The sequence below is a fragment of the Nomascus leucogenys genome, chromosome X (genome assembly GCF_006542625.1).
Source record: "Nomascus leucogenys isolate Asia chromosome X, Asia_NLE_v1, whole genome shotgun sequence".
Lineage (NCBI taxonomy): Eukaryota > Metazoa > Chordata > Mammalia > Primates > Hylobatidae > Nomascus > Nomascus leucogenys.
This window is the reverse complement of record NC_044406.1, coordinates 90,051,245-90,122,471: the sequence shown is the minus strand read 5'-3', so window position 1 is coordinate 90,122,471 and position 71,227 is coordinate 90,051,245. Positions and strand designations below refer to the sequence as shown.

General features: G+C 43.6%; 2 protein-coding genes and 1 pseudogene across 5 annotated transcripts; 2 read left to right on the top strand and 1 right to left on the bottom strand.

Annotated features, from left to right (window-relative positions):
- Positions 1 to 34,982: 34,982 nt before the first annotated feature.
- On the top strand, positions 34,983 to 52,736 carry NXF3 (nuclear RNA export factor 3). Of its 2 annotated transcripts, XM_003276489.4 has the most exons (20): positions 34,983 to 35,130; positions 43,653 to 43,821; positions 44,038 to 44,191; positions 44,841 to 44,924; positions 45,030 to 45,134; positions 45,259 to 45,339; positions 45,459 to 45,528; positions 45,684 to 45,772; positions 46,164 to 46,273; positions 47,910 to 47,946; positions 48,306 to 48,374; positions 48,454 to 48,509; positions 48,652 to 48,759; positions 48,880 to 48,938; positions 49,048 to 49,163; positions 49,259 to 49,301; positions 49,889 to 49,961; positions 50,791 to 50,923; positions 52,256 to 52,316; positions 52,557 to 52,736. In XM_003276489.4, exons 1-19 carry the CDS (start codon positions 35,103 to 35,105, stop codon positions 52,265 to 52,267), a joined length of 1,596 nt encoding a protein of 531 aa, XP_003276537.1. In that variant the 5' UTR covers positions 34,983 to 35,102; the 3' UTR covers positions 52,268 to 52,316; positions 52,557 to 52,736. The 2 variants fall into 2 exon arrangements, with proteins under 2 accessions (XP_003276537.1, XP_012354448.1); XM_012498994.2 differs by lacking the exons at positions 52,256 to 52,316; positions 52,557 to 52,736 and having other exon boundaries at positions 35,103 to 35,130; positions 50,791 to 51,009.
- On the bottom strand, positions 39,113 to 41,219 carry LOC100604608 (annotated as a pseudogene).
- Positions 52,737 to 64,506: 11,770 nt separating the features above from the next.
- On the top strand, positions 64,507 to 66,174 carry BEX1 (brain expressed X-linked 1). 3 transcript variants are annotated; one of them, XM_030806942.1, is made up of 3 exons: positions 64,507 to 64,732; positions 65,098 to 65,187; positions 65,542 to 66,174. In XM_030806942.1, exon 3 carries the CDS (start codon positions 65,547 to 65,549, stop codon positions 65,922 to 65,924), a length of 378 nt encoding a protein of 125 aa, XP_030662802.1. In that variant the 5' UTR covers positions 64,507 to 64,732; positions 65,098 to 65,187; positions 65,542 to 65,546; the 3' UTR covers positions 65,925 to 66,174. The 3 variants fall into 3 exon arrangements, with proteins under 3 accessions (XP_030662802.1, XP_003276536.1, XP_030662803.1); XM_003276488.4 differs by lacking the exon at positions 65,098 to 65,187 and having other exon boundaries at positions 64,542 to 64,732; XM_030806943.1 differs by lacking the exons at positions 64,507 to 64,732; positions 65,098 to 65,187 and adding an exon at positions 65,260 to 65,314.
- The last annotated feature ends 5,053 nt before the right edge of the window (positions 66,175 to 71,227 follow it).

Here is a 71,227-nt window from a genome sequence, read left to right as displayed (position 1 = left end):
GTATACATGTGCCATGTTGGTGTGCCGCACCCATTAACTTGTCATTTAACATTAAGTATATCTCCTAATGCTATCCCTCCCCTCTTCCCCCACCCCACAACAGGCCCTGGTGTGTGATGTTCCCCTTCCTGTGTCCATGTGTTCTCATTGTTCAATTCCCACCTATGAGTGAGAACATGCGGTGTTTGGTTTTTTGTCCTTGTGATAGTTTGCTGAGAATGATGGTTTCCAGCTTCATCCATGTCCCTACAAGGGACATGAACTCATCCTTTTTTATGGCTGCATAGTATTCCATGGTGTATATGTGCCACATTTTCTTAATCCAGTCTATCATTGTTGGACATTTGGCTTGGTTCCAAGTCTTTGCTATTGTGAATAGTGCCGCAATAAACATACGTGTGCATGTGTCTTTATAGTAGCATGATTTATAGTCCTTTGGGTATATACCCAGTAACGGGATGGCTGGGTCAGATGGTATTTCTAGTTCTAGATCCCTGAGGAATTGCTACACTGACTTCCACAATGGTTGAACTAGTTTACAGTCCCACCAACAGTGTAAAAGTGTTCCTATTTCTCCACATCCTCTCCAGCACTTGTTGCTTCCTGACTTCTTAATGATCGCCATTCTAACTGGTGTGAGATGGTATCTCATTGTGGTTTTGATTTGCATTTCTCTGATGGCCAGTGATGATGAGCATTTTTTCATGTGTTTGTTGGCTGCTTCCTAAGGAAGTGGTTAACCATGTGCACATAGACTTAGACATAGAATGACTGTCCTTACAGATCGCTCACTTCAGTTCTCTGGCATGGGATGAGTTTAGAAGAAGAGAAAGATGTAAGGGGAAAAGGAATCACGGACAGGGAAGAGGGAAACAGCTTGACATACTCATATTCTCTGTTGTCACAACTCTATGGTTCTACCAAGGATTTTGATCATAGGCAAAGAGGGAAATCCACCACTACTGAATGATTCCCACAGTCCATAAGATATTACCCACCCACAAGCAGTCTCACATTCTACATAGCCCTCATCTATCTTTCTTCTCATCAGAGGACAATGGTTCTATTTCCATGACTCAAACCCTAGAGTCTCTTGTAATACTCCAGTGCTCTCTGACAATGGTTTACAATAGGGATGAAAATTGAGACTACAGTAAATCCTCACTTTTTGTCCATAGGTTCTTGGAAATGGCAACTTTAAGTGAAATGATGTATAATGAAACTCCTTTTACCACACGCTAATTAATATAAACAAAAGTTAAGGTTTTGTTTTTATAACAATCTGTTTATAAAAGCATCACCAAATGTTTAAGTAAAGATCAAAACACTTCTAAAATTAAACACTGAAATAAATGTGAGCTATACCTACTGATATGGTTTGGATCCATGTCCTTGCCCAAATCTCATGTCCAACTGTAATCCTCAATGTTGGAGGTGGGGCCTAGTGGGAAGTTATTGGATCATGGGGGCAAATTTCCTCCTTGGTGCTATTCTAGTGATAGAGAGAGAGTTCTCCTAAGATCTGGTCATTTAAGTGTGCGGTACCTCCTCCATTCCCATTGGTCCTGCTCCTGTAATGTAAGACGCCTGCTCCTGCTTTACCTTCCACCACGAGTAAAAGCTTCCTTAAGCCTCTCCAGAAGCAGATGCCATCGTGCTTCCTGTATAGCCTGCAGAACTGTGAGCCAATGAAACCTCTTTGCTTTATAAATTACCCAGTCTCAAGTATTTCTTTATAGCAGTGTGAGAACTGACTAATACACCTGCATTTAAGAAAGATTAATAAGAACAAGTAAGATAATTATCTACCCAATTATTCCAGTTCAGGGTCACCGGTTGCTGGAGCCTGTCTTCAAAGCTCAGGGTGCAAGACAGGAACCAGTCCTGGACATGATATCATTGCATCACCGGGTGCACATACACACACCCACGTTCACTCACACTGGGACCATTTAGACGCACCAGTTCACTTAACGTGCAGATCTTCGTGATGTGAGAGGAAACTGGAGTACCCAGAGAAAACCTAGGCAGACATGGGGAGAATGTGAAAACTTCACACAGATATCAGCCCCGGCCAGAAATCCATTTTTTCCCCCTGTTCAGTGTTAAAATAAAACAACATTTAACAAAATGACAGTATTTCAGGACCTGCTATATTTCAGAACTGTAGAAGGTTGGTCACTGGAATTGTAGTACATACAGGGCTGTGCATTTCCAACATCTTCCAGCCTGTGGAAACCTGTTGAATCCTATCCTGACGGCCACTGTTTCCCTGTGGTCCCCAGAGTCTCCAATGGGAGCAACGAGAATAAGAAATATGCCACTCATAATGTTTTTAAATTTTTAACATTATAATTTAAAACTACTACAGCTCACTATTAAAAACAAACAAAAAGCAGTGGCCTGGGAAGCCTCAAATATCAGTGCCAAAAAAGATTAGGGCAACCAGGGCCCTGGTGGCTTCAGGATGCAGTAGTAAAAGCTTGAGAGTAATTCGGGGTTTCGCTACTGATCAGCCATTCAAAGTTGTTTCCCTGATTTATTTAACCTCTCCTAATTTCTATACTCTGAAATAAACTATAGGACAGGCACAGTGGCTCACTCCTGTAATCCCAGCACTTGGGGAGGCTGAGGTGGGAGGATCACTTGAGGTCAGGAGTTTGAGACCAGCCTGGCCAACTTGGTGAAACCCTGTCTCTACTAAAAATACAAAAAAAAAAAAAATTAGTCGGGTGTGGCGGTGCATGCATGTAGTCCCAGCTACTTGGGAGGCTGAGGCAGGAGAATTGCTTGAACCTGGGAGGCAGTGGTTGCAGTGAGCTGAGATCACACTACTGCAACCAAGCCTGGGTGACAGAGTGAGACTCCGTCTCAAACAAACAAAGAAAAAAATATGAATTTAATATAAGATTGCTGAAATAAAGATTAAGATTAAAGGGGTTACAATTTTGAGTACCACTTGCTTACATTAGTTTTGTTAACATTAATTTTCCATCCTTCAGATCATCTATCCCAGAGAAAACACCTCTTATTCTGACTGAACCCCTGTCTGTCTGCCATCTTAAAAACCAGTCAATTTGGCCAGGCACGGTGGCTCACACCTGTAATCTCAGCACTTTGGGAGGCCCAGGTGGGTGGATCACTTGAGGACAGGAGTTCAAGACCAGCCTAGCCAACATAGTGAAACCCCGTCTCTCCTAAAAATACAAAAATTAGCTTGGTGTGGTGGTGGGCGCCTGTAATCCCAGCTACTTGGGAGGCTGAGGCAAGAGGATCTCTTGAACCCGGGAGGCAGAGGTTGCAGTGAGCCAAGATCATACCACTGAACTCCAGCCTAGATGACAGAGTGAGACTCTGTCTGAAAACAACAACAACAACAAAACGGTCAATTCACATAGTCCTCAAACCAAGGTCTCCTGGTCCTAGGAGGATGATTTCACTTCCCCCGCTATTATCATCATCAACAACAGGATTATTTGGTGAGCGTCTATGCGGGAGTATAAAATGTCTAGTCCCTAAGTCTTGGTGGTTAATCATCTGTAGGAGAGGTCACTGGGTATATAAAACATTTCTCAATCTTGTCTTAATACCACCTCCCTTAGGAGGATTTTTAGATATATTTTCCTTATCAACTACCTTCTGCCCAGATAATGAAATTTTAATACCACAGATGAAATGTTAACTCGTTATGTAATATGGACCTTTGTAGTACCAAAAATCATTCCAAAGTCTATCATCCCTCTATCTTCAAAAATCTATTTTCAGCCCCTTACTCGTAATATCACCCCTCTTGGGAATGCATAAAATAATGTTATGAAAGCAAAAGCTGGAACCCCATTCCTGTCCCTTATTTGATGTGTGACACTGTAATCCTTTTTCAGCCTCTGTCAGCCTGCCCTTGCTTATCTGTAAAAGGGAACTCATGATGCCTTTCTTAGAAAACTGTTCTGTGGGGATAAATGAGAAATCCCACACAGAGTATATGGCACCTAGTAGGATTTCAACAAATGGTCATCCAGGTCCACCTTTCTTCTCCCTCCCAGAGAAGTGATGACTGTTATCTAAACCAAGCAGCATAACTATCACAGAAACCATCTGGAAGTGGAGCGGGAAGATGGAACATGTGCTCACACTTACATTATACCTGAAGCTTTGGGGCCACTTCTGTGTTGCAGGATGGTTTGTTGAGGTATTGGGGTGAGGTGAGAAGATTTGTCATTTTCTGCCCCCTTCTTTGATCTTCTAGATTGATATTGGAAAAGCAGTTTCCCATTGAGTCTCAAATGAAGACAGAGTGCAGATTAAGAAGAGGCAGGAGTCACAAGCCCTTGACCCTCATACCAGACACATTACTGCTTACAGGACCTTGTGCTGGGATTTCATCTGCACCATCAGCTTCTTCAAAGAGAAACAGGTTGTTGAGTGAGTACACTAAGGGCACAATCCTAGCAACATAAAAAACTACAGGTGTTTAAGTCCTAGAAGGTCATCCTCTATAAAAGGAGACCATGTTTTGTCCTTTGAGGAGAGTAAGAGTTACATCCCCATTCCTCATAATTGCTAGAGGCCTCTGCAAAGTTGATTTTCCATCAGTGAGTCTGAATTGGTCATCTGTAAACTGGAAATAAAGATGCCTGCCTCACAGACTTCTTGTGAGAAAATGATGCAAAATATGTAATTGCACATTTTTGGCTGTAAATATTTGTGCTATCTTAGAATAAGTGCCCCTTTGCACCTTTTTGCCCCTGAAAATAGTGTTTCTGAGATTTATCTAATAAGGCGACTTCGGAGATATTTAGATATTATGAACCCTGATCATTTTTTGTACCATTGCCCAAACTGCTCGATTCTATCCCGGGCTCCCTCAGTTTGTGTGGTGGGCAAACTCTGCCATCCAGCTCTGTGCTTAGCAGCAAGTGCATTGTAGTCATATACATCCATGAAAAGAGCATAATAATACCTCACTAGTAGGGTTGTCATGAGGATTAAATTCAACCACTAAAGTGAAGAACGTGGAGCTGGACCTTCTAAACAATGTGCTCCATCAATATTATTAGTTGCCTTTCCTCTCTGGATCAGGGAACTAATGTGGCTTCTAACCAGACACCTCAGGTAGGACCCCTTCACTTGCATGCACATCAGAATTAGCTTGGAGAGCCTTTTAAAAACTTTTAGCAGAAACTCTCTTGTTGTTGGAAATAGGACTTATATATCAAAGTCCATTCAAGTGATTAAGCCGTAGTAATATGGGCCTCAGAAAGTAGATGTTCCATTTGACACCTGAAGTATTATGTGAAAGCTCATTTCCCCTTCATTCCACCAGTGCCAGGTATGACCAGCTTTTGCCTTTACTGACACTTTGATCGTTCATTTCCTTACACCTGCCCGTGGGAAGAGTTCTCTCAGATGATCATTAACTTAGAGATTCACAGCTCTTGTTCCTCTGTGGTGTCTCCTGTTACAAGAGCTCAACGTGAAAACATGGCATGCTTCTATGATGTTAAGCCTGAAGATAAAATGAGAGGACACAAAATAGCTTATTATCTGGAAATAGGATGTTTATTTATTTATTTATTTCTGGGACGGAGTCTTGCTTTGTTGCCCAGGCTGGAGTGCAGTGGTGCGATCTCGGCTCACTGCAACCTCCACTTCTTGGGTTCAAGTGATTCTCCTGCCTTAGCCTCCCGAGTAGCAGGGATTACAGGCACCCGTCACCACACCCAGCTATTTTTTTTTATTTTTGGTAGAGATGGGGTTTCACCATGTTGGCCAGGCTGGTCTTGAACTCCTGAACTCAGGTGATCCACCTGCCTTGGCCTCCCAAAGTGCTGGGATTACAGGCGTGAGCCACTGGTGCCCAGCCTCAAATTCTTTTTAGAGAAATTATTTTTTTCAAAAAAGAAATGAGGTCTTACTATGTTGGCCAGGCTGGTCTCGAATTCCTGGGCTCAACCGATCATCTTGTCTCTGCCTCCCAAAGTGCTGGGATTACAGGCATAAGCCACCACGCCCAGCCACATGTGACGTCTAATAATAATCTTACATTTCTCCTCCTCAGAGGCATCTGAATTTCCTGTCAGGCTATAACCCTGTTTGTGTGCCTTGGAAACTGGTTTCTGACTATGTGAGTAAGGACAGCATTAGTGTTGTTCTCAGGAGGCCAGGTGGTGACATGAGAATGGGAGTTGTGGGAGAGGATTGAATCCTTTGGAGGACACAGGTAGTCAGAGCAACTTTCAAGACCCCACTGATGGGAAACAGAACAGCCTCCTCTGCCTGAGAGGAGGCAGGAGCGACAGCTAGGAGAGCAGCAGGTGCCTCTTAAAGCAGGAACCATACAGGGGCACATGAGGACCTGGACCATCAACTGTGGCTAAGTGAGATGCTGGCCTGAGATGTTAGAGCACTTTTACATGATTTCATGAGCTGGAGCTAGAACATAGGCCTGCTGATTCCCAACTCTGCACTCCCCTCATGAATTACTGCAAGCTGCCTTTTCAAAGGAAAGGCAGACTTGTTTCTTGCCATCTTGAAGACAGAGTTTCCTCATCTCAAAAAAGGAGATAGACACCGCTCCCTTAAAGAGTGGTCCTGAAGGTAAACTGCCATCTTGTGTATGCAGAAAATAAGCCGAGTGCAACTATAATCCCATTCATGTTAATGAGACTCAGGGGTGATTGGAAAATGGAGGGATCAGCCAATGGTGCAGTTTGCTCAGAGCACAGAGTGCTTGGCACACAGGGCTAGAAATGTAGGCTGGGTCCGTGGGGAAGGAGGTGTCCTTGGCAGGGAGAGAAGGTGGGCTGCTTTTGAGGATGTTTTGAAGGCATGATTATCTTTATCCGCTTTCCTGGTAGCACCAACATTATCTGAAACCATTCTTTCTTTCAAGGGCTATATTTGGCTCTGAGGCTCTGTTGCTATGCAACAGGCTCCTTTGAGCTCAGAGCTTGATTCAGGGATACTGATCTGGACAGCTACATTCAGAGTCCTGGAGAGGGGATGACAAAGAGGGGGTGGGAGAAGGTCTGGGGAGCCTGTACAGGAGTAAGGTCCTGGGGTCTGGAATGGCCTACTCTCTGGGAGGGGCCATCTCTACAGTGTAGACATTTCAGTCAACACTGGTGAGGGACAGAGCAAGCAAAGGAGATGGATTAACGAACAAAATATATGGAGTTAACATAAAATGAAATTTATGTTTAGTCTTTTAATATACATAGGAATTTTCCAAACACAACTGGCAAAAGACTCTCCAAAATGTTTCATAAATTACTCTGAAGAATAACATGTTTTGTCATTTCGATAATTAGGGGCTTTAAAGCAATCCTAGGCAAAAAGAACAAATCTGGAGGCATCACATTATTAGACTTCAAAGTATGCTACAAGCCTATAGTTACCAAAACAGTATGGTACTGGTATAAAAGTAGGCACAATGGCCAATGGAACAGAATAGAGAACCCAGAAATAAAGCTGAATACTTACAGCCAACTGATCTTCAAAAAGCATACAAAAACATAAATTGTTCTACTTAAATGGTGTGCAATAGGAGAAATTTTTTAAAAACATAAATTGAAGAATGGACAACCTATTTAATAGATGGTGCTGGAAAAACTGGCAAGCTGCATGTAGAAGAATGAAACTAGATCTCTATCTCTCACCTTGTAGAAAAATCGACTCAGGATGGATCAAAGACTAAAATATAAGACCTGAAACTATGAAAATTCTAGAAGACAACACTGGAAAAACTCTATTATAGACATCGGCCTAGGCAAAGAATCTATGACTAAGACTCCAAAAGCAAATACAACAAAACCAAAAATAAATAAATGGAACCTAATTAAACCAAAAAGCTTCTGTGTTGGGGGAAAAGCTGAGTGTTGGGAGAGAAACTGAGGCAGGGCTTGTATGTCTGCTAGACTTGCTCGCTCCTTGCTTCTAGCACTCCCATTATCTCAAACCACCATAGGTTTCTCATTCACTTGATACACTGTTTCCTTTCAACCCCCACATCCTCACCACCTGTTTGTTTGTTTGAGCACCAATAAACAGTGTGGGCTCCCAGAGCTCAGGGCCTGCACAGCCTCCACACTTGCAATGGCAAGTGTATATTTCTCAAAAGAAGATATACAAATGGCTAATAAACATATGAAAAAATTATCAACATCACTAATTATCAGGGAAATGCAAACGAAAACCACAGTGATACCAACTTACTCCTACAAGAATGGCCATAATTAAAAAGTCAAAAAACAATAGATGTTGGCATTGATGTGTGGCAAAGGGAACGCTTATATGCTGCTGGTGGGAATGCAAATTAATACAGCCTCTGTGGAAAACAGTATGGAGATTCCTTAAAGAGAAAAAAGTAAATCTACCATTTGATCCAGCAATCCTGCTACTGGGTACCTACTCAAAGGAAAATACGTCATTATATAAAAAAGTCATTACATACATATGTTTATAGCAGCACCATTCACAATTGCAAAGATGTGGAACCAACCTAAGTGCTCATCAATTAATGAGTGGAGAAATAAAATGTGGTATATATATAGCGTGTAATACTACTCAGCCATAAAAAGAATGAAATAATGTCTTTTGCAGCAACTTGGATGGAACTGGCTACCATTATTCTAAGTGACATAATTCAGGAATGGAAAATCAAATATCACATGTTCTTACTTATAAGTGGGAGCTAAGCTATGAGGACATAAAGGCATGCTGAGTGATATAGTGGACTTTGGGGACTCAGAAGAGGGATAGTGGCAAGGGGCTAGGGAATACAAAGCCATACACTAGGTACCATGTACACTACTTGGGTGACAGGGGCACAAAAATCTCAGAATTCACCACTATTTAATTCAGTCATGTAACAAAAAAATACTTGTACCCCAAAAGCTATTGAAACAAAAATTAATAAAGAACCAAAACAAAAACAAAAATTAGGGGCATTAACTTTTAGGAAAGTAAAACCAAAAGTGAAATGGAGACCGATGCCTCTTTGCTCATCGCATCCAGAATTACAGCTTTAGAAACCTCAGATGAGGAATTGCCAAAAGTGAAAGAAGGGAGAAAGGGACCCAGGCTGGATGGCATCAGCCATGGCCTTCTGGAATTTTCCACACAATGTCAGCAATTCCTCTGTATCCATCACTTTTTTGCTTTTTTGTTGTTGTTTATTTGAGATGCAGTGTCGTTCCATCGCCCAGGATGGAGTGCAGTGGCCCGATCTCGGCTCACTGCAAGCTCTGCCTCCTGGGTTCACGCCATTCTCCTGCCTCAGCCTCCCGAGTAGCTGGGACTACAGGCGCCTGCCACCATGCCAGGCTAATTTTTTGTATTTTTAGTAAAGACAGGGTCTCGATTTCCTGACCTTGTGATCCACCCGCCTCGGCCTCCCAAAGTGCTGGGATTACAGGGGAAAGCCACCACTCCTGGTCACTTTTGGCATTTTTAAGCCCCAGGAAAGGAAGCCCAGGCCCTGTCTGAGATGGAGAGAAAGTTGCACCTGTGAGTATGTATATGGGGTGAAATAGTTTGAGCCCTAAAAACAAAGACGCATACAACATTGTTGTTTTTCAGCCATAGAAACACATACACACACAATAACACACAAACACACACACAGATACTATGTCAAAGCAACAATTTTTACCTGCATTCTGAGGAGTTCAGATGGAAACCATTGTAAAGATCCCAACATGGTATTTGTCATATCATCCATAACACCAATGTTTGCTTCCTGGCCATCCCAACTGCTCTAATCTTTCTTTCTTTTTTTAAGACAGTTTAGCTACATTGCCCAGGCTGACATTGAAGTCCTCACTCAAGTGATCCTCCTGCCTCAGCTTCCTGAGCAGCTGGGACTACAGGTGCACACCACCATGCTTGGCTAACTGCTCTGGTCTTTAACAGAGAGACGTTTTTTCTTAACCTCAATGACATTGAGAGGTGACAGCGTGCTGGCAGCCCTCACAGCCCTCACTCACTCTCGGCTCCTCTTCTGCCTGGGCTCCCACTTTGGCGGCACTTGAGGAGCCCTTCGGCCCACCGCTGCACTGTGGGAGCCCCTTCCTGGGCTGGCCGAGGCTGGAGCTGGCTCCCTCAGCTTGCAGGGAGGTGTGGAGGGAGAGGCATGAGTGGGAACCAGGGCTGAGTGTGGCGCTTGCCGGCCGGCTGGAGTTCCGGGTGGGCGTGGGCTCAGTGGGCCCCACACTCAGAGCGGCTGGCTGGCCCTGCTGGCCCCAGGCAGTGAGGGGCTTAGCACCTGGGCCAGCAGCTGCTGTGCTCAATTTCTCACTGGGCCTTAGCTGCCTTCCCATGGGGCAGGGCTTGGGACCTGCAGCCTGCCATGCCTGAGCATCACCCCCCCACCGTGGGCTCCTGTGCAGCCCAAGCCTCCCCGATGAGCACCGCCCCTTGCTCCATGGCACCCAGTCCCATCGACCACCCAAGGGCTGAGGAGTGCAGGCACATGGCACGGGACTGGCAGGCAGCTCCACCTGCGCCCCGGTGTGGGATCCACTGGGTGAAGCCAGCTGGGCTCCTGAGTCTGGTGGGGACTTGGAGAACCTTTATGTCTAGGGATTGTAAATATACCAATCGGCACTCTGTATCTAGCTCAAGGTTTGTAAACACACCAATCAGCACCCTGTGTCTAGTTCAGGATTTGTGAATACACCAATCAACACTCTGTATCTAGCTACTCTGGTGGGGACTTGGAGAACCTTTATGTCTAGCTAGGGGATTGTAAATACACCAATCGGCACTCTGTATCTAGCTCAAGGTTTGTTAACACACCAGTCAGCACCCTGTGTCTAGCTCAGGGTTTGTGAATGCACCAATCCACACTCTGTATCTAGCTACTCTGGTGGGGACTTGGAGAACCTTTGTGTCGACACTCTGTATCTAGCTAATCTAGTGGGGACATGGAGAACCTTTGTGTCTAGCTCAGGGATTGTAAATGCACCAATCAGCACCCTGTCAAAACAGACCACTCGGCTCTCTGTAAAATGGACCAATCAGCAGGATGTGGGTGGGGTCAGATAAGAGAATAAAAGCAGGCTGCCCGAGCCAGCAGTGGCAACCCCCTCGGGTCCCCTTCCACACTGTGGAAGCTTTGTTCTTTTGCTCTTTGCAGTAAATCTTGCTGCTGCTCACTCTTTGGGTCCACACTGCCTTTATGAGCTGTAACACTCACTGCAAAGGTCTGCAGCTTCACTCCTAAAGCCACGAGACCACGAACCCACCAGAAGGAAGAAACTCTGAACACCTCCAAACATCAGAAGGAACACGCTGCCTTTAAGAACTGTAACACTCACTGCGAGGGTCCACGGCTTCATTCTTGAAGTCAGTGAGACCAAGAACCCACCAATTCCGGACACAACATCATTACATTTTAGTGAGTATTTAGGATTGTAAGAAGAAGGGAACCACACACACTCATCTATATTGTGTAGAAAATTCAGTACCGTCTCTGTTATGCAGTGTTATGGAGTTGGGCTAGGAAAAATCAGCATCCCGTTCCACTGAATAGTTGTGCTTTTCCTGTTTGATGGGGCCCTCATCAGGTGTGCCATGATATGGGGTTCTGGAACCTTTTTGGAGCTCCAGAAAGAGGTGACTGTGAGTCTGCAGGGAAGAACATTGGAAGGAGAGTCAGGAGCTCTTCCTAGACCCCAGTGCCTGAACCATCCAGGTGGAGTTCCTTCTCCTACCTTGACCTGCACCATCTCACTGGTGTTCACTAATCATCCATCCCTCTTTGAGAGACAGGACTAGCTGGATTTCCTAGGCCGACTAAGAATTCCTAAGCCTAGCTGGGAAGGTGACCATATCCACCTTTAAACACAGGGCTTGCAACTTAGCTCATACTAGACCAATCAGGTAGTAAAGAGAGCTCACTAAAATGCTAATTAGGCTAAAACAGGAGGTAAAAAAATAGCCAATCATCTATCACCTGAGAGCACAGGGGGAGGGACAATGATCGGGATATGCACCCAGGCATTTGAGCAGGGAGAGGCAACCCCCTTTGGGTCCCCTCCCTTTGTTTTGGAGCTCTGTTTTCACTCTATTAAATCTTGCAACTGCACATTCTTCTGGTCTGTGTTTACTGCTGGAGCTGAGCTTTCACTCTCCATCCACCACTGCTGTTTGCTGCCGTCACAGACCGGCTGCTGACTTCCACTCCTCCAGATCTGGCAGGGTGTCTGCTGCACTCCTGATACAGCGAGGCGGCGCCCATTGCCACTCCCAATCTGGCTAGAGGCTTGCCATTGTTCCTCTGTGGGCTAAGTGCCTAATCAAGGTGAATAGAGCTATAACACTAACTGCATGGCCCAAGATTCCATTCCTTGGAATCAATGAGGCCAAGAACCCTAGGTCAGAGAACAAGAGGCTTGCCGCCATCTTGGAAGTGGCCCACCGCCATCTTGGGAGCTCTAAGAACAAGGACCCCTAGTAACATCTTCACACCTCCAGTAGCCCAGGGGATGCAGAGGTTTCGGTAAGCATTGCACAAGGTCCAGGTCCTTGTGGAAGTTATGGTGACCTCTGTAGAACCACCTTGCTATATAAGAGGAGGAGGACCTCCTTGGAGCCTCCAGAGAGTCCTTAAAGAGAAGCTGGACCTGGTACAATGGGCAGGACTTGTGGGTGCTGGATGGGAAGGAGGAGACAGGGAGTCCACTATGAAGTGAAGAGTGGGGGCCTCCCATGGGAACAGTCAGGGTTCTGAGATAACTGACTGGATACTCTAGGTCTGAAGCCATCCAAATCTGGGATTGAATGTAAGATTATCATTTACTTGCTTATTTGTGATATTGTGAGCATTTCCAGGAAGTCTGGGAGGGATCAAGGCCTTGCCTGACCCTAGGAGATACTTGCTCAGAAGTGTGGCCTCCCACCATTACATCGCCACCATTCTTTGTTGTGGGTTAGGGTGCTAAGAATACTCAGATATCACTTCTCCTCGCTTTATTTTATTTTGGTGGGGATGAGGAGCAGTGTCTAACCTTACATGATCTAGGTTTGAGGTTCCTGCTCTTGGATATGGCCATTGAAGGGGTGAAGGGTTTACATCCAACCACTGGCTTTCTTTAGCATGGAGGCTACAGGAGGGCGGGATCATAAGGAGTGCTGCATGGAGGGGAATTCTGAGATCATTAAGGGAATGATGCCATTAAAGCCTCATGAGCAGACAACTAGGATGAATGGAATCCATATCTGCAAAGATCAGAAGCAGTTATGTACTAGGGCTGAGGGCAGGAGTTATAGGCAGGGACCCCAGGGTAAGGGCATCAGTTCAGAGGACAGACTGTTCTGGGATAAACTGTTAGGAGTGCAGAGTAATGACAGGAGCCAGAGGTATTCTGAGGGAAGGCACACAAGTTAGTCGGAGATGAGGGATGGAAAAGGGCCTGAAGGCTGCTCTCCTCACGAGTTCCTACAGCTGCTTCTGGGCTTATCCTCCACAGGGGCTCCTTGTGAGAAGCATTCCTTGTTGGAGGTGTTTATGAACTTGATGTCCTCATACATGATGGGAAAGAAGGAAAGCCACATACAGGAAATAATGCCTCTTCTCGGAGCTAAGCCCTCGTGAATTCCACAGCCCCGGCCTCCCTGCCACTGTATCCCTAAGCAGAGTGTGCCAGGGCCAGGGAAATGAACACAGCAGCTGTAACTGGACCCTCTGGCTGTGGCTGCTATTTGCTGTCTTCTGTCCCAGTCAGCCCTCCCATTCCACACTCCTCACCATACCACAGATAATCTATCTGCACTTTGGTATAGGCATCTATGGTGGATGCTGTCCCTCATGGATTTTTAACCAATGTGGAGCCCAGATACTGTGGAAACAAGGAATGATGAGGCTTATGGAACCTTGCATTACCATCTTAAGGTGCTCAGCCAACTTAGAACCTTGCCACTGTCAGTGTTCTCTAGCTGAAAGATCACCAGGAGCATACTTGGGCTTTTTACTTGTAAACCAAAAAGTATCTGAGATAGGCCTCAATAAATTTAGAAGTGTATTTTGCCAAGGTTAGGGACATGCCTGTGACACAATCTCAGGAGGTCCTAAGAACATGTGCCCAAGGTGGTCAGGCTACAGCTTGGTTTTATACATTTTAGGGAGACATAAAACACCAATCAATACATGTAAGATGTACATTGGTTCAGTCCAGAGAGGTAGAATAACCAGAAGTTGAGGGCACGGGGGTGTGTGTCCGGGGAGTGGGGCTTCCAGGTTGTTGGTGGATTCAAAGATTTTCTGATTGGCAATTGGTTAAAAGAGTTTATCTGAAGACTTAGGATCAATAGAAGGAAGTGTTTAGGTTAGATTAGGGGTTGTGGAGAACAAGGTTCTTATTATGCAGATGAAGCCTCCAGGTAGCAGGCTTCAGAGGGAATAGATTGTAAATGCTTCTTATCAGTCTTATAAAGGGGCACTTTGGGAGGCCGAGGTGGGCAGATCACAAGGTCAAGAGATCGAGACCATCCTGGCCAACATGGTGAAACCCCTTCTGTATTAAAAATATAAAAATTAGCTGGGCATGGTAGTGCATGCCTGTAGCCCCAGCTACTCGGGAGGCTGAGGCAGGAGAATTGCTTGAACCCAGGACGTGGAGGTTGCAGTGAGCAGAGATTGTGCCACTGCACTCCAGCCTGGGTGACAGAGTGAAACTCTGCCTCAAAAAAAAAAAAAAAAAAGGTGCCAGACTCTTAGTTAATTCTCTCCTGGATCATGAAAAAGATCTGGAAAGAGAAGGGGATTCTCTACAAAATGTAGATTTTCCCAAGAGACAGCTGTGCAGGGCCATTTCAAAATGGCCATATGTTAAAGGAATATGTTTGGAGTAAAATACTTTGATTTCTTTCAGGGCCTTCTATCTCTCCTGCCAGTTTTGTAACAGCCCAGTGGATTTACCTTGCCCACTGCCCAGACAGAGCCAAGTAACAAGACAGGAAAATTGCAATAGAGAAAGAGAAATTTAAGCAGATCCGGCTGTGTGGGAACCAGAGTTTTATTATTACTCAAAACAGTCTCCCTGAGCATTTGGGGATCAGAGTTTTTAAGGATAATTTGACTCGGGGGAGGATGGGCAGTGAGTCAGGAGTGCTGATTGGTTGGATGGGAGATGAAATCATAGGGAGTCAAAGCTGTTCTCTTTCACTAAGTCAGGAACTCCTGGGTGGGGGCCACAAGATCAGATAAGCCAGTTTTCTCAATCTGCGTGGTGCCAGCTGATCCATTCAGTGCAGGGTCTGCAAAATGTCTCAAGCAATGATCTTAGGTTTTACAATAGTTATTTTATCCCCAGGAACAGCTTGGGGATCAGAGTTTTTAAGGAGAACTTGGTGGGTCGGGGGAAACTGGTGCCGGGATTTGCTGATTGGTCAGGTCAGAGATGAAATTATAGGGAGTCGAAGCTGTCTTCTTGCACTGAGTCAGTTCCTGGGTGGGGGCCACAAGATCAGATGAACCAGTTTTCCATCTGGGTGGTGCCAGTTGATCCATCAAGTGCAGGGTCTGCAAAATATCTCAAGCACTGGTCTTAGATTTTACAATAGTGATTTTTATCCCCAGAAGCATTTGCTTAATGAGAATATAAACCATGATTATATCTAACCAATTGTTAATGGTATTTTTACTTGCTTCTTCAGTTTGTCCTCTTTTTCAGATATATTTACATATTTTAGAAATATATTTAAAAGAATATTTCACAAAGTAAATCGTCTCAAACCTTCAAACCTGCAATTCTACCTCTAGAAGATTTATATGGACTTTATCATGCAAAACCATGTCTGCTAAAAAGAAGATATTGTCATTTTATTTCTCTCATGAGATCTTTTAGAAAAGGAAGCGTTGATCCACGGTCTTCCTCAGTTTCAGTTTCAACAGCTTCTCAGAAATACATGCTCACTTGTCCTCTATGGAACAACTCTGTGTTTCTATTGCTCATCTGACTTATGTCCCAGGCATCCCCCTCAAGAGTGGAAGAGGCAAATCCTAGGGCCAATCTTTAGATAAGACATTTGAAAGCTGTAGAGCCTTCAGTCCATTGTGTAAAGTCACAACCATGAGAAATTATGAACTCACAGTCATTGGACCCCTTTCAAATGAAAAATTGTAACTGTATTACCGGTCACAGAGATCCGAGTTATCCTGAATTACCAGTGGCATATCCGTATGGGTCTACAGCAACTTCAATTCTTGCCTCCTCAGAAAAGAATTCAACTGAGGGGCATAAGGCAGGAAAACAGACTGAGGGAAGTTTCAGAACAGGAGTGGGAAGTTTATTTAAAAAGGCTTTAGAACAAGAAGGAAAGGAAAGTTCATTTGGAAGAGATCAAAGAGGGTGTTAAAGGACAAAAACAGCATCTAACCTTGATCCTAGGACTTTACAGGTGCTCCTCTTTCCTATGATTCTTCCCTTAGGGTGGGCTTCCCTGAGGGAAGCATGTGCAGTGCCTTTCTAATCCTTGGGAATTGAGCACTCTCAGTGTGCTTAGGAAGCTGTACGCAAGCCCATTTGAGGCCTTTTTCCCTTTTCTGATGGAGGGTCCATGAGAGGTCATGCATCACCATTTTGTTTCTTAGTGCACATACCCAGGAATTTTCTTCTCCCTAGAATCTGGTTTCAATGAACACTTTAATGTTAATAGCTGTGTATCATCAAGAGATTGTCCCTCCAGGCCAGGCACGGTGGCTCACACCTGTAATCCCAGCACTTTGAGAGGCCGAGGCAGGCGGATCACGGGGTCAGGATATTGAGACCATCCCGGCTAACACGGTGAAACCCCGTCTCTACTAAAAATACAAAAAATTAGCCAGGTGTGGTGGTGGGTGCCTGTAGTACCAGCTACTTGGGAGGCTGAGGCAGGAAAATGGCATGAACCCAGGAGGCGGAGCTTGCAGTGAGCTGAGATTGTGCCACTGCACTCTAGCCTGGGCAACAGAGTGAGACTCTGTCTCAAAAAAAAAAAAAAAAGAGATTGTCCCTACCTGGTGCCCTGGCACAGGCTGCTGAATTATCATTTTTAGAGAGGCAGTGTGATAATTGTCAAACCGTCACCTGACATTCCTAGTGGGTGGGGGGAGAGTCCTCTCCTGCCCTGCTCATGCCTATCTAACTACCTGTAACATTTTGAAATGATGAAGCTGGTGGAATGTTGTGGGAAGTCAGGGACCCCAAATGGAGGGACCGGCTGGAGCTGTGGCAGAGGAACATAAATTGTGAAGATTTAATTTTAATATGGACATTTATCAGTTCCCCAAATTAATACTTTTATAATTTCTTACGCCTGTCTTTACTGCAGTCTCTGAACATAAACTGTGAAGATTTCATGGACATTTATCAGTTCCCAAATAATATTCTTATAATTTCTTATGCCTGTCTTTACTTTAATCTCTTCATCCTATTATCTTTGTAAGCTGAGAATGTATGTCACTTCAGGACCACTATTGTACAAATTCATTGTAGAACATGTGTGTTTGAACAATATGAAATCTGATTGTAAAACGTGGGTATTTGAACAATATGATATCAGTGCACCTTGAAAATGAACAGAATAACAGCGATTTTAGGGAACAAGGGAAGACAACCAAAGGTCTGACTTCCTGCGTGGTTGTGCAGAATAGAGCCATACTTTTCTTCTTGCAGACAGCCTATAAATGGACATGCAAGTAGGAGAGATATCACTGAATTATTTTCCCAGCAATTAATAGTAATAATTAATACCCTGGGGAAAGAATGCATTCCTGGGGGGAGATCTATAAATGGCCGCTCTGGGAGTGTCTGTCTATGCAGTTGAGATGAGGACTGAAATATGGTACCCTGAGGCTTATTAGGGTGGGGAAAAGATCCCGCCCTGGTAAATTTGAGGTCAGACTGGTTCTCTGCTCTCGAACCCTGTTTTCTGTTGTTTAAGATGTTTATCAAGACAATTTGTGCACAGCTGAACACAGACCCTCATCAGTAATTCTAATTTTGCCCTTTGCCTTGTGATCTTTGCTTTGCCCTTTGCCTTGTGATCTTTATCGCCCTTTAAAGCATGTGATCTTTGTGACCTACTCCCTGTTTGTACACCCCCTCCCCTTTTAAAGTCCTTAATAAAAACCTGCTGGTTTCGTGGCTGAGGCGGACATCACGGACCTACTGATATGTGATGTTACCCCCGGAGGCCCAGCTGTAAAACTCCTCTCTTGGTACTCTTTATTTCTCAGACCGGCCAACACTTAGGGAAAATAGAAAAAACCTATGTTGAAATATTGGGGGCTGGTTCCCCTGATAGTAGAGTTAGGTGGCTAATGATAATTAAAGCATTAGAGTATATTTGAGAAGACTTCTCACAGGAAGTGATGTTTAAACAAAGACCTGAGGCTAAGGAATGCCAAATAAAAATTATAGGAGGCCATTGTTTTGGACTAGCCTATTGCACTAGGCCTCAACAGCATAAACTAAAAATCAAAATGGAGTCACCCATGCTAAAGTTCCTTTTTTTTTTTTTTTTTTTTGAGACAGAGTCTCGCTCTGTCACCCAGGCTGGAGTGCAATGGCACAATCTCAGGTCACTACAACCTCTGCCCCCTAGGTTCAAGTGATTATCCTGCCTCAGCCTCCCGAGTAGCTGGGATTACAGGGGCCCACCACCAAACCCAGCTAATTTTTGTATTTTTAGTAGAGACAGGTTTCACCATTTAGCCAGGCTGATCTCAAACTCCTGACCTCAGGCGATCCACCCGCCTCAGCCTCCCAAAGTGCTGGGATTACAGGTGTGAGCCACTGTGCCCAGCCCACTCATGCTAAAGTTCTAAGTAACCAAACCCAAACTAAGTTGCTGTATGACCTTCCACGGAAAGAGATAACAGTCTATTTTACTACATGCTAGCCCATTTAAAATCTTCAATTGGCATGATAAAGAAGTTCCTTCTGCTTTAATTCTCACACAAAAAAGGTACCCTGAAGTTACCTGAGCTTAACTAATCAGTTGTTTTTCTATTGTTCTGCCTCTCTGTCCCTTTCTTATAAGAAAAGTATCTTCAAAATGACTAACATGATTTTTGTTCTTTCTGCATTCTTCAGCCTGTCTCTGTCTATAAAGTTCACCTCTTCTGTTCAGCTTATTGGAGCATTTACTGTATTTTATGGTATGATGTGTGACCAGATTCTAGAATTACAAATAAAGCCAATTGAGGTCTTTAAAATAAATTTGTTGTAGTTTTATCTTTTGACATATCTGGCAACCATGAAGTGAACAGTCTTCTCATGAAGCCCTGAAAGTCTTGAGTAAGTCCCTCTCAGGTCTGAGCTCAGCTCTCTTTGGCATTTGAGCTCCCTGATATTTTTGGCTTTGTGGGTACCAAGGTTAGCTTGTGCTATGAGAAAGCATTTGACTATGGAGTATATAGGGTTAGTTTGTTCTGTGGCAGGGCAGGGTTTGCAATAGCTGACAAGTTACCGGCAAGGGCTGCATTTTCTTGCTCTTTTTGGAGATGTCTCATGTGTTTTCTCAAGATTATGGCTATACAGAAATGTGAGTTTCACCACATTTGCAGCTAGCATAAAGGGCTGCAGTTTTAAGGTAACTGACAGTAGTGGCAGTGAGTGGTTATTAATGCAGGGCAGTGATCTCTGGCTTTCGGAATTCATGGGTATGTGGGTTTTTTCTTCTGCACTCAGGTAAGGGAAGCCTCAGGTGTCTGACTGGGTCAGACAGAAGCTGTAAAATCATTGGCTAAGTTGATCAAGAAGATCTTACAGCCAAAGCTATCTTGGCTCTGGGAAACCCAAGATCCAACATGAAAATGGGAACCCTAATTTCTTTCTTTCTTTTTTTTAACTTTCTTTTTTTTTCTTTTTTTTGAGATGGTGTCTCACTCTGTTGCCCAGGCTGGAGTGCAGTAGCACAGTCTCAGCTCACTACAAGATCTGCCTCCCAGGTTCATGCCATTCTCCTGCCTCAGCCTCCCAAGTAGCTGGGACTACAGGCACCCACCACTACACTCTGCTAATTTTTTTTGTATTTTTAGTACAGACAGGGTTTCACCGTGTTAGCCAGAATGGTCTTGATTTCCTGACCTCATGATCTGCCCCTCTCGGCCTCCCAAAGTGCTGGAATTACAGGCGTGAGCCACTGCGTCCTGCTGGGATCCCTAATTTCTAAAGATCTGAGTACTTCACATTTCAGTAGACCTGCCTTAGTTATGCATAAAGTTTCTAGCCCCAGGCAGGGCTTGGTGGTTCACACTCATAATCTTAGCATTTTGTGAGGCTGAGGAGGGAGGATTGTTTTGGGTCAGGAGTTTGAGACCAGCTGTCTCTAAGACAAAAAATAAAAATAAAAAAATTAGATGAGCCTGGTGGCACATGCCTGTAGTCCTAGCTACTAGGGAGGCTGAGGCTGGAGGATCCTTGAGCACAGGAGTTCGAGGCTTCAGTAAGCTATGATTGCACCACTGCCTTTCAGTCTAGGCAACAGAGTGAGCCAATATTAAAAAAAAAAAATTCTGGCCCCAGAAGCAACAAATTTTTACAAAAGTGACAACATTTTACTAAAGATAATTGATAATCTAGTATTATGATGGCCATTATGTGGAATGTCATCTAAGAAAGTGTACTTGAATTCTCAGCCTCTTGAAGGCAGAGAAAATGGAATTCCTATTGGCATGTAGAAGGTTGGAGTAGACAACAGGACTCTAAAATAGCTTTTCTAAGAGACTAATTGCAAAAAGCTAGTAAAAAGCTAAAAACGGAAGATATCCCCCATATAAAGGACCTTAAAACTTACCTCTTAGTGCTTTCCTTTAACTTACGTTGCCTGGAATATTCCCGGTGTACTAAACAATTCAGTATCTGAATTGCATTTCCTTTCTGAAAAAAAAAAAGGAAAGTTAGGCTGGGCGCAGTGCCTCATGCCTGTAATCTCAGCACTTTGGGAGGCTGAGGCGGGTGGATCATCTGAGGTCAGGAGTTCGAGACTAGCTTGGCCAACATGGTGAAATCCCATCTCTACTAAAAATACAAAAATTAGCAGTGCATAGTGTCGTAAACCTGTAATCCCAGCTACTTTGGAGGCTGAGGCAGGAGAATCGCTTGAACCTGGGAGGCAGAGATTGCAGTGAGCTGAGATTTTGCTATTGCATTCCAGCCTCAGCTACAAGAGCAAAACTCTGTCTCAAAAAAAAAAAAAGGAAAGTTAAACAGTTTCCTCATAAGGTAGAAACACTCCAAAATTCTGGAGATAGTCCACTATTTGATTATACTTTCTGGACAAAAAATGGAGGCCAGGGCCATAGTTTAAAAATTTCCGAAATTGGCCAGCCGCAGTGGCTCAAGCCTGCAATCCCAGCACTTTGGGAGGCCGAGGCAGGCGGATCATGAGGTCAGGAGATCGAGACCATCCTGGCTAACACGGTGAAACCCTGTCTCTACGAAAAATACAAAAAATTAGCCAGGCGTGGTGGTGGGTGCCTGTAGTCCCAGCTACTCAGGAGGCTGAGGCAGGAGAACAGTGTGAACTCAGGAGGTGGAGCTTGCAGTGAGCCGAGATAGCGCCACTGCAGTCCGGCCTGGACGAAAGAGCGAAACTCCGTCTCAAAAAAAAAAAAAAAAAATTTCCGAAATCAGCCAGCCGCGGTGGCTCAAGCCTGTAATCCCAGCACTTTGGGAGGCTGAGGCGGGTGAATCACCAGGTCAGGAGATCGAGACCATCCTGGCTAACACAGTGAAATCCCATCTCTACTAAAAATACAAAAAAATTAACCGGGCATGGTGGTGGGTGCCTGAAGTCCCAGCTACTTGGGAAGCTGAGGCAGGAGAATGGTGTGAACCTGGGAGGCGGAACTTGCAGTGAGCCGAGATCACACCACTGCACTCCAGCCTGGGTGACAGAGCAAGACTCCATCTCAAAAAAAAAAAAAAATTCCTGAGATCTTCAAAAGTTTTCTGAAGAATTCAGGCCAGAGTCTTAGAGACAGTCTTGCTCAGTCACTCAGCAGGCTGGAGTACAATGGCCTGATCATAGCTCACTGCAGTCTCAAACTCTTGGGCTCAAGCAATCCTCCTGAGGTGGCTGGGATTACAGGCATGAGTCACTGTGCCTGACAAAACAAAATTCAAAGTCTTAATTGTAACTTTTTTTTTTTTTAAACGGAGTCTCACTCTGTGCCCAGGCTGGAGTGTAGTGGCACTATCTCAGCTCACTGCAGCCTCTGCCTCCCAGGTTCGGGGGATTCTGGTGCCTCAGCCCCCAGAGTAGCTGGGATTATAGGCATGTGCCACCACACCCAGCTAATGTTTATATTTTTAGTAGCGAAGGGGTTTCACCATATTGGGCAGGCTGGTCTCCAACTCCTGACCTCAAGTGATCAACCCGCCTTGGCCTCCCAGAGTGCTAGGATTACAGGTGTAAGCCACCGCACCCGGCCCTTAATTGTAATTTATGATCCCTTATGATACTTGACCTCTACCACCTAACACATTTGGTGGGACCTGGGGAGACCCAAAAGGGTAAAAGAGGCAGAATAATCTTCTCTTGAGAATGGTATCTGTAAGAATTAAAGAAAGAGGAAATCAATACAAAAAGTTTATTTTAGAGAAAACAAATCTGAGAAGGGCGTCTGGCCAAGTTAGGTCAGAGGCACACTCTCTTACAGACTAAGAGTTTTCAAGGATTCAGGGTGGGAAAGTTTATCAGAAGCTTGGACTGCTTCTGTGTCTCTTTGTTGTGCTTATCTGGGAGAGACAATTGTGTGTCTGTTCCCATATATCTTTCTGCAGCTGCAGGCATACCCCCCGCCCCCTGCCCCCTGCCCCCTGCCCCCTGCCCCCCGCCGCCTCCCTGAGTCTGCTTTTAGCTTCCCTATCTTGGTGTACCCAAAGGGAAAGGAATGTGCTTATTAAGGCCCACTGTTTTACTGGGGCCCATTGTATGAGGGTGAAGTTTGGCAGTTACCCAAGAGACTTTCTTCCCACCTTCCCCTGTGCCCGAGCTGTCTTATCTGTATTTTACTGTCTGCTCTTTCTGGCTGCTTGTAGTTAGAAGAGAACTGATTTCCTTGAAATGCATGAAGCTGGAAAGGGAGCCGGAACTTAAAGTGGCGGTGTTTGTCCGAGATGGTGGTGCTCCTGCTCTGTCAATATCAAGGACCTGACAAGCCCCTTCTGGTCTACTTATGGGCCAGGCAAAGCCAGAAAGACTCAGATGACCTTTTGAAAGCCATTCCCAAAGTCTTTCAGCTCCATGGCAACCAACGTTAAATCAGCCTGGTTGTGCAAATTCTTATAAGGGTGGTGGGGAGAATGTTTCAAAATGACTCAGTGACTAATCAAATTCCTACAAATTCATAGTTTACTCCAAGGCGTTCACACACCACCAATCACGCAAATATATTCAAAGACACAGACAGTTATAGACAGAGAGAAGGAACACAGCAAGTAGTTCAGGAGACCAGCCTACTGACTGGGATGGGGTTGGGAGGGATGCTTCTTTTCTCTCAGCAGTGCCTCCGGTAACTGCAATGGATGGAAAAGAGGCCTCCGTGTTCTCACAGGCAGAGTTTCTACAGGTGTCTCTTTCTACAGGTGTCTCTGTCATGGTCCATTTCTTTGTGGGTTTTATGGTCCTCTGTAAAAGTGTCCAGTATCCATACCCATCTTCTTCAGCTACCTTTTGGCTTCACTGTCTTGTCAAGTCTTGTTACAGTAGGTAGCTAGTCAGGCATGAGTGGGGCAGGAGAGCGCTCACCATCCCTGCACCAGAAATGTCAGGCGACCATCAAGTGATGGTTCGGCAGTTGTCACACTGCCTCTCTAAAAATAATAATTGGTCACAGGCACCAGGGAGAGGCAATTTCCTGATGATCCAGCAGTTGTCACATTAAAATGTAATTGGTCACAGGTGCCAGGGAGAGGTAATTTCCCAATAGATAAAAACACTCGAAATTGATAATCAGCAGCTTTCAATAAAATCTCAGGTATTGGGCAAGTGAGCCTGGGCATGCACATTAAAGACAAAAAGGCAGAGTATGACCTTCTGGGGGCATTCCACTGGAAAAGGGAAGAAAGCCTCTGTTGAGCATGCGTACAAGTGCAGTAAACACACTGCACATGCTCACTTCCCAAGTGCAATGAGGGCACTGTACATGTGGGTAGACCACCCTAAAGGAAGAATAAAGGGAAAGGGATGCAAGACACCAAAAGTAGTTCAGCATATACAAGTCAAAAGGTCAAATGCTGCACTTGTCTTTCAAGTTGCCCATTGGGGCCCCTTCCAAGTGTCCTTTCCTTTCTTTCATTCCTGCTCTAGAGCTTTTTAACAAACTTCTACTCCTGCTCTAAAACTTGCCTCGGTCTCTTCTTCTGCCTTATGCCCCTCAGTCAAATTCTTTCTTCTGAGTAGGCAAGAACTGCAGTTGCTGCAGACCAGTATGGATTAGCTGTCAGTAACTTGAATATTCGCCACCCCTAACAGTGTCTGGCCACAACAAGTGTCATCTTATCACCTCATTCCACCATATATATGCTTATCACTCTCAGAGCTCAGTAGTTTCACTATCAGCTGAGTCACTTGTCATAAGTGACTCCATTTTGAGACATTTAGGATCACAAACTTTATAGATGACAAAAAGGTATTAAGTATGTAAATTAGGCACAAATGTTTATAAATGAACTCTTCATAGTTTCAGAAATCTTTTTGGTAACTTAAATCCTTAAGTAATATATAGTCATTAAATGTTCAGGTTATTTCTAAATAAGTTAGAATACTAAAACATTAATTACTAATCACATGTTTAAAATTTATATACGTTGGCATCTTGTTTTTATGTGGTATAGATAAGCAAAATATATTTGAGTCTGTTAGTAAACATTTAAAAATTTGTTCTGTGAGAAAGTACATGCCTCTAGAAATTATGAAATAAACTGTAGGGGCCAAAGGAAGACCTCTCCTTCACTCTGTGAAGGTTTGCTGAAAAATCAACTCACAAGAGGGAGATTAATAGGAGAAATGGCACTCACATTTATTGGCTTGCGTGGAGAGAATCACAGAATGATTCCCCCCCGACTCCTATGGGAGTACGGAAGCTTATATACTATTTCGAGCTTACAGAAAGAATGGGGACTTGGAGCATAGCCAAAAACAGGTTGTGGTGGTAAATCAGGTTATAGCTGCAAGATGGGTTATGGGAGGGAGAGAAGTGGAGGCCTGGCTGGCAAAGGTTGTCTTGTTATGTAGATGAAACATGACAGGTAGCAGCCATCAGAAACAATAGATGGTAAATATTTTGCATAGACCTTTAAGGTGTCAGACTGTCAGTTAATCTTTCCTAGATCTGGACAAAGAAGGGCTTCAGAGAAACTTTGGCTGCATCAATGCAGATTCTTTATAGATGCAAAATCTCCTACAAGAAAAGAGTTTTGTGGGGTTACTTCTGCTCATTGTGTTAATGGTGGAGGGTGTCCAGGTTCTTGGCGTCATGAACAAGGAATTGGACAAAATGCACAAACAAAGCAAGGAAGGAATGAAGGGTTTTATTGAAAATGAAAGTACACTCCATAGTGTGGGAGCGGGCCTGAGCATAGGGGCTCAAAGGCCCCGTTACAGAATTTTTGGGAGTTTAAATATCCTCTAGAGGATTCCATTGGTTACTTGGGGTATGCCCTATGTAAATGGAGAGGATGAAGTTACGAAGTCATTTACTTGGCCTATGCCCTATGGAGAGGATATTTCCTGTCATGGCTGAAGTGTGAATCAGCCTTATATTCCCTACCTCCAGACCCTATTTCCCTGCCTCAGTTGGCTGTCTGGACAGCCATCTCAAAATATGTCAAAGAGGTATATTTTGGGGTGAAATATTTTGATTCTCTTCAGTATATTCATAAAATATTGGCATAAGACACAGTTCAAATTGCCTATTTTTTACATTTTCATGAAAAAATAAGCTTACTAAGAATTTAAAATTTTAATTAATGTATATAATTAAAACTACTAGAAATAAAAAAAAATTATGTATGTAAAGTGTACAAGGAAAGTAAGGTGTGTTTTTGTTACTGGGGGTCTTTGCTCCCAGAGCTCCCAAGATGGTGGTGGGCCACTTCCAAAATGGCGGCAGGCCACTTCCAAGTTGGTGGCAAGCCTCGTGTTCTCTGACCAGGGGTTCTTGGCCTCACGGATTCCAAGGAATGGAATCTTGGGCCATGTGGTGAGTGTTATAGCTCTATTAGAAGTCGTGGGTCACAGAAAAGAACCGTGGAACCCAGTGACTAGTGTTCAGCTCGATTAGGACAAACCCAGGCACTTAGCCATGCAGGAACAATGGCAAGCCTTTAGCCAGATGGGGAGCGGCAATGGGCGCCTCACTGGATCAGGAGCACAGTGGACACCCTGCTGGATCTGGAGGGATGGAAGTCAGTGGTGGGTCTGCGACGGCTGCAAAACAGCAGTAGTGGACAGGGAGCAAAAGCTCAGCTCCAGCCGTAACAAACATGGACCAGAAGAGTGCAGTTGCAAGATTTAATAGAGTGAAATAGAGTGAAAACAGAGCTCCCATACAAGGGGAGGGGACCCAAAGGGGTTGATGTTGCCAGCTCGAATGCCTGGGTTTATATCCCAATCCTTGTCCCTCTCGTTGTGCTCTCAGGCAATAGATGATTGGCTATTTCTTTACCTCCTGTTTTTGCCTAATTAGCATTTTAGTGAGCGCTCTGATTGGTCGGGTGTGAGCTAAGTTGTAAGCTCCGTGTTTAAAGGTGGATGTGGTCACCTTCCCAGCTAGGCTTAGGGATTCTTAGTCAGCCTAGGAAATCCAGCTAGTCCTGTCTCTCATTTTGGCAGGAGAAATTGTAAAAAGACATGAGAATATATTTTTGTTAAAAGAGCAAATTTCATCTAATTTGGAGGTTTTTGAAAGGATATTTCAAAATAGAGATTTAGGCAGTGTCGACAAAAAGAGTCAAACTCTAAAATATTTAAAGGGATTTATTCTGAGCCAAATATGAGCAACCATGGCCCTTGACACAGCCTCAGGAGGTCCTGAGAACATGTGCCCAAGGAGGTGGGGGTGCAGCTTGGTTTTATACATTTTAGGGAGGCATGAGACATCAATCACATACATTTAAGAAATACATTGGTTTGGTCCAGAAAGGCGGGACAATTCCAAGGCGGGGCTTCCAGGCTATCAGTAAATTTAAGGTAAATTTAAACATTTTCTGGTTGACAATTCGTTGAGGTTGTCTAAAGACCTGTGATCAATAGAAAGGAATGTCTGGGTTGTGATAAGAGGTTGTAGAGAACAAAGTTTTACTATGTAGATGAAGCTTTTAGCTAGCAGGCTTTAGAGAGAATAGGTTGTGAAATATTTCTTATCAGACTTAAAGCCTATGTTGATGTTAATGCTGAAGAGGTATAATGAGGCTTGTTCAATCCCCACTTCACATCATGACCTAAAACAGTCTCTCAGGTTCAATTTTAAGAACGCTGGCTGAGGAGAAAGTCCATTCAGATGGTTGAGGGGACTTAGAATTTTATTTTTGGTTTGCAGAAGGAAATACAAACAAGGCAGGGAAGGAACCAGTAAGTAGAAGAGATTAAAAAAAAGTTATAAGTATGAAGATGTAGTTTTGGTAAAGAAAGATGAAAAAAGTAATTTTTTCTTTTGCTTAAGAGAACTTTGTGTGGTCAAAATGATATAGGGAAAAGGAAAGTAAATTTTGCAAGTTATAGAAAGTTCACGGAATAGAAATCTCATGAAAGAAATTTTATGTGTCATCAAGTTGCCTAAAATTAAAAGCTAATTATAAATAATATAAAGTTTTGCCAAAAATTGACGATTAATTAAAAAAAATGCACTGGTGAAGGCAAGGTTTTGGGCTCCTATGTTGGAATAACTGGGTTTTCTCAGAACATTGAGCTGTTTTTAAAAGGAAATTGTGAGAGGTTTGTCTTTACCTTTTAGGTAACTGGCCTAATGAACAGAGATTCTGTGTTTAATCAAGATAATTTCTTGGGCTTTGTGCCTGTGAAATCTTTTGTCACTTCCATTTTATTTCATAGTGGCCTGTGATCCTATTTTGATCAAGTATTCTAGACCACTGATAGTTGACAATCTTCTCAAATATCAAAATTAAGTATTTTTGACCTTGAAGTAACTTTGGGATATTATGACAAGCCCTAGAACTTCTGAAAGTAGTTGTAAAAGAGATATTACACCAAGTCAGCTTATCTGATATGTTCATTTATATGAGAAGCACTGTCTAAATAAGGAATGATGGTTAATCTTCTTTGAGTTATATTTACATGGATATATTATTAATATGTGTTCCGAAATTGTATAACATTCCTGGAACTCTGATATGTCTTGGTATAAATGCTATCAGTCACAATGTTGGTTCAGAAATAACCAAATTCTTTTTGTCAATTGCATCATTATTATAATAGACTCTCATCAGGTTTTTAATAATGGCTATTTTCAGACTTGATGTCCACAGTTAATAGCTTTATTCTGATGTCTTTTTGAAAGCGTCTTGCAAGCAATTATAATCCAAAAGTGTTATGGCTTCAAGGAGATTCATAGAAATAAGGAAAAGAATTCTGAAAGTACAGGTTTTTAATAACTTTGAGTTCATACAATTAGACTATATTTCCATAATTGTAATGAAAAAATTGAGTTTGTGAAACTGATGACCAAGATTAGAGCAAGAATTACATAAGACACGGCAGGGCGTTGTGGCTCACACCTGTAATACCAGCACTTTGGGAGGCCAAGGTGGGCGAATCACGAGGTCAGGAGATCGAGACCATCCTGGCTAACACAGTGAAACCCCGTCTCTACTAAAAATACAAAAAAAATAGCCAGGCGTGGTGGCAGGTGCCTGTAGTCCCAGCTACTCAGGAGGCTGAGGCAGGAGAATGGCGTGAACCCAGGAGGTGGAGCTTGCAGTGAGCCGAGATCGCGCCACTGTACTCCAGCGTGGGCATCAGAGTGAGACTCCATCAAAAAATAAAAATAAAAAATAAAAAATAAAAAAAGAATTACATGAGACACAATGAACTGATGAAAAAGAGTTATGGGTTTTTAAGGTTTCTTTATTTGAAACTTTGCTAGTTCTTTTTTTTTTTTTTGAGACGGAGTCTTGCTCTGTGTCCCAGCCGGAGTGCAGTGGCATGATCTCAGCTCACTGCAACATCCGCCTCCCAGGTTCAAGCAATTCTCTGCCTCAGCCTCCAAGTAGCTGGGATTACAGGCGCCTGCCACCACACCCAGCTAATTTTTTTGTATTTTTAGTAGAGACAGGGTTTCACCATCTCGGCCAGGCTGGTCTTGAACTCCTGACCTTGTGATCCACCTGCCTCGGCCTCCCAAAGTGCTGGGATTACAGGCGTGAGCCACCGCGCCCGGCCAGCCTGTGTGTGTGTGTGTGTGTGTGCGCGTGTGTGTGTGTGTGTGTGTGAAATGGAGTCTTGCTCTGTGCCCCAGCTGGAGTGCAGTGGCACAATCTCGGCTCACTGCAACCTCTGCCTCCCGGGTTCAAGCGATTCTTCTGCCTCAACCTCCCGAGTAGTTGGGACTACAGGCGTGTGCCACCATGCCGGGCTAATTTTTTTTGTTTGTTTTTTTAGTAGAGACTGGGTTTCACCATATTGGCCAGGCTGGTCTTGAACTCCTGACCTTGTGATCCGCCCACCTCAGCCTTCCAAAGTGCTGGGATTACAGGTGTGAGCCACCACGCCCGACCGGAAAGTTGCTAGTTCTTATAATGTTTTGTTTTCCAGATTTAAGAAAATCTTTTTTTCTTCTTTTAAGCTATCTATAGCTTACAGCAATTCGGTAAAATATACTTTTATAAACAAAAATTGAAGCATTTACACACATTTACCACACAGTAGTTTTTTTTGGTTTGTTTTTTAATTGAGATGGGGTCTGAGACAGAGGTCTCACTATGTTGCCCAGTTTGGTCTGACACTCTTGGACTTAAGTAATCCTCTCACCCCAGCCTCCTGAGTAGCTGGAATTGCAGATATGCACCACATGACCACACAAAATTTTAAATGTTTCCTTACAGCTATCTGTCAAACATGAAATGGTGTCTCTCTATCTAGCTGGAACAACAACTGAAAGAAATCCATGATAATAATACAGAATGGCTGGGCTCCCAGCTAAAACCAACCCTCAAGCCTGGAACCTCGACCCTAAGTAAAAACAGCTGACCCAATTTTTCTGCCCAAATGATTGCCTTTCTGGCCCGCCCTGCCCCCATTCTGTGCCCATAAAAAACAGATCAGCTGGCAGAAAAAAAAGAAGAAAAAAGAGCAGCAAAAGTGGCTGATGCAAGTGGTTGGGGATACAAGCTGCTGAACATTGGGGATGCAATGTGGCTGAACGTCAGAGACTACAGATAGACGTGGGTAACTTTAGATGGTGCAGCTTCGGAGGGGAGCCTGGCTGGAGATGGCTAGGCTTCAGGGAAAGATCACCTTCCTGCACCACTCCCTTTCCAACTCCCCATTCCGCTGAGAACCACATCCATCGCCCAATAAAATCGTCCGCATACACTACTTTTCAGTCCGTTCATGTGACCAGATTTTTCCTGGATGCTGAACAAGAACTCAGGTGTCAAAAAGGGCAGGTGCAGAAGGCTGTCACCCTGACCCTTCACTGAGCTGTAACACTTAGCCATCCACGGACTGCAGGCTGAGTGAAATGAGCCACTCCAGTTCCTCCCTAAGAAGGGGGTCAAGGTCAAGAAAAAAAATCCTGTCTCAGTACGAGGAGGACACTGTAACCTATAAATGGCATGTTGAGACCAGAAACCCAAAATGATGGCAACTGAGAGTAGTACTGATACCATAAATTTTTATCACACTCTCACTTATCAAAAGAGGGGAAATTGTCAAATAAAAAATTTAAAAAGCCATTGTTCAGACAGGAGGCATTAGCTAGGGCTAAGAGGAGAGGTCAGAGCTGATCTGAGACTAGCCGGATACATCAGGAAGTAAACACTTCATGATCTGGTTCGTTCCTTGGAAATCCAGTGTGGAAATCCGTTACCCAGCAGTTGTGCATGTCGGGATAAATGTGTAGGAAAAAAAAAGAATATATATTATATGTAAATAAATTTTTTTATATATACACATATTACCTAAGGAGATACACATCTGAAAAATGAGTACGAGTCTATTTGCATTGTATAATTACCTTGGATATCTTGGATATCTATAGGTCATTGTGAGGGGATCTTATAAATGAAAAATACAGAATGATTTTATTTTCTAAGTATACATTTTTAGTGTTTAATATTTTGTTATTAGGGAGATTCACTGAGAAATACTTGAAAGTATTGAATAACAAATTGACAAACAAGTTCACATATATTTACTATCTTTGTTTGTGTGGCTATAATAGAATGCCATAGAATAAGTAATTTATAAATAGTAGAAATTTATTTCTCAGAGTTCTGGAGGCTGGAAAGTACAAGATTAAGGCATCATTGGATTTGGCGTCGGGTGAAGGCTTGCTCTTTGCTTTATTGATGGCACCTTTGCTGTGTCCACACATAGCGGAAAGGGCAAAAAAGGATGAACTTGCACTCTCAAGTCCTTTTATAAGGGCACTCCTCCCATCTATGAAGGTGGAGCTCTCATGGCCTAATTACTTCCCGAAGGCCCTCTTAATACTATTGCATTGGGGATTAAGTTTCAACGTGAATTTTGGAGGAACACTAACACTCAAACCATAGCATTTAACATTTTATAAAAATGTTCACATAATATTGTTTTATAAAAAAATAAAGATTTAGGCTGGGCATGGTGGCTCACGCCTGCAATCCCAGCACTTTGGGAGGCTGAGGTGGGTGGATCACTTGAGGTAAGCAGTTTGAGACCAGCCTGGCCAACATGGTGAAACCCCCTCTTTACAAAAAAATACAAAAATTATCTAGGCATCATGAAATGTGCCTGTAATCCCAGCTACTTTGGAGGCTGAGGCAGGAGAATCGCTTGAACCCAGGAGGCGAAGGTTGCAGTGAGCTGAGATTGCACCACTGCACTCCAGCCTGGGTGACAGAGCAAGACTCTGTCTCAAAAACAAAAATAAAAATAATACAGATTTAAACTCACGACTTCACAGTTTGTGTAGGTGTGTGCTTTTTCTGTCTTACACTTCTTTCTCCCTAGATGTTCACACCGTGTCGTATGCAGATATCTCTTCAGCTTACTCAGGGGCTTGACTTTCTCTCTCAGGGCACTGAGCTCTAGGAAGGAACTTCAAAAAACGTGTAACTGGCAGAAGGTATCTGAGTCACATGGCACCAAAATATATTAGTTGTGGTAAATATTCAAGTTACTGGCGGCAAATATGTATGGGTCTGCAGCAACCTCAATTCTTGCCTCCTCAGAATAAAGAATTCGACTGAGGTACGTAAGGCAGAAAAGGAGACCGAGGGAAGTTTCAGAGCAGGACTGGAAGTTTATTTAAAAGCTTTAGAGCAGGAAAGAAAAAAAGAGAAAGGAATGCTTGAGCCCACTCGCTCAGTTCCTGAGATCTGATTGGAAGCTGCCAATTACCAATTTCAGGTGTTTTTGTCTATTGGGAAACTGCCTCTTCCTGGTGCTGGCTGAGATCAATTATCATTTCAGAGAGGCAGTGTGACAGCTGCTGAACCATCACCTGATGGTCACCTGACATTCCTGGCGGGTGGGGAGAGCCCTCTCCTGCCCCACTCATGCCTGACCAGCTACCTACTGTAACAAAGTGGTGAAAAATTCCAGAAAGTTCTGGCTGATGCCCTGGCACACAGAGAGGCTCCTAGCGTGTCCGGAATTGGTGGGTTCTTGGTCTCACTGACTTCAAGAATGAAGCCGTGGACCCTCGTGGTGAGTGTTATAGTTCTTAAGGGCTGCGTGTCTGGAGTTTGTTCCTTCTGATGTTCGGATGTGTTCGGGGTTTCTTCCTTCTGGTGGGTTCGTGGTCTAGCTGGATCAGGAGTGAAGTTGCAGACCTTCGCGGTGAGTGTTACAGTTCTTAAAACAGCACGTCTGGAGTTGTTCATTCCTCCCGGTGGGTTCATGGTCTCACTGGCTTCAGGAGTGAAGTTGCAGACCTTTTCGGTGAGTGTTACAGCTCACAAAAGCAGTATGGACCCCAAGATTTATTGCAAAGAGTGAAAGAACAAATCTTCCACAGTGTGGAAGGAGACCCGAGCAGGTTGCCACTGCTGGCTTGGGCAGCCTGCTTTTATTCTCTTATCTGGCCCCACCCACATCCTGCTGATTGGTCCATTTTACAGAGAGCCGAGTGGTCTGTTTTGACAGGGTGCTGATTGGTGCATTTACAATCCCTGAGCTAGACACAAAGGTTCTCCATGTCCCCACCAGATTAGCTAGATACAGAGTGTCGACACAAAGGTTCTCCAAGTCCCTACCAGAGTAGCTAGATACAGAGTGTGGATTGGTGCATTCACAAACCCTAGTGTGGATTGTGCATTCACAATCAGCTAGACATGGTGCTGATTGGTGTGTTAACAAACCTTGAGCTAGATACAGAGTGCTGATTGGTGTATTTACAATCCCCTAGCTAGACATAAAGGTTCTCCAATTCCCCACCAGACTCAGGAGCCCAGCTGGCTTCACCCAGTGGTTCCCGAACTGGAGCAGCAGGTAAGGCTGCCCGCCAGTCCCGCACCGTGCACCCGCACTCCTCAGCCCTTGGGTGGTTGATGGGACTGGGTGCCATGGAGCAGGGGGACAGTGCTGGTCAGGGAGGCTCTGGCCGCACAGGAGCCCACGGAGGGGTGGGAGGCTCAGGCATGGCGGGCTGCAGGTCCCGAGCCCTGCCCGGCGGGGAGGCAGCTAAGGCCAGTGGACTGGCACTGCTGGGGGACCCAGCACACCCTCCGCAGCTGCTGGCCCGGGTGCTAAGCCCCTCATTGCCCGGGGCCAGCAGGGCTGGCCGGGGGCTCCGAGTGTGGGACCGCTGGGCCCACACCCACCTGGAACTCGAGCTGGCCCGCAAGCACGCGCGCAGCCCCGGTTCCCGCCCACGCCTCTCCCTCCACACCTCCCTGCAAGCTGAGGGAGCCAGCTCCAGCCTCGGCCAGCCCAGGAAGGGGCTCCCACAGTGCAGCGGTGGGCTGAAGGGCTCCTAAGTGCCACCGAAGTGGGAGCCCAGGCAGAGGAGGTGCTGAGAGGGAGCGAGGGCTGTGAGGGCTGCCAGCAGGCTGTCAGCTCTCACTAGTTTATTCCCTCTCTCTGGCCTGAGACTTTAAGAGCTACATTTCTGGCTCTAATCATTAGGAGTATCCATCTACATTGACTACATTTTGTCTTTAAGAAAATACTTGATTCTTTTCTACTTTCATTACAGTGACACACTAAACTTTGACTTTATATTTTCCTGGTCTGTTTTTAGTATTCTCTCCCTAGGATGGGCTGCAGTTAATTCCAGTCACACGAGTATTTTCAGAACATTCTCTTACTTTGCCCTAACTTAAGTAAACCCCAAATATTGTAAGAGTTTAGAAAAGCTGTGCATAGAGGGGTTCTCATTTCCACTTTGTTTCTCCAGGTCACATCTGAATCATTCCAGACAAGCTCCTATACCTCATTAAGCCTCAGCACCTTCAGGAAGCTGGTGATTCTGAGTTGAGAGTCCCCTTGTGAGGAATACATGGAGAAAAAAAGTAATGTAGCAAGTACAGAGCTTGGGCTACCATAAGCACTCTGAGTCTCTGAGTCTGCAGAGTAAATGAATACAATGTAATGCACTGGAGACGACCAGCAAGCTGAGTTATCCGTGTTTGTTTCAATAAGTATCTGGGTCCTAGGCCTCATGATTGTGATTGTTGCTAACCACCTTTGCAGGAGTGGCTACATCAGAAACATCTTCCTGGGTGGTAGGCTGGCAGGAAACTTTGGGGAGTGGTAAGAACAGAAAGTTAATTCTCCTCTGACTCCTAGGACACTCCTCTCTATGCTTGGGGAAGGAACTTCCTGTAAGCAAGGCTTGAGGCTTGCTCTCACCTTCCTCAGCAGCCCTCCTCAATCTTCTCCAAACTCCCGTCCTCAGGCCACACAGATTCTCCTCAAGAAAGCCCTGTCAGGACATTCGTAAAATGTCACTGCCTTCAGGAAACACCATGGGTGAGTCGGCCAGCATGAGGCTGGAGTCTTAGGTCTCTACAGGGCAAAAGGGACTGAGCCCCCTTCCCCACCTTACCCTAACCCACATGACACCCAGCCAATCTCCCTTTAGATGGGGGTGGGCAGTGGAAAGGGCCCAGGCCTGAGTCTTGTGGCCTTCTCAGGGCCAGGGTTTGAGGTCTGAGGAGGGTCACCTGAGGCAGGGGTTGGTAAAAATTAACATTCCTTGGATGTACACTAGAGGTGGTAGTGGGGCAGGGAATACATCTTTAATCTTCACACTAACCATTCAAGGTAGATTGTATTACCCCCCACCCCCACCCCAGAAATTTCTCAAGGCTAGCTTTATGGCCCAGCATATGACTTATTCTGGAATGTTCCATGTGTACGTTTTCTCTGCAGTGTTCTATGTCATTTAAGCAAACTTATTACTCATGCCATTTAAGTCTTCTCTGTGTAGCTGAATTTTTGTTTGCTAGTTTTATCTGTTACTCAGAGAGGTGTGCTAAATTCCCACATCACAGTGGTTTTAACTATTTCTCTATTACTTAGATCAGTTTTTGCTTTGTATCTAAACATAGATTGGTCCATGTTAAGACATGCATACAAATTTAGAATTTCTTTTTTTTGTATAACTTGAAACTTTATTTTTATTTATTTATTTTTTTTTGAGATGGAGTCTCGCTCTATCGCCCAGGCTGGAGTGCAATGGCGCGATCTCAGCTCACTGCAAGCTCCGCCTCCCGGGTTCACGCCATTCTCCTGCCTCAGCCTCTCCGAGTAGCTGGGACTACAGGCGCCCGCCACCACGCCCGGCTAATTTTTTGTATTTTTAGTAGAGACGGGGTTTCACTGTGGTCTCGATCTCCTGACCTCGTGATCCGCCCGCCTCGGCCTCCCAAAGTGCTGGGATTACAAGCGTGAGCCACCGCGCCTGGCCTTGAAACTTTATTTTTAAAGTATTCTGAAATTTTTTCAATAATTTTAACCACCACCTACTTCCCTTAAGCACACACACAATTTTATCTTACAATTATAAGCCCTATTGCAGTACAAAACAAAAAACAATAATTCTACTAAATTAGCCAGCCAATCAAACTACTTCAGTAAATAATCATGATACAGCCTAGAATCAAAAAATTCTTCTAGTTCTCTTTAAAGATACTTATCGTTTATTTTTTCATAAAACCAAAGTAATTGATTCAACAATACTAACAGTTCTAGCATGCAGCAGACCATCTAATATCTAATGTTTAATCTTCTTTTTTTTTTTTTTTTTTTGAGATGGAGTCTTGCTGTGTTGCCCAGGCTGGAGTGCAGTGGCACAATCTCGGCTCACTGCAAGCTCCGCCCCCCCGGGGTTCACGCCATTCTCCTGCCTCAGCCTCCTGAGTAGCTGGGACTACAGGCGCCCGCCACCATGCCTGGCTAATTTTTTGTATTTTTAGTAGAGACGGGGTTTCACGGTGTTAGCCAGGATGGTCTGGATCTACTGACCTCGTGATCCATCCGTCTCGGCCTCCCAAAGTGCTGGGATTACAGGCATGAGCCACCGTGCCCAGCCTAATCTTAACATGTATATTTTCATTCCTATAAAGGTTCTTTAAGAAGCTTGCAATGATAATAAAGGTAAATAAGTACAGTTGTCCCTTGGTATCCACGGGGTATTGGTTCCAGGACCCCCCCACCCCGCCTACCCACAGATACCAAAAATCCAAGTATACTCAAGTCCCTTACATAAAATGGCATATTTGCATATAACCAGTGCACATCCTCCTGCATACTTTATCTCTAGACTAATACCTAATGGAATGTAAATGCTATTTAAATAACAGTTATATTGTATTTTTTATTTGTATTATTTTTATATTTTTTTCTCCTAATATTTTTGATCTGCAATTGGTTTAATTCACAGAGGCAGAGTCCGTGGATATGGAGGACCAACTGTGTTTTGTTATAGGTACTTCAAATAGCACTTCAGTACATCTTTGACAAAATTTTTACAATATTCCAACTTTCAATATGAAACAGCTTAAAAAGGCATGGGTCAAAAATAAAGTATAGTAGTATCAGTTAGGCAAATAAAGCCTCATAATCATACAAACACAACACTGTTAGGATTCTCCCTGTTTAGGTTGGGAAAAAGTATATAAAACACTTCCTTCAAATAAAATTACATAAATTGCTTAGAAAAATGCCAAAATCAGTAATTTCAGACATAATAAGGAAAAAACCTTGAACATCATTGGAAAATATAAGCTAGTTATTCCTTGCTTTTGTGTAACAGATGAGTTCTTGAAAAGTTTTGTATTAAGCAAATTCTGTAAACCACTATCTTGCTTGCACTGGAAGAACATATCCCAAGGAAACCTAAGAGAAAGTGTTCTTTAAAGCATGTGATTCTCCTCTGTTTTTGTTGGCTGTCTCTACGTAATAAACAGGCACACTTCTACATCATTGGGTGTTTTACTCAGACTGTCATGTTTCATCTCTGTAAATTAAACCCAAGTTACTTAAAAATGACCTGTGGTAAAAGAAGCAAGCAGGTCACCCCCACCTTCTATCCCTCCCGCCTCCCCCTGCCCCAAAAGGGAGTTCTCAGACTATGATGCAAAATTTACAATTGTTCTTTTATCCATATTCTCAATAGAGGATTTTCCACTATATTTAAGTATGGTAGGATAATTACCCACCTGTTCCTCTTTTCAGCTTAGAAACATAATGGTTAATTCCTTTTATTGCTAGAAAATGTCATTCCTGAAGATTTTATAAACAAAGGCAAAGGTGAAGGACAATTTGTCGTTATGAAATAAGTCCTTTGTAGTTTAGAATATTTCCCAAATCATAACAGTTCTATTTGGAATGATACCCACAACTCTACAAGCATCTTACCCCTCTACAGGAATGACTACCTTACTAATTAAATTAAAAATTTAACAAGGATCAAAATAAAATTATTTAGCATTAGACTCTTGCAAAAATAAAAACTAAAACTAGACCTAGTCATTGCCATTTGATCAAACTTAGAACAGGCTTAAATAGTAGGACCACTCCGTTGAAGAGGCATGAAAAGAAAAGTTTACTAAAATAAATGTTAACGTCTTATGGAGATGAAGATCTCTAGAATAGAGTCTTAAATCTATGACTACTGCTATAATTAATGAGCAAATAAATGACTTGAAATTATTCCTCTGAAAAGATAAAACTGCATACATATTATGAAAAAGACTATGGCACTTGGAAAATATTCCTGGTAAGTAAACATGGTAAATGTATATGGATACATTCTAGCCTCTTGCCTATTTTTAAATTATTTTGAGAAAGATGGCACTCGCTGGGAAAAAAAAAGAAAAAAAAAACCTTAATCACCTGAGGAAGTGAAATTACCACATAGTCCTAAAAATAAATTGCTTTGAAAAGACCAATGAAAAAATACTATAATTTTCTCATCCATTTTCACCTTTAGTGCCTCTGTAGTTCTTTAAATTTCCAAAAAAATTCCAATGCAATTTGAGCCACATGTGGACAAAATTATGCTTTCATATGAAATGTAAGATAAATGAAATATAGCAGGGCTATGTGCTGCAGCTAAAAGCCAATTTTTGCCTCTTGGTCTCTTGAGTATATATAAAAAGAGATGGCATGTCTTAAGGAATAATTCCTTTAAAAAATTAATGTGACTAAATTATTTGTACAGTATCATGAATTTATATTTTTCATTACAGACACAGCATATGTTTACAATATTAAAATGCCTACTTTATAGCATCAAATCATGTTCTTGCCTCTAAAAATTAATTTGTCTGTTTCTAAAACATTGTATTAATTTTCTATGTATTTTACCTCCTTACTACGCAGGACAAACAAATGCCTGTGAAACCATTCAATTTAATGCAGGCCTCTTGATAAAAATGCATTTTAAATAATACAGGCTTTAAAAATAAGATCACCAGAGACCACAGTTGTTAGTGGTTGTGACAGTTTACATAACCGAATCCAAGGCAACCACTTTCTTTTGTGGTCATTCTTTAAATTGAGTAAGTTGATTTCTCTTCCAGTGAGGAGGCTGTCCGAATGTTTTGCCACAAACTGAGCATTCAAATAGTTTCTGCCCTGCATGAATTAGGTAGTGTTTTTCCAGTTTAGATGGAGATCGGAAACTCCTAGCACAAACACTGCATTGGTACAGGAAGACATCATTTTTCTCCTGATGCTCTGAATAACTCAAAAAGGATGGCTTTGCTCTGATTCCAAAAGTACATTAGGAAGACGGGGCTGCCTGGTGCTACCAGGAATAAAATCCTGTGAGTCTGCCTTAACTCCTGACATTTGATCTGACTCTGAGACCTTGTATTTTTGAACACCAGGAGCCTGACATTGTTGGGAATCATTATAGTTAACATTATTAGGTGGATGATTAGAAAGATTGTTCAAGTTTCCAAATTCTACTTGGCAAAGGGATGCATAAGGACTCTTTTCATTATGAATCTGTTCATGTCTTTTTAAGTGAGCTGACTGTCTAAAAGATTTCCTACAAATATTACAGCCAAAAGGCCTCTGTCCAGTATGAATTAAATAGTGTCTTTTTAGTTTGGATACAGAAGGAAATACCTTCTCACATTTGTCACAAGGACATATCTTATGTCTAGTACGTATGTTTTCCCTTGGAAAACATACACTGAAAACAGTGTGAAAAACCACACTGAAGTACCTCACAGTTATTAAAGAATTCCTCACCTGATGAGCCACAGATTGACAAGTCTTTCTTATTCACTGAATTATCAATGCTTAATAAGTTTGCTGTCGTAAGGATACCTTTCATTTTTTTCCCACATTTTGGTTCTGGAACTGCTTTTGCCAAGAAAGTGGCAAAGTCAATGTTTTTTTTCTTTTATTGCCAATTGTTTTATATGTTCCATGTTTGCCAAGAGAACCCACAAATGTTCTTTGGGTTTGTTCAGAGCACGGCTCACCAGAAATACGATCACATTTTTTCAAGAAACTCTTTTTAAATACTTTTTCCCAGATCAAAAGTTATCTAATTTTTTACTCCTAGCACGTTTAAGCTTGGCCAATATTTTTTTAACAATGGTTTTATAGTTGTAGCTTCTTTTGAACCTGCTTGGAATTTTGCCACCTCTAGCAGGAAAACACATGTGTTCATTGAGATTCTGCTGTGATTCAAAACATTTTCACACTTTGGATATTGAAAAGGGACAATATAAATTGAGTGGACATAAAGTGGATTATTCTACTCAGATTCACCAATATCACCATTTTCAAAACCACCCTGATTTGCATTTAACTTATTAGGCAGGGGGCGATATTCTGTACGCCTCTTCTTTAATAAAAGAGCCCCAAAAGCCTTATTCCTAGTATGGATTTGTTTATGCTTCAGAAGTTTGCTTTGAATCTTAAATCCTTTTTGACAAAAACAACATTGAAAAGGTCTTTCTTCTGAATGTGTAAGTTGGTGGATTTTTAAGTGAGGTGACTGTCGAAAAGATTTACTACATGAGACAAATTTAAAAGGCCTCTGACTAGTATGAGTAAGTACATGCCTATCAAGTTTTGACTGTGATGGAAACATCTTGCCACAGATTGCATATGCATGAATATTCTTTCTTCTCTTCATGCTATATGTGGGATCGGACTTAGAGCACGGGTGTAATGTCCATCTTTCCTCTGGTAAAAGTATTATACACTCCATACATTGACTTTTCTTGCTTGGCCTCCAGCAATCTTCTGACCTGTTTAATATTATTCTGATAGGTTTCATTGTGAAGTTGTTGGTGCTTCACAAATGTCTTCAGATTTTTTAAGTGGCGCTGACAAACACTACATTTAAAAGGCAGATTATGAGTTAGTTGATGCCTCTCCAGATGAACTAGTTGTCTAAAGGTTTTATGACACACATCACATTCAAATGGCTTTTGACCAGTATGAATGAGATAGTGCCTAGCTAATTTTGATGGTGTTTCAAAGTGCTTGAAGCAAATATTGCAAATATATGGCCTGTTTCTAGGTAGTTTGTTGGCTACCACACGCTGTTGAATCTTTAGCATTTTTAAATTGTTTTCAGCCATCATATTCTTCAGTGAGATACTCTGATGAGCTGCATAGTGTTCGTACACCAATGTTGCTTCAAGGCTGAAAGCCTGTTGATTTTCTTGTCTTGACTAGTACCATTAAAATGATGTGAGGATTTCATGAAAGCAGGTGAACAAGAAATGAAAGACATTAGCGGAATTGAGGCAGGTCAGACCCTCCCTGGGGTCTCTCCACTTCTCAGTCGGGTTTCTGAAGTCTTCCTCACACACCTGGAGCTGGCAAGGGCCTGGGAGCCACGCACCTCAGGCCCAGGTGCTGTGAAGGCAGTGGGCGCACCTGCTTTCTTATTATCTTCTTGTTGATGTGAACCTTTATCATTATGAGTTCTTTTCTCTAGTATTTCTTAAAGTATATATTTTCTCTTATTAATATGGTTACATAAGCTTTCAGTCAGTGTATAAATGGTATGCATCATGCCATTTTTCTTATTTTCAAATATTCTATATTATTAAATTTTACATGTTTCTTTTCAGGATAATTTGATGGAATTTTTTATCTAGTGTGATACTCTGTGCTTTTTAATTTGGAATACTTAAGTCTAATTTCTTTTAATGAAAATATAGGTATGATTTGGTTTAAATAGACCATATTACTATATATTTATTTTTGCCTGTTTTAAGTTCTTTTTCCACACCTCTCTCCTTTGAAATGATTAATAGTTTTAACTATTAAATTTTTATCTCATTTGGCTAGAAAGTGAAACGTTCTGCCATTGCTGTAGTGTTTATCCTTAGGATTACAATATATATCTTTGCCCTATTACAATCCAGTGTAAATTAGTTCTGCACTGCAATGCAGTGGCGGGATTTCGGCTCACTACAAGCTCTGCCTCCCAGGTCCACGCCATTCTCCTGCCTCAGCCTGCCGAGTAGCTGGGACCACAGGCGCCCGCCACCACGCCCAGCTAATTTTTTTGTATTTTTAGTAGAGATGGGGTTTCATGGTGTTAGCCAGGATGGTCTCGATCTCCTGACCTCGTGATCCGCCCATCTTGGCCTCCCAAAGTGCTGGAATTACAGGCGTGAGCCACCGACGGCTGGCTAATTTTTTTAAAAAATAATTTTGTAGAGGCTGGGCATGGTGGCCAATGCCTGTAATCCCAGCAGTTTGGGAGGCCAAGGTGGGCGGATCACTTGAGGTCTGGAATTTGAGACCAGCCTGGCCTGGAGGTCTGGAATTTGAGTCCCAGGAATAAGGAGAGGGAACAGTGGAGAAGTAGTGTTAGATATGCTTACCAAATCTTTTTTTTTTTTTTTTTTTTTTTTTTTTTTTTTGAGATAGAGTCTTGCTGTCGCCCAGGCTGGAGTGCAGTGACGCGATCTCGGCTCACTGCAGGCTCCACCTCCCGGGTTCACGCCATTCTCTTTTTTTTTTTTTTTTTTTTTTTAGACAGAGTCTCGCTCTGTCGCCCAGGCTGGAGTGCAGTGGTGCGATCTTGGCTCACTGCAAGCTCCACCTCCTGGGCTCACGCCATTCTCCTGCTTCAGCCTCCCGAGTAGCTGGGACTACAGGCTCCCGCCACCACGCCCAGCCAGTTTTTTGTATTTTTAGTAGAGAGGGTGTTTCACCATGTTAGCCAGCATGGTCTCCATCTCCTGACCTCGTGATCCACCTACCTCAGCTTCCCAAAGTGCTGGGATTACAGGCAAGAGCCAACGCGCCCGGCCACGCTTACCACATCTTTTTAAATTCTCTCTTTCACTCTTTTGGTAATTAATTCCATAATTATGTCTCTCCAAGATTCATTCTGGATATTTTCTTCAGCAATGTTTTCATTTATCTGATTCTTCTTTGAGGCAGGGAACTTGCCTTTGACCCTTGAGCCATAATAGCAAACTTTTAGGGTAGATTTTATTATTCTCCAATTAGAGGTGGGAATTGAGGGTTACAGATGATAAGCAATTTGATCCAGGTTACCCAGCCTGAAAAGGGCAGAGCAAGGACTATCATCATAGATTAGTATCACCTAAACCCAAACCCTTTCTACTGTGCTTGTTTTCTCCTTGGCTGTTAATGTTCCCCAACTCTCATCTCCCAGGAGGTGAAACCACAGTGAAGTCTTTCAACTTTTTTTTGGCACTGTGATATATTTCTTTCTAGATTATAAAAATCACCAGCCTGGGCAACACAGAGAGACCCCATCTCTAAAAAAAAAAAAAAAAGTTAACCAGATGTGGTGGCACGTGCCTGTAGTCCCAGCTACTTGGGAGGCTGAGGTGGGAGGATCTCTTGAGCCATAGAGGGCAAGGCTGCAGTGAGCGGTGATCATGCCACTGCACTACAGCCTGCGCAATAGAGCCAGATCCTGACTCTAAATAAATAAATATCAGTGAATTTTTTCATTATCCATTATATTTTCCCAAGATTTTTTTCTGGTATTCTAAGTGTTGATGTGCTGTTCTCAATTTAAGGTCACACTGATCAAGCTGTTCAAAGAAGAGCAAGATCTGGGGATATTTACCAAAGGAGATTTAGCAGTAGGTCTGAACCAGTCAATCCTGGCATGCATTCTTCATCCCATCAGCAGCAAGATGGAGGTGCAGCAATGCATCGTGCCCACATGGACTCTCCAGTAAGATAGTAAGTGACCAGTCAGCATGGCTGGAATGTACCGGCCAGTGAAATACACAACCCTGTAGCTGAATATGTCATTCTTTCCAACTTGACAGAGAAAGGAATGACAGAACTCGATTAATGGTTGAGCAAACTTCATTGTAGCCCTGGTATCAGTGGATCAAATGTGTATAAAAGACTTTCGGAGCATATGTTAACTACCTTTTCTCCACTTGCTCACAGCACTCCCTATGCTATTTCACCCTATAATCGGAAAGGCAGTTTTCGTAAACAAGACCAAACCCATATTAACATGGAGAGAGAGCAAAAACCTCCAGAGAGAAGAATGGAGGGGAACATGCCAGATGTGACCTTAGGGAGCTGGTTCAAGATCACAGTGAGTGTCCTGGCAAAGTGGATCTAATGTTCAGAAGGAGAACAGGGGGAATTGTGTTGGATTTGTGTAGACAGTAGATACTTTTGTAAGAGCAGGAAAGTATGTAATCTGTCCTTTATTACTAGGAGTTAACATCCTAGATCATCTTAAGAGTAAATTCAGAGAAGCAATGTAAGGGGAACAGACTGACTGCAGAGAGAGCAGAAGAGGTCGTTTACAATCAAAGGAGGAAATGAATGCTAAGGAGATAGAGTATCTCCACACCAGATGCTTCAGTTTAGCTCAAACTAAGTGTGTGAGGGGTTGAATTAGTGGGGTCCTTGTCAAAGGGGCAGGCCTGATCTGCCTTAGGTAGACTCTTGTGGGACTTTATAAAAGAAAGCTCATATTAAACATCTTAAATTGATTATTTTAAGAAAACAATTTGAATAGTAAGAAAGGGTATTTAGGAAATCCATGTTTAGTTAGAAATAATAGATATTAGAAATAATGAAAGAAATAATAATGAAATACATAAATTAGCAATAATGGATGTTGTCCTATCTTAAACTATTTTAAAGTCTGAAAGGAACATATTTGGGTCCACTTTTAATGTTTAATTCCACTATGTCAGTCTCCTTTCCTCACTCATTCTTTCTTTCACTCATAGGTTCCCTTCGGCATAAAATACAATGAGAAGTGGCTGCTGAATTTGATTCGGAAAGAATGCAGTGTACCCTTCGTCCCAGTTGAGGTAAGAAAGGACCATGAGGCAGACGAGAGAAAACAGGACAGGTTGGGGGCTGAATGAGCAGAGACTCTGGCCTCATATTCATTTCTCTTGCAACTCTCCCTATAGTTTCACTATGAAAACATGCATGCCAGCTTCTTTGTGGAGAATGCCAGCATCGCCTATGCACTGAAGAATGTCAGTGGCAAGATTTTGGATGAGGATAATGAAAAGGTGTGTGTCAAATGAATGACCAGGGCTAGCATCGAGCAAGAGGGCAGGGCAAGGGTGAGGTCTTGTTTGATCTTGGGGCTCAGAGTTCCTAGTGTTTACTCAGCCCCTCTTGGGTTCTCTGCAGATATCAATCTTTGTCAACCCTGCTGGTATACCCCACTTTGTGCAGAGGGAGCTGAAGTCAGAAAAGGTGGAGCAGATAAAGGTAATACAGACTCATGGCAAGTTGTTCACACAAAGCCAGACCCACTGCTGCTTCCCCACCTATTGCCCCCTTCACCACCTCAACTTCAGAGCCTCTGAAACCCATCTCTAACTCTGCAGCTGGCCATGAACCAACAGTGTGATGTCTCCCAGGAAGCTCTTGATGTCCAGAGACTCCCATTTTACCCAGGTATGGCTGAGAAAGTAATTCTATGGCAGATGAGGGCAGAGGTGTCTGTGTGAGATGGAGACTTATGGTTGGCAACTTGGGGAGGGCTTAGTGCTGATGCTGTACCAGGCAGGTCCCTCTCAGACTTCTGATTTTCTCCTCTCTGCTTTCTGGAGACATGATGAGCCGTGATACTAAAATGGCATCGAATCCTAGAAAGTGCATGGCTGCCTCCTTGCAAGTCCATGAAGAGAACATACCTACGGTGAGGCCTTAGGCTCATGCTGGGATTGAGGGTGAAGGTGGAAGAGATTAGCTAGGAGGCTAATTGGTCTAAGATATCCCCTGTTGGGGGCCTTCACTCTTAATTCTTAATTCATTCCTCACCATAGCTTTTGCCCTTGAACCCAAACAGCAAAAAAGCCTACCAGATGCTTGACATTATGCCAAAGGCCCCCAGCATTAACAAGCTGAATTTCTTGAAAAATAAAATGAGGCGTAATAGATAGTTCTTTGAAGAAAAAGGGGGAGGAGGGTTCATTAGGGTAGTGACAAGAGGCAAGGAAGTGGATTTGTTGGCAAGGGAGGAGACTGAGGGTGCAGGGCCCTCCAGCTGCTTTTTCCTGGGTCTATGTGGTTCTTCTGCATAATTGCAGGTGATGTCTGCAGCGGAGATGGACAAGTGGGAAGGGATGGAGCCAGGAGAGAAGTGTGCGGACAGAAGCCCAATGTGCACGACCTTCTCAGATAACTCCAGCAACATAAAGTCAGTTGTACCCTCTGTCACCACCTGGGGCCCTGACCTGTGTTTGATAGTGCCCTTCTGCAGGAGGAGGCAGCACTGGTCTTCTGGGAGGACCACAGACCCTCTCCTTCCCCCTCGCCCCACTCCTCTCTCTGTGTCACTCATTCATCTGTGCTCAGAGGTCTCCTTTCCTTCCTCTGACATGTTCCCCTTTTCACCTGCTCTGGGATGCGTTTCCCACCTGTCTCCACCCAGCCTCCTCCAGCGTGCCCTCTGTGAGTGTGCTCCAGGAAGCAGGGCTCCCCCACTTCCCCAGGACCAGCAGTATTCAGGTGCTGGTGTCCTGGACCGAGAAGAGTCCTTTAGTCCAGGGCCTCATGCTGAGACAGGCCTTCCTGCCTCCATGCTGAGATGGGGCTTCCCTCCCCTGTCCTGAGAGCGGTTCTCCTTCTCTTGCTCCAAAAAGGTCCCCTCTCCTGTCCTGGGCTGGCATGGGGGCTTCCCTGCCCCATACTGAGGGCTGGGGCCCTGGCCGGCTGCTGTCATGCCATCTCTTCCTCTGGCCAATGCCAGGAGCTGGGCCCTCCTTGGGGAGAAACCTGGGTTTCCTGAGTCAAGGGGCCAGAAGCGGGCCATGTTCCTGAGGCAGGAGTGGAAGGCAGAGGGCAGAGGAGGTTGAGGAGACAGAAGGACAGGCCTCTCAGGGCACTGCCCCTCCTTCCCTCCACACCTCACATCGTCCTGCCTGGGCCCTCAGAGGAGCCCTGGGTAGCCCGAGATGGGTAGCATTCCTCGGTCAAGGCGTCAGCAGAGGGGCACAGGAGTCAGGGACCCTCAGAAGAGAATGCAGTGGTCTGGAGAGGGGGTCCCCAGACTCTGAACCCCATGCTGAGCTGGGGCCTGACTCTTCACTCCTCCCGGGAGAAGGTCTCCTGTCCCCGTGGCTGCTGTTTCCCATGCCCAGCTCAGACTGGGCTCACACAGGTGAGAAAGGCTCCAGCTGCATCCAGTGGGCCCCAGCCCAACAGGCGCATGTTTTTTCCTTTCCTGCCTCGGTCCCCAGGGCCAGCTGGGGCCAGTGAGGGAAAGGGCTGCAGTAGGGGAGCCCTTTTCTTCTCTATTCCCCCCGAACTCCACCACCACGGTAGAGCATCTTTCCCTTCCCTTTGCTTTGCATCCCGTTTCTCCATTGTCTCTCCTCTCATATGTCTCACCTGTCTCTCCCTCCCCTACCTTCACCCCGTTTCTGCCATCATCCCCCTGCCTTACCCTTCCTGCCTCCTGAGCCTGCATCACTCACCTCCCTGTCCCAGAATCCTGGGCCATCCCTAAGAGCTGACCTGGTCTTGGCCAGGGCCAGGCCAGGCAGATTGATGGACAGCCAGTGAGGTAGCAGAGCCCTGGGCTCCCACCCCATTTCCTACTCCCTGTGGAGCCTTCAGTGGGGACTTGGACAAAGGTGAGAGAGGGATGGAGGGAGGGGAAGAAAGTCCTGAAGCCTGGGCTCCCAATGCTGCCCAGGGCTGCAGGGGCAGGAACTTCAGAGTGTAGGTGGACACACTGCACTGTGTCCCTGACGTAGGTGTGATTGCTTCCATGAGGAGGACAGCTCCACAGTTTCACTTACCGTTGTCCATTTTGTTTTGATTTTCGGCAGCTCCATCCTGGAATTGTTCCCCAAATTATTATGCCTGGTAAGTGTATTCCTTGATCATTGACTTTCCTAATTGGGACTGATGCTGCCCTCAACTGCCCCAAACCCTTTTAGATACTGTCCCAGTTACATTTTTGGAGCTAACCCTTAAACCTCAAGGGAGGGGGGGAAGGGGATACAGACTCATGTGGGAACTTGGCAGAGGCTGTGGAGCTTCTTCACACAAGTTCACAACAGGCTTCAGGTGGCAGCAATCCCAACTGTAGTCTTGCCCGTGTAATTTCCACAATGCTTTCACACCTGATTTCTGATCTCACCCTCTCCTGGGTCTATCCTTTTCCGTAATTTTCCGTGTCACCTTCCTACTTTGCACTGTTGATTTCCTCTTGCCTTCCCCAGGATGGCCAGCAGTCACCCAGAGCAACTCTGTGTGGTACTGAAGCACACAAGAGGTTACCAACCTATAAGGTGAGAAGAGAGGATCCAGCAGGGTGGTACATGAGGAAGGGGGGGTACTATCTGTGGTCCTGGGGACTCTTTATTCCAGGGAAGCTTCTTTGGATCTGAGATGTTGAAGAATCTGGTCCTGCAATTCCTACAGCAGTAAGTATCCCTGGGAATCTGAGGCAAGAGAGGGCTAGGTCAGATCAATTTACCCAAGTACAAGTCTGCCTACAGCGAGACTTTCAAGTCTCATTTGGCACCCAGGCCACAGAGATAGCCTGTCCTCACTGGTCTCCAACAGGTATTACTTGATCTATGACTCTGGAGATCGACAGGGTCTCCTTAGTGCTTACCACGATGAGGCCTGCTTCTCCCTGAGCATTCCCTTCAATCCTGAGGACTCAGCCCCGTGAGTATCACCGCTCGGACCCTGGTCCAGGGCCATGTGACTCCCCTGCAGAAAGACACCAGCTCCTGGAGATGCCTGCACTGGCCAGACCACCCACTCCTGCTCCTCTTTTTCTCCTAGGAGCAGCTTGTGCAAGTACTTCAAGGAGAGCAGGAATATAAAAATGCTCAAAGACCCCTGTAAGTGTGTGATGGAGAAGAGTGGGCAGGGTAAGGGGGTGTGACAGGAACAATCACACAATCGGGGTGTGGCAGCCCCCCAAATCCTTGCTTCTCTTCTCCTCTACAGACCTGCGGGGGGAGCTGCTGAAGCACACAAAATGTGATATTGTGGACTCCCTCAGTGCGTTGCCCAAAACTCAGCATGATCTCAGCTCCTTCCTGGTGGACATGTGGTGCCAGACGGTGAGCACCTGCTTCCTCCCTTGGGCAGGCTCAGAGAGCCAGAGGTGGGTAGGAGGTTAAGGGGGATCCTGAGCACCTGAGATCTTCCCTTTCAGGAATGGATGCTCTGCTTTTCTGTCAACGGGGTGTTCAAGGAAGGTGAGTGTCTGCAGAGTCCCTTCCCCAGATCCCCCACTGCTCCCTCCCCCTGGCTGGGCTCCGTCTCAGAACTCCCCCAGCTTCCCTCATTTTGTTCCTTTCCTTCCTTTTGTTCCCTCCGTGTTTTCCCACCCCAACTCTGCCCACAAACCACCCTGATCTGACCTAGGTCCTGCCCATCAGCCTTGCACAGCTCAGGCGTGCGTTAAGCACACAGACTGTGGAGTCTGACAGCTCTCATCCCAGGTCCTTACCCTGAACTTGTGCTAGTTACTTAACCCTTCAGTTTCCTCATTTGCAGAATGGGGCCAATAATAACCCATCTCTTGGGCTACTGTGAAATAGGAATCAAGTGAACTCGTGGTTTTCACAGGGCCCCACACATGATACGGGCCCTATCACTGGGAGCAGATTATTCCTGTTGTTGCCCTCCCCATTCCTACCACATCCGCCGGACTCCAAGTGAACGACTGTCCTGGTCTGTCCCCCTTCTGTATGAGTGTCAAGCAAGACTCTGACTGGGGAACACCGTGTGAGCATGTAAAGCCTGTGCAACTCTAAGGCAATGTTGTTTGTTGTCTTTGAAGTGGAAGGACAGTCTCAGGGTTCTGTTCTCGCCTTCACCCGGACCTTCATTGCTACCCCTGGCAGCAGTTCCAGGTTAGTGCCGTGTTGTGGGTGGGAGCACCCATCCCAGCCTGGGGCCAGTGGTGTGGGAATGTGGTGGTGTAGTCTTCAGGGTGTTCTCAATGTTGTAAAAAACCGACAGTCTAGTCTAATAGTTAAGAGTATGGGCCAGGAGCAGTGGCTCACGCCTGTAATCCCAGTATTTTAGGAAGCTGAAGGTGGAAGGATTGCTTGAGCCCGAGAGTTTGAGACCAGCCTAGGCAACACAGTGAGACCCTGTCTCTACAAAAAAAAAAAAACAAAACAAAACTAAAATTAGCTTGGTGTGGTGGTGTGCATCTATCATCCTGCCATTCAGGAGGTTGAGGTGGAAGGATCTTGAGCCCAGGAGGTTGAGGCTGCAGTGAGCCTAGATCACATCACTGCACTCCAGCCTGAGTGAGACCCTGTATGGAAAAAATTTTTTAAAAATGTGTGGGCTCTGGAGTCAGAGTATGAGTTCTTTCCTGATGCGATACTCACTGTGACTTTGGTTAAGGCATGTGACCTCTTTGTAATTCAGAATCTTCTTTTGAAACTGGTGATTACAGTGTCCACCCCCTTGGGCTATTGTAAAGGGTAAATGTGAGTGTAAAACCATCCTTGGGTTGTAGGTAAACCTACAAAACTGGTGAAGCATGTAGGCAGTCTCTCCAAAGGTGGGCTCTGTGGGAGGGTTAGAGGGTACCAGCCAAAAAGCTAGGAGGGAGGCACAGTAGAGGTATCGAAGAAATCAGGTTGCTGAACAGTAGGAAAAAGATCCTTGTAGGGGGTGGGGAGATGTCCTTGTCTCTGGCTACCTGATGGCCCATTTTTCCTCCAGTCTGTGCATCGTGAATGACAAGCTCTTTGTGCGGGATACCAGCCACCAAGGGACCCAGAGTGCCTTGTTCACCCTAGTGCCCACAGCCTTCTCCAGCTCCGTGACTGCCTTCTCCCAGGAGCAGCAGAAAATGGTGCAGGTTTTCTCTGCCCAGTCTGGGATGAACTACCAGTTGCCTCAGAAGTGAGTGCTGGGCTGGGCGTGGTGGCTCACGCCTGTAATCCCAGCACTTTGGGAGGCCGAGGCGGGTGAATCACGAGGTCAGGAGATCGAGACCATCCTGACTAACATGGTGAAACCCCGTCTCTACTAAAAATAGAAAAAAAAATTAGCTGGGCGTGGTGGCAGGCGCCTGTAGTCCCAGCTACTTGGGAGGCTGAGGCAGGAGAATGGCGTGAACCCAGGAGGCGGAGCTTGCAGTGAGCAGAGATTGCTCTACTGCTCTCCAGCCTGGGCAACAGAGCGAGACTCCGTCTCAAAAAAAAAAAAAAAAAAGAAGTGAGTGCTGGGTGTGTATGGTGATTAGTGATTGGTATGCGCTGGGAGGAGCAGGGGAGTGAATAATGGGAACTTGCAGATAGTTGGCTTTGCGTCTTTATTTCACTCAGTATCATACTGTTGCACATTTCCCTCTTGATACATATTCAGCTACCTAGTTATTTTGAACAGGTGTACAGTACTTCTCTGAATTCTGTCAATCGAGAAAAATGACGAGACAAGTCTCAATCATTTTAGGAGGTTTATTTGCCACAGTTAAGGACATGTGCCTGGGAGACAGGTCTATGCCTTTCAAAGATGATTTTGAGGACTCCAGATTTAAAGGGGAAAGGGTAGGATATTGAGAAGTACACAATTTTCATGTAAGGGGGAGGGTAGGGAAAGATAGTTACTCATGCCTTTGTCTGGCTCAGTGAATCTGCATTTTTTTTATATAAGATGACATAGAGAAAATGGGGCGGGGGAACAATCATATACGCATTTGTGTCTGGTGGATGGGGGATGACTGTACCTGTAAAGATAAGCTATCAATTTACATTGTCATGGTGAAATTTTAACAGGAACACCTTACAGCAAAGATCTTGCAGCTCATGAGGAATTTCCTTGCGGACAAAATATGGGGGAGGCGTGTAGTTTTTCATCTTATAGCCATCTTATTTAGGAACCAAAAGGGGAGGCAGGTTTGCATGACCCAGTTCCCAGCTTGACTTTTACCTTTAGCTTAGTGATTTTGGGACCCCAAGATTTATTTTCCTTTCACAGTTCCGTGGATCCTGTTCCTTTGTTGGTAGACATTTGGCTTTTCAGGGTTGGTAGACATTTGGCTTTTCACAGGGTTCCTTCTGCTGCAATAAATTCCAGAAAACACAGACATGTTTTTGTTGCATAGATTAAGAAATGGCATTGTATTGTCGGAGTGTCTCCACTTGGGTCCTAATGGATGTTACCTGTCCTTCCTTCACCACAGCTGCCTTCATAACAACCTGTGTGACTACGTCAGAGCTCCTCATGTTCTTGCACAGCCCAAGGTGAGGTCTAGGAATTCAGGCCAAGCGAGCAGAGGTTGGGTGGCCTGGGGATGGAACTTGGGCTTCCGGTTCTGCTGATCTCCCAGCTCCCTCCTGCACTTCCTCTTGGCCAAGGGCAAGATCCCAGAGAAGGCCCTCACACAGACTGACCTAGGATCCTGAAAACAGAGCCCTAAGAGGAAATCCTTAAGTGTCATAATCTTCAGCCTCATCATCTTCCCTGTATTTTTGTTCCAATAGATGTATTTCCCTGTGACTGAACCAGGAGATCTGGCTGGGGCTAAGAAGCCGAAACCCAACTCACAGGGCTGACTCTCATCCTTCCAAAGGGGCCAGTTGTTCTGTGCACTTGTCCACCCCTGTTACCCCCAGGATCTCTGTTTCTTTTCACAATAAAGAATGATGTCTTGTTATGTCAAATCCCTGCAAAATCCATTTGAGTCAGGCATTATTGTCTCTGTTCTACGGAAAAGGAAAGGGATATTCAGAGAGAATGAGTAATTCCTGGGAAATCCTAGAGTAAAGTCTCAAATCTTGGACCCACCCTTAGGATAGAGCTGTGCTCCAGAGGGCCATCTGGCTTCCAAGATGGGGAGTGCTCTCTAACCCTGTTAAGCCTGGAGGTTAATGTTCTGTGTCCCTAGTGCATCAAGTAAGATATTTTTTATGCAGAGAACATTATTACTTTCTTAGCCATACGAATCTATTCAAATTTAAAAACAACCCATTTGGGGAAAAATAGCATTAAAGAATGCACGAAAACCTGGGAAGAAAAAAATGCCCACATATATGATGAACGTAAGATTAATAGCCTTAATATATAGAGAAATCAGTAGAGAGAAGGGAAAGTGATATCACTCTCAAATCGTTATAAAAAGCATTTGCGGCTGGGCACGGTGGCTCAAGCCTGTAATCCCAGCACTTTGGGAGGCTGAGGCAGGCAGATCACTTGTCAGGTGTTCGAGACCAGCCTGACCAAAATGGTAAAACCTTGTCTCTACTAAAACTACAAAAATTAGCCGGGTATGGTGATGCATGCCTGTAGTCCCAGCTACTCGGGAGGCTGAGGCAGGAGAATCACTTGAACCCAGGAAACGGAGGTTGCACTGAGCTGAGATTGCACTACTGCACTCCAGGCTGGGTGACAGAGCAAAACCCTGTCTCCAAAATAATAATAATAATAATTTAAAAATAAAAAATAAAAAGCAATTGCAATGGTCCCCCAAAATCTATGAAAAGCTATCCAACCATAATAACTACAAAAACATAACTGCAGTCATTGAGATAAGATGGCAATTTAGAAGAAAAAGCTAAAAACTTATTTTCAGAAAAATAACATTGTGTGTGTGCACGCACATGTGCATGTGGGGAATCGTGTCTGTATTGATGTAGTAGTTTCCTAGAGCTGCCATAATAAAGTACCACAAACTAGGTGGTTTAAAACTGCACAGATTTCTTTTCTCACAGTTCTGGAGGCCAGAAATCCAAAATCAAGGTGCCAGTAGGGCCATGCTCCATCCAAAGGCTCTGGCGGAGAATCCTTCCTTGCCTCTTCCAGCTTCTGGTTGCTGCTGATTTTTAGCTTGTGGCAGCGTAGCTGGTATCTCTGCCTCCATCTTCACATTGTCTTTTTTTCAGGGTCTTCTTCCCCTTTCAAAGTCACTCACTGGATTTATAGTTCACCCTAATCCAGGGTAATTTCATATCTAGATCCCTACATTAATATCCACAAAGACATTTATTCCAAATAAAGTCCCATTCTGAAGTTCCAGGTGGACATATCTTTTGGAGGCCACTCTTCAGCCTCCTACATTGTGCCCTCTGGCCCCTGAAAATTCCTATCCATCTAATGTGAAAAATACATTCACCCCATCCCACCATATCCAAAAGTTAATGCATTCTGGTATCAACTGTAAGTCAAATATCCTGTCTAAATACCATCAACTCAAAAAGTCCCAAATCTCATCATCTAAATCGGGTATGAGTGAAATCTGATCTATGAACCATGTAGGGGCAAAATTCCTTTCCATCTGTGGACTTGTAAAACCAGAAAACAAGCTACCTGCTTCCAAAATTCATTGGCAGGACAGGTATAGAATACACATCCCCATTCTGAAGGGGAGAATATGAAATAATAAAAGCAGTCACTGATTCAAGCATGTTCGAAACCTAGCAGGGTTTTGCTGGGCGCAGTGGCTCAAACCTATAATCCCAGCACTTTGGGAGGCTGAGGCAGGTGGATCACTTGAGGTCTGGAATTTAGACCAGCCTGACCAACATGGTGAAACCCTATCTCTACTAAAAATACAAAAATCAGCCGGGCGTGGTGGCAGGTGCCTGTAATCCCAGCTACTCGGGAGGCTGAGGCAGGAGAATTGCTTGAACCCTGGGAGGTGGAGGTTGCACTGAGCCAAAATCACATCATTGCACTTCAGCCTGGGCGACAGAGTGAGATTCTGCCTCAAAAAAACAGAAAACAAACCTGGCCGGGTTTCAAGGCCTGAGAATTACCCTCTGTGGCTTGACACTTTATTGTCTGGGCCACAAAGTCATCACTGCTCTACTGACCTCCTCCTCTGTATCCATGCCTCTGCCCTCTGAGTCATTCCTCCTTTATCTTAAAGGATGTCAGATGTTAACGGTCAAGTAACTCTATCATCCTTTTTACTGCCTGTAGAATCCTAGATGTCAGCTTTCTTTCATTTTTCCCTTTTTTTGTTTTCTTCAGGTCAAACTGGCATTGTTTTTAGTGGTATAACGTTCTTCTAAAAAAAACCTTGTGGGTCTCCTGTGTGTGTCAAAGGGATCCATACCATCAGACAAGAGGGTTATCCACAGATTCTTTCTGGATACTGTATATTTTTCCTCGATTCAGCTGAGAGGATTGATTGGACTTATTAATCACACATTAAATGTCTTTAGCAAAAGGTATCCAGCCACACTCTTGGCTCTTTATCCAAAACACACTTAAAATCTTTGATGTGTTTATTGCTACTTGTATATCTTCTTTGGAGAAATGTCTAAGTCCTTTGCCCATTTTTGAATTGGGTTGTTTTCTGTTGTTTTTGCTGAGCTGTAGGAGTTCTTTATATTTTCTAGATATTAATCTCTTATCAGATACATGATTTGAAAATATTTTCCCTTTTCATTCCATTGCTACATCCTCTGATGCACAAAAGTCTTTCATTTTGATGTAGTACAATTTATCTGTTATTTTCTTTTGTTTCCTGTTCCTCTAGTGTCATATCCAAGGAATCATTGTGAAATCCAATATTATGAGGCTTGTCCCTGTGTCTTCTGCTAAGAGTTTCATGCTTTTAGCTCTTATATTTTGGTCTTTCATCCATTTTGAGTTAATTTTGTATATGGTATAATGTAAGGGCAAAGCTTAATTCTTTTCTGTGTGGATATCCAGTTATACCAACAACATTTGTTGAAAAGACTGTATTTTCCTCATTGGACAGTCTTTGCACCCTGTTGAAAAGCATTTGACCGTTTATGCCAGGATTTGTTTTTAGACTACCAATTCTATTTGTTTACATGTCTGTCATTCTGCCAGTACCACTGTTTTGATTACTGTAGCATTGTATTAAGCTTTGAAATCAGGATGTGGGAGACTTCAAACTTTATTCTTTTTCAAGATTGTTTTGGCTAATCGGGTCCTTTGAGTTTCCATATGAATTTTAGGATTTTGATTTCTGCAAGAACATCATTGTGATTTTGATAGGGATTGCACTGAGTCCATAGATCACTTTGGGTAGTATTAATATTTTAACAATACAATGTCTTCTAATCCATGAACACAGGATGTCTTTGCATTTATTTGTCTTCTTAAATTTCTTTCAGTAACATTTTGTAGTTTTTAGTGTACAAGTCTCTTGCTTCCTTGGTTAAGTTTAAACATAAGTATTTTGAATGAAATTGTTTTTTAATTATTCTTTCAGATTGCTCACTGTTAGTGTATAGAAATGTAAATAATTTTTTTTTTAAGAGACAGAGTTTCACTCTGTCACTCAGGCTGGAGTGCAGTGGTGTGATCATAGCTCACTGTAACCTTGAACTCCTGCACTCAGACAATCCTCCTGTTTCAGCCTCCTGAGTAGCTAGGACTATAGGCATGCACCACCACAGATGGCTAATTTTTAAAACAATTTTTTGTAGATCAGAGTCTTGCTATATTGCCCAGGCTGGTCTGAAACTCATGGCCTCAAGCAATCCTCTCACCTCAGCCTCCCAAAGTGCTGGGATTACAGGAATGAGTCACTACACCCAGCCTTGTGTATTGATTTTGTATCCATCAGCGTTGCTGAATTCATTTATTACTTCTCACAGTTTTTTGGTGGAGTCTTTAGGGTTTTCCACATATAAAATTATTTCAACTGCAAACAGAACTAACTAATGTTATTTCTTGTATAACTTGAATGCCTTTTACTTATTTTGCTTGCTTAATTGTTCTGGCTAGGACTTCCAGTACTGTGTTGAATGGAAGTGGCATGCATGGGCATTATTTTCTTATTCTAATCTTAGAGGAAAAACTTTCAGTCTCTCACCACTGAGTATGATTTTACTCATGGGTTTTTCATATATGGCCTTTATTATGTTAATATAATTTCCTTCTATTCCTAGTTTATTGAGTGTTTTCAATTGTGAAAGGGTATAAGTTTTGTCAAATGCTTTTTCTAAATTAATTGAGATAATTATGTGCATTTTCCCCCTTCATTCTGTTAATGTGGTACATTACATTACTTGATTTTTATATGTTGAAGCACACTTGTATTCCAGGAATAAATCCCACTTGGTCATCACGTATAACCTTTTAATATCCTGTTGAATTTAGCTTGCAAGTATTTTGTTGAAGATATTTGCATCAGTATCCATAAGGGGTACTGTTCTATAGTTTTCTTGTAATGCCTTTGAAATTATTTCAAAAAGTTATATTTACACTGCACTATAGTCTATTAAGTGTGCAATAGCATTATGTTTAGAAAAATGAAGGCTGGGCGTGGTGGCTCATGCCTGTAATCCCAGCACTTTGGGAGGCTGAGGCGGGTGAATCACGAGGTCAAGAGATCGAGACCATCCTGGCTAACATGGTGAAACCCTGTCTCTACTAAAAATACAAAAAATTAGCTGGGCGTGGTGGTGGGTGCCTGTAGTCCCAGCTACTTGGGAGGCTGAGGCAGGAGAATGGCATGAACCCGGGAGGTGGAGCTTACAGTGAGCCGAGATCACGCCACTACACTCCAGCCTGGGGACAGAGCGAGACTCCATCTCAGAAAAAAAAAAAAAAAAAAGAAAAAAGAAAAATGTAAATAGCCTAATTTTTAAAATATTTTATTGCTAAAAAATGCTAATGATCATCCGAGCCTTCAGTGAGTCATAATCTTTTTGCTGAAAGGATAAATGGTCTTACCTCAATGTTAACGGCTGCTTATTGATCAGGGTGACGGCTGCTGAAGATTGGGTTGGCTGTGGCAATCTGCTAAAATAATGCAACAATGGCTGGGTGAAGCGGCACATGCCTGTAGTCCCAGACACCTGGGAGGCTGAGGAGAGAGTATCCCTTGACTGCAGGAGTTTGAGTCCAGCCTGGTCAACCTAGTGAGACCCCTGACTCTTACATTTAAAAAAAGACAACAATGAAGCTTTTTTTTTTTTTTTGAGACGGAGTCTCGCTCTCTCGCCCAGGCTGGAGTGCAGTGGCATGATCTCTGCTCACTCAAGCTCCGCCTCCTGGTTTCACACCATTCTCCTGCCTCAGCCTCCCAAGTAGCTGGGACTACAGGCACCCACCACCATGCCTGGCTAATTTTTTGTATTTTTAGGAGAGACGGGGTTTCACTGTACTAGCCAGGGTGGTCTTGATCTCCTGACCTCGTGATTCGCCCACCTTGGCCTCCCAAAGTGCTGGGATTACAGGTGTGAGCCACCACGCCCAGCCAACAGTGAAGTTGTTGCTCCATTGATTGACTCTGCCTTACATGAAAGATTTCTCTGTAGCATGTGATGCTGTTTGACAGCATTTACCCACAGTAGAACTTCTTTCAAAATTGGAATCAGTCTTCTCAAACGTTGCCATTGCTGTATCAACTAAGTTTATGGCATATTTTAAATCCTTTGTTGTCATTTCAACATTGTTCACAGCATCTTCACCAGGAATAGATTCCATCTTGAGAAACCACTTTCTTTGCTCATCCATAAGAAACAACTCCTCATCAATTTAAGTTTTATCATAACATTGCAGCAGTTTATTCACATCTTGAGGCTCTCTCTCTACATATTTTTTGAGATGGAGTCTTGCTCTGTCACCCAAACTGGAGTGCAGTGGTGTGATGTTGGCTCAGTGAAACCTCCACCTCCTGGGTTCAAGCGATTTTCCTGCCTCAGCCTCCTGAATAGCTGGGATTACAGGCGCGTGCCACCACGCCTGGCTAATTTTTGTATTTTTAGTAGAGACATGGTTTCACCATGTTGGTCAGGCTGGTCTCAAACTCCTGACCTCGTGATCTGCCCACCTCAGCCTCCCAAAGTGCTGGGATTACAGGCATGAGCCACCGTGCCCGGCCCAGGCTCTACTTCTAATTCTAGTTCTCTTGCTATTTCCACCATATCCGCAGTGACTTCGTCTACTGAAGTCTTGAAACCCTCAAAGTAATCCATGATAATTGGAATCAACTTCTTCCAAGCTCCTGTTAATGTTGATATTTTGATCTCCTCCCATGATTCAGAAATGTTAATAGCATTTAGAATGATGAATCCCTTCCAGAAGATTGTCAATTTACTTTGCCTTAATCCATCAGAGGAATCACTATCTATGGCAGCTATTGTCTTATGAAATGTATTTCTTAAATAATAAACCTTGAAAGTCGAAATTACTTCTTGATCCATGGGCTGAAAAATGGATGCTGTATTTGCAGGTATGAAAACAACAGTGATCACTTTGCACATCTTCATCAGAGCTCTTCAGTAACTAGGTACATTGTCAATAAGCAGTAATATTTTGAAAGGAATCTTTTTTACTGAGCAATAGGTCTCAGTAGTTAATTTAAAATATTCAATAAACCATGCTGTAAACATATATGCTGTCATCCAGGCTTGGTTGGTTGTTCCATTTCTAGAGCACAAGTAGAGTGGATTTAGCAAATTCTTTAGGACCCTAGGATATTCAGAATGGTCAATGAGCATTGGCTTCAACTTAAGGTCACCAGCTGCATAAGCCCCTAACAAAGGAGAGTGAGTCTGTTCTTTAAAGCTTTGAAGTCATGCATTGACTTCTCACTAGCTATGAAAGCATTAGATAGCATCTTCTTCCAATGGAAGGTTGTTTCATCTACATTGAACATTTGTCATTTAGTGTAGCCACCTTCACCAATTATCTTTGCTAAAGCTTCTGGGTAACTTGCTGTAGCTTCTATATCAGCACTTGCTGTAGCTTCTATATCAGCACTTGCTGTTTTACCTTGTGCTGTTATGTTATGGAGATAACGTCTTTTCTCAAACTTCATGAACCAGCCTCTGCTAGATTCAAACTTTTCTTCTGCACCTTCTTCACCTCTCTCAACCTTCACACAACTGAAGAGAGTTAACGCCTTGCTCTGCATTAGGCTTTGGCTTAAGGGAGTGTTGTGGCTGGTTTGATCTATTATTCAGACCACTAAAACTTTCTCCATATTAGCAATAAGGATGTTTCGCCTTTTTTTTTGCCCAGGCTAGAGTGCACTGGAACAGTCCAGGCTCACTGCAACCTCCACCTCCCGGGTTCAAGCGATTCTCCTGCCTCAGCCTCCCGAGTAGCTAGGATTACAGGCACACGCCACCACGCCTGGCTAATGTTTGTATTTTTAGTAGAGGCGGGGTTTCACCATGTTGGCAAGGCTGGTCTCAAACTCCTGACCTTGTGATCTGCCTACCTTGGCCTCCCAAAGTGCTGGAATTACAGGCGTGAGGCACCACACCTGGCCCCATTTTGGCTTTCGACATGCCTTCTTCACTACATTTAATAATTTCTAGCTTTTATTTTATTTATTTACTTTTTTGAGACAGAGTCTCATTCTGTCACCCGGGCTGGGGTGCAGTGGCACGATCTCAGCTCACTGCAACCTCCACCGCCTGGGTTCAAGTGATTCTACTGTCTCAGCCTCCTGAGTAGCTAGGACTACAGGCACGTGCCACTACTCCCGGCTAATTTTTCTATTTTTTTTTTAGTAGAAACGGGGTTTTGCCATGTTGCCCAGGCTGGTCTCAAACTCCTGACCTCAAGTGATCTGCCCCGCTTGGCCTCCCAAAGTGTTGGGATTACAGGTGTGAGCCACCATGCCCGGCCAATTGAATTGTTTCGAGAGTCCAAAAGTAAAACTATGTGGCTAATCTCAACTGAATTTTGACAAGTGTTCCAAGACAATTCAGTGGAGAAATAATAGTCTTTTCAACAAATGGTGCTGGGCCAACTGGATAGCCACATATAAAAGAATGAAGTTACACTCTTACCTCCCGCTTTATAAAAAACTAATTCAAACTGGGTCAAAGACCTAAATGGAAGAGCTAGAACTATAAAACTCTTGGAGGAAAATATAGGGATAAATATTTGTGACCTTGGATTACAAAGGATTCTTAGATTCAAATGACTCTTGAATTCAAAAGACTCTTAGATATGACAACAATACCAGGAGCAGCAAAGAAAAAGATAATCTAGACTTCATCAAAATTAAAAACTATTGTGTTTCTTTTTTTTGTTGTTCTTTTGAGACAAGAGTCTCGCTCTGTGGCTCAGGCTGGAGTGCAGTGGTGCAATCTCGGCTCACTGCAACCTCCACCTCCCAGGTTCAAGTGATTCTCCTGCCTCAGCCTCCTGAGTAGCTGGGACTACAGGCAGATGCTGCCACACCTGGTTAATTTTTTTGTATTTTTAGTAGAGACAGGGTTTCACCATGCTGGCCAGGCTGGTCTCAAACTCCTGACTTCAAGTGATTCGCCTGCCTTGGCCTCCCAAATTGCTGGAATTACAGGCATAAGCCACCGTGCCTGGCCAAACACCATTGTGTTTCAAAAGGCACCATTATGAAACTGATTAAAAAATCCACAGAATGGGCTAAAATATCTGCAAATCATATATGTAGTGAGGGGTTTCTGTCTAGAATATATAAAAACTCTTGCACCTCAATAATAAAAAGAAAAATAACTCAAATAAAAAGTGCGCAAAGATCTGAATAGACATTGATCCAAGGAGGATATACAAATGACCAATAAGCACATGAAAAGATGCACCACATTATTAGTCATCAAGGATATGCACATCAAAACCACCATGATATACCACTTCACCCCCACTAAAATGGTTGGAATCAAAATTTCAAATAATAACGAATGTTGACAAGAATGTGGAGAAATCAAAACCGTCATACACTACTGGTAGGAATGTAAAATATTCAGCCACTTTGGAAAATAGTTTGGCAATTCTTTATATGAGTAATCATATTGGAATCATAAAGCTTGAAAACATCATGCTAAATAAAAAATCCAATTTCCAAAGAATACATATTATACAATTTCATTCATATGAAATGTCAAAATAGGGAAATCTATAGACAGAAAACATATTAGTAGTTGCTTTGGTATGAAGAGGATGGGGGAATAGGAGAGTGATAGCAAAAGAATAGGAGGTCGCTTTTTGAGGTGACGAAAATATCCTAAAGTTGACTGTGGTGATGGTTGCATGTATCTATGAATATACTAAAAACCATTGAATTTTACACTTTAAATGGGCAATCTTATGGATTGCAAATTGTATCTCCATAAAGTTGTTTTTAAAAGATATAAATTGAGGCCAGGTGCGGTAGCTCACACCTGTAATCCCAGCACTCAGGAGGCCGAGGTTGGCGGATCACCTAAGGTCAGGAGTTTGAGACCAGCGGGGCTAACATGGCTGAAACCCCGTCTCTACTAAAAATAAAAATAAAAATTGGCTGGGCATGGTGGCGTGCACCTGTAGTCCCAGCTACTCTGGAGGCTGAGGCAGGAGTATCCCTTGAACCTGGGAGGCAGAGGTTGTAGTGAACCAAGATCGCGCCACTGCACTCCAGCCTGGCTGACAGAGTGAGTCTCCATCTAAATATATACATATATATATATATATATGTGTGTGTGTGTGTATATATATATGTATACATATATATACATGTATATACACATATATATACATGTATATACACATATATACATATATACACATATATACACATATGTATATATATACATATATACACATATATGTATATATATACATATATACACATATATGTGTATATATATACATATATACATATATACACATATATGTGTATATATATACATATATACACATATATGTACATATACACATACACATATATGTATATATACATATATACACATATACGTATATATACAAATATATGTATATATACACATATGTGTATATATACACATATATACATATATACACATATATACACATATATGTATATATACACATATATACACATATATGTGTATATATACATATATATAAATTGAGACTTAACCAGACTTGGTTATTATTTGAATATGAGGGACAATGTAGAGTGATTCAAGGACAATAGCCACATTTCTGGGTTGCTCAATGGGTGAGTACTAAGGTAGAAAACAAAGGAAAATAAACATGTCTAAGGTGAGAAGTGATGAGAGAGAGAGACTGAGAGAGGGAGAGAGACAGAGGAAGAAAAGAAGAAGAAGAGAGAAGAAGGAAGAAGGAAGAAAGAAGAAGAAAAAGAAGAAATAGTAGTATTAAGGGCTTCCACAGGCTTCTGAGTTGAGAAAGCCAAGTGTAATAAGAATGGTCAGTGGAGAGTGTTCCTCAGGCGCTAGCATAAATGAAGAGGTATCAGAGTGGGTATGGACTGGCAGATAGTGACCCTGCAGCAAGACTAGGCTCTTCTGGGTGACCTGGAGGTGAGACAGTCAGGGTGAGGGTCTCAGTATTCTGCACTACAAAAGCCAGGTGAGAGATAGCAAAAATGTCCCCAAGAGGCTTTTCCCTGGGGTGGGTGAAAAAGAGGAGAGAGCAGGCAGGTTTGAGAACTGCTCCCCACTCCTCCCACCTCCTCAATTACTTTTAGGCTTTTCTTGGAATTTCTCATCACAGAGCTGTAGAAAAGCCCTATTCTGGTTTCCAGAATGGGAAGAGACCTCCCAACTATGCTGAGAAGTGAATCATTAGGTGGGAATTTGGGGAAGAAATAGAGGGAAGGAGCCAAAGTGATATATTAAGGTCACCACTTTGGTCACCTGTCCATCTATATTTTTGGAATAAGCAACAGAATTAGGAGTCTGAACGTAGGAATTAAGAAGCTCTGGAATATAACAGTGGAAGACCAGCACCTTCCCAACCTCTTGTCAGGGCAGGGATGCTCTATCTCTGCATCACTCAACCTGCCTTGGCCTCACAGCTCTTCCATTTGCTTAAGTCTTCAAACCATCAACAGTCATGGCCACTAATTGTAGCAGATGGCATTAGTTGTCAGCAAATGTTTTTTCATATTTAATGAATGTTTATTATAATAGAATAAAATAGAAATGTTTATTAATAAAACTTGAAATTTGTCCCAGAAGGATAAAAAGGTAGATTATTTACATAAAATGGCCAAGATCTGACAACAGAACTGTTTCCTGAAGATTTACTTCACAGATTATTTTGAAAACACCAACTGTGTTCAGGAAAATTTTCTCTCCTTTTTTTCCATAAAATTTTCAAACAAGTGAGAATGCTCTAAAAATGATGGTGTGGAGCCCAGAGAAAATGTTTTCTGTGTGCCACAGATGAACATAAACTATGTATATATATATTACTTTCCCAGGTTGAAGTGTTTCTTTCAAAAATAAAATTTGATTATTTTCAATTTTGTGAGGCACGCTGATTTTTAAAAAGGAAATAAAGAGAAATTATTAGGAAGCATATACACAGCCAGGGAGAGGAGGAGAGAAAGCAGAAAAGGCCAAGGCCAGGGGAAGGGGGTTTGGGGTGGGGGAAAGGAAGGGTACAGACCCTCCCAAGTAACCGAAGATGGGTAAACTCCAATCGCAAAGCGATGATGCCACTTGTGGGCCCTCAGATTGGAGAGGACGGAGATGAGTGACGGGGCTGTGCGCACTGGGGCACCGCGCACAGACGGGAGGAGGGGGGTGTCTGTGTGTTCCAAGGGGGGAGTACCAGTTGACTGGCCGCCGGCCTGTGGGGGTTGGTGAGAAGGAGGGTGAGCTTGGCGGTGACGCACGGCCCTCACGTGACCGGGAGCTGCAGAGCTACGCAGCCTTCTGTGCAGTCGTCACTCGTGTCTGGCTACCAGCTCCCCGCTGCCCTGCGCTCGGCGGGCTGGCATCCGGCCCGGGGGAAAGCGGAGCAGGTAAGGGCCCCGGGGCCCGAGCGCCCTGGCTAGGCCAGCAGCGGCTCACCGAACCCCCCGACGCGCACAGAACAGCGCAGGGGGTCCCCGCCAGCTTTCTCCACACCCCAACATTCTTGGGAACATAGTGGTCCCCTGGGGTGGGGAAGCAGTGGCGACTGGGGCTCCAGGGGCAGCAGAGCAACCAAGAGCAATGGAAAACCATTCCCGAGTCCTTGCAGGAAAACGGTGAACACCATGGGGGGCGGGGCGGCCAAGGGTGGGAGCGGAGGGCGGGAGACGCGAGGCGCTGGCAGTGAGGAGGGCCCTGGGCGGGGAAGGAGCTAGCGTTCCGCTGCAGCACCACCCTCCTCCCTACACCCCAGCCCGTCTGTAGGTCTGAGGGGCCAAGTGTCCCGGCGGCGCACCTCGCGGCGAGAATCGGGAGAAGGAGGAGACTGCAAGGATAGGCCCAGGTCAGTGCGAGGGACGGTGGTGGGGGCGGGTGCAGAGTCCAGTCGGAGGTCCCCTCCCAGCTCCCCCATCTCCCGTCCTCCATTTTGGTGCCTGCCGAGATCTAGGGATGGATCTGTAGGGAAAATGGTGGGTTTGGGGGCAGGGAGGGGAAGACACGAGAGGTGGGGGGGCTCGAATGGGGGCCCCCTAGTGGGCGCACGAAGCGTCTCTGGTGGGAAACGTGAAATTAAACAAAACAAAACATGTTGATAGCCATGACGCGGAATCCTGAAAAATGAGTAGCCGTGCCTCTGTCCTCGGTACTGAAGCGTTCACCAGCTGTTCAGCCCCTTCTCTCTCCTTTTGTCTCCTAGGAGTAATGGAGTCCAAAGAGAAACGAGCAGTGAACAGTCTCAGCATGGAAAATGCCAACCAAGAAAATGAAGAAAAGGAGCAAGTTGCTAATAAAGGGGAGCCCTTGGCCCTCCCTTTGGATGTTGGTGAATACTGTGTGCCTAGAGGAAATCGTAGGCGGTTCCGCGTTAGGCAGCCCATCCTGCAGTACAGATGGGATATGATGCATAGGCTTGGAGAACCACAGGCAAGGATGAGAGAGGAGAATATGGAAAGGATTGGGGAGGAGGTGAGACAACTGATGGAAAAGCTGAGGGAAAAGCAGTTGAGTCATAGTCTGCGGGCAGTCAGCACTGACCCCCCTCACCATGACCATCACGATGAGTTTTGCCTTATGCCCTGAATCCTGATGGTTTCCCTAAAGTTATTAGGGAGACAGACCCCTGCTTTCGAATTTACATGTTCATGATGTGCCCTTGTTGTAAACCTTTACCTGTCACTTGTTTACGTGGGTCTCCTATTACCAGCTTCTAATTGAATATTGTGTTTTTGAATCAGTCTGTAAGATTTTTGTTAGCCGAAGAATTTTACCTATTGCATGGAAAGATGCTCATTATATATTGTGAAGTTAATAAAGCACTTTTAAAAAGCAATCTCTATATTCTTTTTTGTTTAAAAATTTATATTAATCTACTTAAGACATGAAAAGAAAAGTACTGAAATTAAATATACCAAAGGATTAATAGAGGGACTCATTCTATGAGATGGGTTAGTGTATTTTTTATATTTTCTGTAATTTAAGAAAAATTGGAAACATTTTTAAATAACCTTTGAAGGCAGTAGAATCACTTAATAAATACTTGCTGATCAGCACTACTCACAATAGCAAAGACATGGAATCAACATAAATATCCACCAGTGAGAGATTGGATAAAGAAAATGTACATATACATCATGGAATATTGTGCAGCCATAAAAATAAAGAAATCATGTCTTGTGGGAATATGGATAAAGCTGGAGGCTATTATCCTTAGCAAACTAATGCAGGAACAGAAAACCAAATACTGCATGTTCTCATTTATAAGTGGGAGCTAAATGAAAACTCATGAAAACAAAAAAGGGAACAACACACACTGGGATCTGTAGGGGTGGAGAGTGGGAGGAGGAAGAGGAACCTAAAAGATAACTATTAGGTGCTGGGCTTAATACCTGGGTAATGAAATAATCTGTACAACAACCACCCCCCCCACCCACCCCCAGCCCATGACACGAGTTCACCTATGTAACAAACCTTCACATGTACCCTGGAACCTAAAAGTTTTCTTAAAAAAGGAAAAAAAATACTTGCTAATCAAATTTGGATCTCTTAGCCAGGTAAGTAAACCCAGGAATTTGTATAAGTTGGGGGTGGCATTTCCTTCACATGACTGGAATGAGGTCATTTGTGTGAGACCTGTGTTTACTTGTTTTTTCTCCCATCCACACCTATTATGCAAGACTCCCATCCTCAGATTTTCCCTTCAGATGTTTAGCAGAGTGCTCAAAGGTAGGTCTCACTAGTCCAGCATACCTCCTATTCTCAGGATTAAAATGTCTGTTGGTCATGCTATGATTTCTTCCTGACAAGGCAGGCACTTAACCAAAGTAAAATTAATAATGACTGAGTCAGGAGCTCTGAGTTTTTGTCTCGGTTCAGTTTCTAAACAAGTAAATAACTTCGGATGTGTAACTTAGATTACTTGCCATTCCTAAAGGAACACTGGGTTCATTTAGTAATGTCACAGTGTTTCTAAAACTATGCTAATCTGCCACCTGTGTGAGAATCACCAGGGGACTTTCTTGAAAATGTGGATTCATACAAAGTTCTTGGGTCCCAACCTAGATCCCCTGAATGGGGCTTCAGAACTTTTGTTTTTAGCAAACTTTCCTGGTGATTCTGATGCACATTAATGTCTAAATGGCTACTGGTATGTAAATATTTACTATGATAGCAATTTTTATTTTTTTTTGAGACGGAATCTCGCTCTGTTGCACCTCCACCTCCTGGGTTCACGCCATTCTCCTGCCTCAGCCTCCCGAGTAGCTGGGACTACAGGCACCCGCCACCATGCCCGGCTAATTTTTTGTATTTTTTAGTAGAGATGGTGTTTCACCGTGTTAGCCAGGATGGCCTGGATCTCCTGACCTTGTGATCTGCCCGCCTCGGCCTCCCAAAGTGCTGGGATTACAGGCATGAGCCACCGCGCCCAGCTGATATCAATTCTTAAAAGCCATAATAACTTGCAGAATATAAAGGTGAATATCTGAATTCAGTTCAGGGAACCATTAAAATGTAAAGGATGAGATCATGAAAAAAGCATTAGATTTATTACATAACAATTTGAATTTTATTATCTTGTGGAATATTAGGTGATTTCTTTTGTACTCAACTGCATTTTTCTTAACATGGATTATGTTAAAAAGAAATACAAGCTAACAACAGATCCAGATCCAAAGAACTATTCAGTGAGCTTACAAATGTAATTGAAGCACATAAAAATCCCCGTTGACAGAACTGAGATATGTAAATTTCATGTTAGCCTTGGATAGAGTGTTCATGCCTTGGTGTAATTATCCCTCCTATGGAGTGTAGGTAAAATCACTATCTTACTTTTAATCAATAGAATACAGCAAAAGTGACGGGATGCCACTTCTGTGATTATGTTACAGAAGATTGTGATTGTCATCTTGCTAGCAGATTCATTCTCTCTCTTCCTTCCTCCTTCCTCCCACTTTTGCTGGCTTTGATGAAACAAGCTGCCATGTTGGAGAGGCACATATAGCAAGGAATTGAGAGTGTTCGCCAGCCAACAGCCAGTGAGGAACTCAGGCCCTCAGTCTAATAGCCCTCGAGGAATTGAATTCTGCCAAAACAACAAAGGTGAGTTTGGAAGCAGATTCTTGTCCAGCTTAGTCTTCAGATAAAACTGTGACTCAGGCTAACATCTTGATTGCAGCCTTCTAAAAGACCCTGAGGTGGAGGATCCAGATAAGCCACACCCAGACTTTTGACTCACAGAATCTCTGGGATAATAAATGAACGTTCTTGTAAGCTGCTAAATTTTGGGGTGATTTGTTACACAACAATAGATAACTAATACAGTCTCTAAAGGATAATGATATTTTAAAAACAACCACAGCACCATTATCAAACATAAAAATGGACAAAAATTTCTTAATATCCAGTCAGTGTTCAAATTCTCAGTGGTTTTGTATATATATATATATTTTTTTTGAGATGGAGTTTTACTCTTGTTGCCTAGGCTGGAGTGCAATGACAGTCTCAGCTCACTACAACCTCTGCCTCCCGGGTTCAAATGATTCTCCTGTCTCAGCCTCCCAAGTAGCTGGGATTACAGGTGCCCACCACCATGCCTGGCTAATTTTTGTATTTTTAGTAGAGATGGGGTTTCACCGTGTTGGCCAGGCTGGTCTCGAACTCCTGACCTCAGGTGATCTGCCTGCCTCGGCCTCCCAAAGTGTTGGGATTACAGGTGTGAACCACTGTGCCCTCCCAGGTCTCATAATTTTTAACCTCAAACTATGTAAACTAACACAAAATAAATTTGTACTTGAGGAACACTATTGGCCTAATCAAGTTACAAATAACAGGAAACACCTAATGTAAAGCCTTCTACTGAGAAGCTGACAAAAGAATGCGTGTTTGAAAAAACGCCTCAGATTCAACACAGGTCTGGGGTCACAGACTCTGAAAGTCTAGCAAATGATAACAGAAAAGCTAGTCTGTTTATGCAATGAAAATTTAAGACAGTCTGAGGATAAGGAAGGGTTATGACACACAATTGAGTAACCCCAAACAGTCATTTGATACTCTGATATCTGCATTTTTCAGAAGTCTTGTCAAATAGTTACATGTACTCAGATCTGTCAAAGTAACTTGTTTAACTCTAGAAGAAAAAAAAATATCTGCATGGTGGCTCATGCCTGTAACCCCAGCACTTTGGGAGGCTGAGATGGGTCAGGAGTTGGAGACCAGCCTAGCCAACATGGCAAAACCCCATCTCTACTAAAAATACAAAAATTAGCTGGGCCTGGTGGCGTGCGCCTGTAATCCCAGCTACTCGGGAGGCTGAGGCAGGAGAATTGCTTGAACCCGGGAGGCGGAGGTTGCAGTGAGCCGAGATCGTGCCATTGCACTCCAGCCTGGGCGACGGAGCGAGACTTTGTCTCAAAAAGAAAAAAAAAAGAAAAAGTGGCTGCAGGCTGATAAAGTCGGAAAGATGCAGGCATAAATTACAAGATTACCATTCACTGTTGCCATCGAGTAAATACCTGCAATGACAAGTTGTATTACAGTGCTATTAGAGGAAACATGGGACTGAGACAACAGGATAAACAAACAAGCATAAGAAACCATTTCATCATCCAGTTTGGTTGAAGAAGGGATGGAGTATGTCACCAAGAAGCCATTTTTTTCTCAAGACGCACAAAATTTAGGGGACTAATATAAATACAGTAGGCCCTTCATATTTGTGGGTTCCGCATCTGTGGATTCACCCAATCATGGATCAAAAATATTTGGAAAAACAAATTCTATAAAGTTTCAACAAGAAAAATTTGAATTTGCAATATGCCAAGTACTACATCGAATCTGCATTTAACAAAGTTATATGCAGGCATTGTATAAGGTATTAAATGTAATCTAGACGTTCTGTAAAGTTTACAGGAGAATGTGTATAGGTTATGGGCAAATTCTATGTCATTTTATTTAAAGAAGCTGAGCATCTGCAGATTTTTATATTCCTGGAGGTTCCTGACACCAGTCCCCCATGGACATTGAGGGACAACTGACTGTACATGGAGGACATAACTTGTGAGTCTTCAGGGCCTCACATTTTGGAAATAAAGATGTCCTGTGAGAGTTATAAATTAGTAAATCTGATAGACAACAGACATGATTTTCCATCTCTGTGGATAAAGCAGGAAAATATCTGTGAATATGATACTGAAAAGATTGGGTTCATCTAGTCAACGTCATCTGAAAGTAGTCCCATGGAGGTGGAGCAATGGAAGTGCTTCAGGAAGAAAAAAATAATAATAATACGCTCTCATGAGCAGAGGCTTGGAGATCCTTTAAACAGCCTGGGGCTGAAACAAAACTTGAAGACCAAGGACAAATTTTAGAAGATTTTAAGGAAAGGAACTATGAAATAGATGGCATAAGTGTAGGGTAAGAGGCAGCTTAAGAAAGAAAGAAAGATGCAAAAACAGGGCACAAAACAATGCAGAATGAGTTGAAGGGGGTTCTACCAGCAATATTCGACTAGCCCGTGAAGAAAATGCACTCCGTACAGATCAGAAGAGCTATTAACTAATGGATACTTGAGGTACTAAAATGGATTTTTTTAAAGAATAAAAAGTAGTTTCATTCCATGGGGAATTTATAGTAAACTGTCCCAACAGAACTAGAAAATAAAATTCTTATGAATGTTAAAGGAATAAAATTTACCACACAAGCTATGAATCAATATAATCAGTTGAAGGAGGTAGTGAGAGTTTGAATTCCAAAAGATAGTATTTACAGAACCAAAGGAAAAGGTAGATGGGCAGATATAAAGATAAGCTTTCTATCAGATGTCTTAACAAGGACAAAGGCAGTTGTGTATTGATAAATGTTTAACAACTGAGTTTCCATTAAACTATTTG

Bases quoted from the DNA above. Each gene is read 5' to 3' on its own strand.
- NXF3 (XM_012498994.2), top strand. From the start codon at position 35,103: ATGTCACTGCCTTCAGGAAACACCATGG. The intron at 44,192-44,840 runs GTGAGTGTCCTG...TTTCACTCATAG, and splicing joins GGAGCTGGTTCAAGATCACA to GTTCCCTTCGGCATAAAATA. The intron at 49,962-50,790 runs GTTAGTGCCGTG...TTTTTCCTCCAG, and splicing joins ACCCCTGGCAGCAGTTCCAG to TCTGTGCATCGTGAATGACA.
- BEX1 (XM_030806942.1), top strand. From the start codon at position 65,547: ATGGAGTCCAAAGAGAAACGAGCAGTGAACAGTCTCAGCATGGAAAAT.